Source organism: Toxotes jaculatrix, chromosome 16 (genome assembly GCF_017976425.1).
Source record: "Toxotes jaculatrix isolate fToxJac2 chromosome 16, fToxJac2.pri, whole genome shotgun sequence".
NCBI lineage: Eukaryota > Metazoa > Chordata > Actinopteri > Toxotidae > Toxotes > Toxotes jaculatrix.
This window is the reverse complement of record NC_054409.1, coordinates 10,194,519-10,266,378: the sequence shown is the minus strand read 5'-3', so window position 1 is coordinate 10,266,378 and position 71,860 is coordinate 10,194,519. Positions and strand designations below refer to the sequence as shown.

The 71,860-nt window shown below is 39.5% G+C and overlaps 4 protein-coding genes across 6 annotated transcripts; 3 read left to right on the top strand and 1 right to left on the bottom strand.

Annotated features, from left to right (window-relative positions):
• The first annotated feature begins 13,297 nt into the window (after positions 1–13,297).
• phf24 (PHD finger protein 24) lies at positions 13,298–40,450 on the top strand. 2 transcript variants are annotated; one of them, XM_041059191.1, is made up of 9 exons: positions 13,298–13,384; positions 23,526–23,953; positions 25,826–26,011; positions 31,113–31,191; positions 31,785–31,987; positions 33,601–33,767; positions 36,322–36,354; positions 37,846–37,923; positions 38,895–40,450. In XM_041059191.1, the coding sequence occupies exons 2-9, from the start codon at positions 23,528–23,530 to the stop codon at positions 38,989–38,991; spliced, it is 1,269 nt and encodes a 422-aa protein (XP_040915125.1). In that variant the 5' UTR covers positions 13,298–13,384; positions 23,526–23,527; the 3' UTR covers positions 38,992–40,450. The 2 variants fall into 2 exon arrangements, with proteins under 2 accessions (XP_040915125.1, XP_040915126.1); XM_041059192.1 differs by lacking the exon at positions 36,322–36,354.
• Positions 40,451–45,247: 4,797 nt separating this feature from the next.
• Positions 45,248–63,204, top strand: prkab1a (protein kinase, AMP-activated, beta 1 non-catalytic subunit, a). 2 transcript variants are annotated; one of them, XM_041058929.1, is made up of 8 exons: positions 45,248–45,346; positions 47,240–47,422; positions 48,210–48,379; positions 48,661–48,754; positions 49,403–49,517; positions 49,788–49,921; positions 50,161–50,229; positions 63,103–63,204. In XM_041058929.1, exons 2-8 carry the CDS (start codon positions 47,273–47,275, stop codon positions 63,121–63,123), a joined length of 753 nt encoding a protein of 250 aa, XP_040914863.1. In that variant the 5' UTR covers positions 45,248–45,346; positions 47,240–47,272; the 3' UTR covers positions 63,124–63,204. The 2 variants fall into 2 exon arrangements, with proteins under 2 accessions (XP_040914863.1, XP_040914862.1); XM_041058928.1 differs by lacking the exon at positions 63,103–63,204 and adding an exon at positions 51,868–54,030.
• LOC121195456 (phospholipase A2-like) lies at positions 55,830–57,413 on the top strand. The gene is made up of 4 exons (XM_041058931.1): positions 55,830–55,994; positions 56,087–56,234; positions 56,323–56,456; positions 56,738–57,413. Exons 1-4 carry the CDS (start codon positions 55,946–55,948, stop codon positions 56,854–56,856), a joined length of 450 nt encoding a protein of 149 aa, XP_040914865.1. The 5' UTR covers positions 55,830–55,945; the 3' UTR covers positions 56,857–57,413.
• Positions 60,022–61,691, bottom strand: si:dkey-242g16.2 (uncharacterized protein LOC336380 homolog). The gene is made up of 2 exons (XM_041058927.1): positions 61,612–61,691; positions 60,022–61,254 (listed from the first exon to the last, which is right to left on the bottom strand). The coding sequence occupies exons 1-2, from the start codon at positions 61,623–61,625 to the stop codon at positions 60,249–60,251; spliced, it is 1,020 nt and encodes a 339-aa protein (XP_040914861.1). The 5' UTR covers positions 61,626–61,691; the 3' UTR covers positions 60,022–60,248.
• Positions 63,205–71,860: the final 8,656 nt, after the last annotated feature.

Below are 71,860 nucleotides of genomic sequence, written 5' to 3'. Positions count from 1 at the left end.
AGTCAGATCGGCGAGAAGTGAACAACAACAACAAAAACCATCACTGCTGTGAACAGAAGTCAACAGATGATGTCTTACTTTGGTTTGCAGCCCTTACTTTCATTTCATTTCATGAGAGAAACTGTTTTTTCCCCTAAGGATGGATGAATCTTCCATTCCCACTGTCACCAATGAAGGATAGAAATAAATAAAGGTACAGCAGCAGCTTTATTTTTTCTCCATTTCTTTGCCACCATGTTCAACACAAAAGCATCTGAGGAGGAAAATAAAAAAACTGAAAAATAAATAAATAAAATAATGTGGTGTGAAAAACTGTAGTTATCCCATCTTTTTGATGCTATTGAGAGGTTTTTTTTTTTTCCAAGTTGCTGTCTGTCTAACTTGCCTCCATGATCCATTTTGCAGCTTTATACAGACAGATTGAGTAGAGCTGGTGGGCACAGAAGATGACAGATTACACAGAGTAGCAATAAAACAGCCTCAATAAAATATCAAATGAAACTTTCAGGATGAAACCGAGACAGATGAACACTTCTGTACTGCTTTGTAGCCTCTTACCTTACACAAAACAGAAATTATGTCAATGACCGAGACATCACAAACTCAAAATGCCATAGGTGTTTTAGGTGTATTAAGCTGTGAGCATCATTAGAATACTGGATTCAAAGACAGTATACAGAGCTCTCCTTGTCTTGTTTGGTATTTTAAAACTGAGTGATGTACAACAGGCTGAGACAGAATGAGGAACGACATGCAGCCGAATTCAAATTCAAAAAGACTGCAGGAACAGGGCCCGTGCCCCGTGAGCACTCTTCTTAATCAAATGAAAGCTCAGATCTCCTGCATACATGCAGTCCTATTTATAAGTCCACTCTCTTAACCTTTTGACCATCGTGTATTCATTTTGACAACAGCCGGAGCAGCTTTGTCCAAGAACAAGACATCCATAACAGTGCATCTGTGATAAGTGGTAGTCCATTTCCTTTCACATTAGGGCCCAGCTAAAGGGAAATGTTTTTTTTGTTTTGTCTCTCATTGTGCACAACAGCATATCTGTCTTTCATCTAGCCCGGTGACTCGATCAATTATGCATGCAAGCTGAGCACGCCTTTCTTACTCAAGTACATGAGAGCCTCACGGCTGATATAGTGTGGCGCCAAGGTGTTTGCGTACAATGACGGGGTGTTGTCTTCATGCTTTAAAAACCCTTAAAACCTATTTCTTCAGTCAGCTTCTTACTACAAGCTGTGGTGGTTTCTGTATGTATACAATATTTTGCCAACTTTCCAAACATTTTTTTTCTGTGGTCCCCCCATTGAAGTGGGCCGGGCTCAGCTGTAAAAAAAATCTGATGAGACGGTCAAATCAAATCTGATTGAACCAGACACATAGTCCTGATGGAGCAGATTATTAGTTTTCTGCTGTTAAACCAGAACAGGGCATGAGGCAGATTTACTTTGAAATTAAAGTTTGATTGTTGCCTGTTCAGTCATGGTCATGTGGTAGTGAAATACTGAAAAAAAAAAAAAATAAATAAATCCAATTCACTGCAAAGGTGTTGGGCGGGGTTGACGTCATGGCTGTGTGCATTAAGATTTCCCCTGACTTGGAACTAAGTGGACTTTAATCATGAAACATAGCAGAGTGTCTTGAATCGTCTTTTCTGCTGACTGCAGATTAAACATTTTCCTGCTTGGAAAATGAAACACTGACACTTTCTATTTTGAAACTAAATACCTGACACAAATGGTAATAAACACCTGAGGACTACACATGGAGTTCCAATTATCCAGCCTGCTCAGCCAGCAACTTCTGTTTGCTTCGGTGTAATAGAGTTGTAGCATTAGATAGTTTACTTATTAACATACGCAGTGATTTGGGGAGACAGCTGTACTGTAATTGTGGAGGATGTGCGGAAGAAAGTAATTAGATCACTGCGACGCTGTGTTTCGCCTGCAGCTGTCTGTTTTTCATCAAGTTTTTCTAAATGGGTTTGTCAGATCCCTCCTCCTTTGTCCGTACAGAAGTCCAATTACATTTTTATTTGTGTATGATAATTCACCCAGCATCCAATGATGGCTGTTTAATATGCACTGGACGTAGTCATGGATTCCCACTAGCAGTTCCCACTGGCTGCTTTTGACTTTTATAAATACAGTTGTGTTCAAATTAAGGTGATGATTTCATGAGATTAAATATCTGTCTTTTTTCTTTTTTGTGCTTTAAAACATCACAACATTAGACATCACTTATTTGTTCACCCCAGAGAGCTGAATTTCACCCGCTAGCACACAAAAATGTATGTTGACCCAAGTAGATGACGTCTGATTTCTTTGTTTTTCCAGCTGATAACATCCAGACCGCTGTCCACAGCCTGTCTTGTGATTTTCTCCCATCAGGTGCATCTGAGACTTAAGGTTTCCATTACAGGGAAGGGGTCCCGTAAAATATTAAATTGTGCTAAAATGCTCTGTTGGGCTGCTGCCATGGAAATATGGACTGTCATTTGTACTCTAACTATTATCTGCTTCTGATTTCTTGATGATTGTCTGCTGGCAAAAGATGGAGGGAGGGAGGGAGGTGGTTTCTTATATGCACGGCTAATGGCTTTTCCTTTCATTACTGCCTTCCTCGGAGTGCACACAAATTAGCCTCCATATATTAAATGATGAGGATGTCATGTGTGGAAGTGATTCTGATAGTGTTTCTAAATAGACAAGGGACTGGAAGCCCTCTCAGAAAACTTCTCGCTATTCTTAGTTGAAATAATCGTCGGAGGCTGAAGTTGACTCTGCCTGTTGTCTGTGGTGGTCTCAGATGTTGTTGCTGTTTCTGTCACTTCATGTCTAATTAATTAACCCTGCCCGGGTCCTTTCAGAGCCCTCAGCGGCTGAAGCGGGTTACCTTGGTAGCCACTGATAACACTACATCTCTTCGTGTGCTGGCGTGAGCAGAAAGTACTCCAATGTGACAGCAGAGCAGATCTCAGTGCTACTGAGGTATTTATAGTCATTTCTCCCAAAAGACAGAATTAGGATGCAGTGACAGTTGCTCTATTTTACTTAACATCAGTAGAATGTAGATATCTGAACAACTTTACAAGCTGTAGAGATGTTTTTTTTTTTTTTCGATCTTTTTTTAAATAAATAAATGTCCTCACAGTGGTTTTATTGTATCTGAGGTTCAATGCAGTGATAACATAGTGTGCATACTCTCATCTTCATGAATAAGAAAACCCTACAGATCCCACGGATATTGTTCATATATCTGATTGCTTCTAAAACAGCATCAGCAAGCTTTTCATTCTGCACGACTTCAGGCAAACTGAAAAGTACACAACCTTCAAATGTTGGTCGTCAATACAAATCCAGGCTAAACTAGATTTACGACATGAAAGGATGACTAAGCACAAATGGTTATCTACAAAGCCCTTGGGGGCACAAAACATTGCAAGTGAAGCATGAAGTTGTTAATGTTCAGAGTGTGTTTGATCAGACTTGTTCAACACTGAAACATCCCGTTTTGCCCTTAGCTCAGATTCTTTTTTGTCAGAATGGGAGAAAATATGTTTAATATACATAATATACTAAATAATGTTTTAATATTTTTTCAGGTAACATCATTTTTAATACACTATGTGGTCAAATGTATGTATACATGGTCTTTTAACATAGTGTTTTTCATGGTTAGAGCAAATGAGTGTCTGCAGTTTTCAATAACTAATGCTTCCCCTGGATGATAGAAACTAAAGTTTTTAATTGCTCTGAAAGTTTCACCTGGGGCTAATTATCCCACACAGTTATAACTTTTCTCTCAGCCACCATTGTAGTTTCAGATCGCAGTGTGTCTAGGAAAATGTACAGCCAGAGGCTAGTGTTTATTACTAGTGGGTCACACATGTTGTTTGTAACAAAGGCCTTTCCCTATTTCAACATCACAATGTGCACAAAGGTCCATAAAGAAATGGTTTTTGCATTTGGGTGTGAAAGAACGTGCCTGCGCAGGTCCCTGAACCCAACCCCATTTAGGATGAACTGGTACACAGACTGAGAGCCAGGTCCTGTCACCCAACCCAATTAGTGGTCATCCTCACTAATACTTTTGTGGCTGAATGGGAGCAAATTCCTTCTGAAGTCTTACTGAAAGACTTCTGAGCAAAGTTGAGGATGTTACAGCAGCATATTAATACCTCTGGCTTTGGAATGGTGCTGTCGTGTTTGGGTGTCCACCATGTACAGTATTTTCTTTGGTTATTTTTGTTTACTTTCAGCCTTGTAATCATCACATGATAATGAAACTGACATTTTGCTCTAGAAAATGATTTGGACGTTTAGTGCTTGTATAGTGTAACAGTGCTGGTAAGATTTTGAAGAGGGCATTATACTTGAATCTGGTCTTTAATGGGCCGGCTGGTCCTTACTTAAATTCATTATGTTCAATTTGGTCATTGCTATTTATACATGACCGTAATTATTCCTGACACTTGATGGCCCGAGGGAAACTTTTATCTATTTGTGTCTTAACTTTGATGTGCAGCGGAATGTAATAAAAATAGATAAAGCACAACACATTTTACTATCAAATCACACTACTCTGGGTGTTGCATAATCTAAAAACAAGACGTGAATGATTATGAGTCCTCAAATTATTCTGTATGCCTTAGGACAGATCCATTTTTTTCGTTAGCAGAGACAAAAGCTCGAGCTGCTCCTGAATCTGCTCGGATAGCACGTACTCTTTTTCGGCGTAGATTGATTATCGCTGCCATTTCAGTGCAAATGCTCAGACAAATCTAATATGGACCCATAAAGTCTCCATCCGATTTATTACTGTCTGAGCAGCTTTATGGTACCATTTTAAGACATCACAAATGAGTGACTTGGCTCTGTGGATCTTAGTTGTTTTTATTCACAAATGTTGGAGATTTCAAGTTTAAAGGAACGTTTTATTTAAATCCTCAAAGCAAGCTGTATTTCTTTTAAGAATAACAATATTGTTATCAGGTGCTGACGGGCAATACTCATTTTTATATCTACCTTATCTCCTTAACAATTTATTTTACAAGTCTGGTATCTTGTTAAAGCTTCAGTTCCTTGTGCTTGCATTTCGAAAACATGTAGCTCTCTGTTCACAGTGGGAGATGAATGAGGTATATTTTCTTGCTGTGCTCATAGGAGTTGCAGCCTATCCCCACTGCTCCATCCGAGCCATAAATAGGCAGAAACCTGTGACACATTTAATTAAATTCAAAGGCTCAAGCTGTCAGACATCGTGTTTGGCCCTCCCTTCTTTTGGTCCTAATGGATGCTTGTGGTCCATAATGCCTCTGCGCCAGATCCACTGTGTCAGTTCTGGGGAGTGATGCTGAATAATGAGGCTTTGTCAGTTCTGGTAATAAATCTACATCGCCCGACGAAGACGTCAAATTGTCTGAGGAAAAGAAAGCATGTCCAAAGTATTAATCAACCCAGGGGATTGAGGAAATGACCGTATACGTGCACATTTTAAATTCAATTTAGAAAATGGCAAGATTGTGTAACACGTGACGGGTAATTTGCTGAACCAAAGGTAAACAATGCTCAGTCTGTCAGAGCAAATCCTCTGATCCGGCTTTGACGAGGAGGGGAAAGGACAGTGTTTTTTTTTTTTTTTTTTGCTTTATTTGATAGGAAGGCTCACGCGGCATCAGTTGGCGGGTAGCATCTGGATAAAATCACACCAACTTTGCTTTGTCAGGAGGTACGCCACATGGCGCTGAACGAGCTGCACAATGTGACAAAGAGCATCTGTGCTCCAGAAGTAGCGTTGCTACGAGATTAGTCAGTTGTTCTTCATCTCTGCTTTGTCATACTGTTCTGCAGTGATGGACAGGTAGATAAGAGATTAACATTTGGCAGCAGTCTATCGGATTTCAGTGTGAAGATGGAAATCCAATTACCACTTCATTCTATCATTCCATGCAGGGGTGTGCGAGTGTGGGATAAGCTACTCCAGAGGAGACACATTAAGAGCAGTCTCAAAGGGGAAAAACACTCAGTTTAAAGCTGTGCTATGCAGTCGCTTTCACATTTGAATAACAACAAATAAATATTAGGCCTATATATTGTTTGCACAGGCTGAAACATCCCCATTTTCCTGACCCTGGCTTTCAAAGGTGCTTTCATTGTGGTTGTCAACCTAAAGACAAAGCGAAATGGCAAAGTATCCTTAGCTTCTGTAATGGTACTTATGTCTAAGTGAAACAAATACGTGAACAGGATGTAATTTAAGGTGAGGTTTGATCAAATTGTTCAGGGATTTGATCTGATTGCATTAATGTGCATTATGTAGCAAGGATGGAGTCTAAGGACAACCACAGTAATTTGGAACTGGATACTGCCCCCCCCCCCCTCCTTTAGTTTCTGCTGGGATGACTGTACCTTTTAGTTGCCTACCAAGAGTAGTTTAAGACTTTGGAAACCATCTACATGATCAGGTGTACAATCAGCCAGCATGCCTGTTCCATGGTACTGTCTGTTATTACTTACAGCTAACAATCATCAACTGTGGAGTCCTGTTCCCCTCTACAAAATCACCTCTGACTAAATATAATTGTATGTCTACAATGCCGACTGCTGGATGAATCAGCAGAAATACTTTTTACAAAGTAAAATACTTAGACACTTCATTCACTCTCTTTTTGGGTCTATTTTAGTCTTCACCAACTCCTGAGGGAAATATCTGGCTCTTTAGCTGCTAAATGCTCCACCATGCTCACCAGTTAGTTGCTGCTTCATCTGCTTACCATTTGGTGCAGCACAGATAACGTCCAGTTCATTTAAACAGTCAATTTAGCGCACAGTCACTGATGAGGCTGGTGAGAGTGAACCAAAAAAATAAAGCTGTGGCTGGAAAATCAAAATGAGGAACTAAAAGATTCTACAAAGCTCTGTAAACTTGAGTAGAGTTGCAAATGCAGACCTGGGTGTCTACTATGAGGGACCCCTCTCAATTATTTTTTTTAAGGTTAGAGACCACAGTAAGGTAGCAACAAAACTAATGATGGAAAAATGCAACAAAATAAAGTGGAACAAAACTAAATTATAGTATATAAACTTTTGCAAATTCAAGTCCAGCTTCATCATTGTTTTGATTTATTACAGCCTTTCTGAGCTATGAGACTCTTCAACACATCTGGTTGTGCAACAGGCTAAAAGCCATTTATTATACACAATTTGGCGCCTAATCTGAACTAATTTGGCTCTGGTCAAATTTTTAAAGTCAGAAAAATCCCAGCTGAATGGTTTTAATTACATCTTCTGTGAATACCAAAAAAAAAAAAAAAAAAAAAAAAAAAAAATCGCAGAAATCTGGTATGAAGCATTAGAAAACTGGGAACTTTTAAATAACCTAGGGAGACCATACATCTGTGATCTGTACCGAAAATGCTTTCTTTTCCTATGAATCACCACCATTGTCAGGGTGGTGGTGTGTCTAATAATGTAAAATTTTACAATACACAAAAAGTTGTAGTTGTAGGAGCTGGCAATGTGTCTCTTCCTTCCCACTAAAATGGCTTGTAAATGTGGACTATTATCATGGAAACAGAATTCAAGAAACAAAATTTAGATATTCAGATATGGAGATGTGACATTTGGAATATATTATTTCTACTTGCAAATGGTGTTTAAAATTCTGAAGTGCCAAATTTTCAGAGGCCTGCTGAGCATCCCAAATGATTTCAGCATGTAAGCAAGTTAAATAAAAAAAAGTTCTTTGGTGAAAATGTGGCACAAGAGGGACGTTTAATCCACACCAACTGAAATGTCTACGACTTTAACTGGCTAACATGACTGCAGCACTAAACTTTGGAACAGAAAACTGGCTGAATTGGAGTGAATCTAAATCAGCAGTGAGAGTGATCAGTTGCCTGGCAACAGTGCTGGTATTGGCATCAACAGGTTTTTCTTTTTTTTTTTCCAGCCTGCAGCCTTTGAAGCCATGCTTAGGGATGCTACATGTGACAACAACAGGTGAGCTACATAGATTTCTGAAAGAAAAAAAAGATACTCCGTAGCAGCAAAAGGCTATTAAACATTTAATATTGTTTAAAGTTACAATACATGAAAAAAGAGAGTAAAATTTTAATAATGTTAAAAAAAAATTAGTCATGTTTCCCCATCCACAGTGAAGTTCTGAAACATCTTTTTTTCGTAATCCACACTGTGCTCAGATGCAGGGCTGAGTCGTCTTCCAGTTAATCTGATCATGCTGAGACATCACACAAAGCTTTCAAATGGAATTTCATCCCCAGCCTTCTCTCTGGCTGATCTTAAACCCCTCCAGTCGAGAGCTTTCTATATGATGTTGAAGAAATATTTAGACCTGATGTGACTTGAAATATTACTTATCATTCCCGACCAGGGTCCAGAAAACAATGGACTGAGTCCAGAAAGGAATGCAATAAAGGCTTTTTGAAAAACTTTTTCTACATTTGTCAAGTTCCACCGTCAGAGGTAGTTACAAAATCAGGCTAAATGTTTAACATTATCAGTGGACTTCTTTATATCAAGAACCCTGTCCATGGGTCAATTAACACTTGATGGCTACATAAATATTGTGCTGAAACACTGAAGCTAATTCTGCATGTCTTATGCAAAAGGTCGACATCCTCACCAGCTAGTGTAGGTAGACATGGAAGTAAGGAAACAGCATTGGCCTTGCATTGCAGTGCAAAGCTAGTTATGAGAGATGATTAATAAGTTTGTGTCCTAAGGTAGAGGGAGTCAATTTTATCACCCTCTTTGGGTGATAAGCTCTTGAGACCAAGGTAGCACCGATGTTGTCCATTTTCTCAAACAAACAAACCAGATTTATGCTTTATTGATCATTGTAACTTTTTGTTTCACATCACAAGAGAAATGGTATTTTTAGTGAGGAAGAACCAGTGTTTTTGGCAAATGTAAAACTATCTCAGGTAATAAGTTTGGCTGGAATAGCTGGGCTGTAAATTTCCCCAAATCCAATATAGAGCAGTACGCCAGGACTGGATCTGCGAGAAAAAGAATCACATGAAAAGGATCTTGAGTTCTTGCCTTATTCTCTTTAGGTGTCTGAAGGGATGTTTGTTCTTTGAGGGTCCAACAACATATTCAGCCTCTTTCATATCAAGAGACATAATCCAAGAGAATGTGTGAGGACCAAGCATTGTATAGAAAACCTGTTACAATTACTGAGGTCATAGTGCCAGGGACAAGTGCCCTGCTGAAGGGAAGGTTTTCCATGAGTCTGAAAGCCATAGTTGACTTCCTGAATGAGGCAAGGCAAAGGTAATACTGTGAAGAAATACAACCACAATACAGGAAGAGTACATGGTGTATGTACAAGCAGACAATAATTCATGAATAATCCATGAGAAAACTGAAAGAAACAGGAGTGTTTGGAATGAAATATGAGACTAGGGTATGCAAATCTATATTGATGGATGAAAAGCTAAGCGTGTGGAGCGAAACCTGAGAATGGAGAGTGAATCATGAGATGTGCTGATGTGTTAAAATTTTATATGCCATATGCTAATTTACTGGCCAAGCGTCATTGCACCTATGTAGATTTTCTTGTGGAATGTGGGATTAAGAAAAGTATGATGGTCTTATTTGTATTTTGTGACTGTACAGTCGTATCATCTGTGATCTGTATGTGATATTTAAAATTCCATTAAGTTTGGGGCTTGTGTTTAGTAGCCAGGCCCCACTTTGCCCCACAATAAGAATTAATACAAAATAAGCCAAAACACAGCTCTCAGCCTGGCTGCTTACCACAATAGGTTATATGTTGCTTGTTTAGTCTGTACAAAAAATGAACAGTAAAAACAACACTTAACATTTTTAACGGGGGGTAGTGTCCTGGCTTATTTCTTGGCCAGGTGCAGTGACTTACTGGAGAGATACAGTGTTTTAATGAGGAAACTTTTGGAACCTTCAAACAGAGCCAGGCTACCCATTTCCCTATGTTTCCAGTCTTTATGCTAAGCTAAGCTAAGCTAAGCCAAACTAATTGTCTCCTGGCTCCAGCTCCATATTTAATAGACAGATATGAGAGTTATATCAATATTCTTATCTCTGTAGTCTCTGCAAGAAAGCGACTAAATATTTCTGAAAGGGGCTTTAATGGCCCAGTAAACACTTATCTGCTGCAGAGTAAAGACATCCTGACTTTTTCTGTAGCTTTTGCTTGTTGTGCTTTCATAGTCAGCAAGAGGATTTAGTGATAAAGACTTTTTCTTTTCGTGCATGCTTAAATATACAGAAAGCATCTCTGAGTGCCCAGAAATATATTATTTGAATTTAAACAGAAGTCTATAGACTTTTCATCAACATTAATCTTTTGGTGTTGTTTCTTCTTGTTTCTAATTTATATGTATGTATGTATGTATGTATGTATAAATGAACATGTAGTGTATAGAGCTCCTGGCCTTGACTGCATAACGTAGAATGCAGGATTGCTTTCAGAAACCATGGTGACTTCACTGAAGCTACATCCATGTTTTGTCTATTACATTCTATGTTTCCAAAATACTCTCAGCCAATGCTTCAACCATATTTGAGATTATTAACATGACTATTGGAGCTGAACAAAAGGTCATTTCTCCAACTGGTCCTACTGCAGTGAAATTCCTGCACCACAGAAACAGAGCGAGTGGGGCACCATAAAGAGAAGGGTACAATTACTGCTCACTTGAACAGGCCAATCAGGTGCCATCGACTGTTCTCATTCCACAGGAAAAGTAATTCAGTAGTGAAAAGGCAGTGATTGCAGTGCTCCAAAATCCAGCCCCAAATCCATGGGAATGCTATTAAGAATGCAACTGGACTGTGAATGGACTGTTAATAGTGACAGACTGCTCCACTGGGACCATTACAGCTATTCTGAAAGGGGAACTGAGGCCATTGCTATTTGCTTTCCCAGCCCAATTCTTCTTTTAAAAATGGTCCAAGCTCGGCTTTTACTCTGCTGTTTTTCTTCATTTAAAGGCCATTTCTGTAAAAAAAAAAAAAAAAAAAAAGAGAAGAAAGAAAAAAGCAAAAGTTTAAATAATAAGCTTTATCACTCAATTAATTCAAGTTCACCTTAAAGTGCACAAGGTTTTTGATTTTTAATATAAAAGCAGAGAAAAAAATCAGAACAGATGTGATGCCTGTGTGAAATGTCAGCAAATACATCATATAGTAAATGAAACCAATTTCATTAAAATATTTAGTGTATTTTTTAAGGTTACTTGCTTGTTTCTGTTCATTGAGCAAGAAGCCTGTGGTAGCTTAACACAATCTATAGCCAACATGGAGCAAGAAGAATCCATATCCTGTTTGTTTTGTAAAGTGCAGAGGTGACCGCAGGGAAAAAAGGTGTCACAGGCAGGTAGGTGAGGGCTCAGGTTTCCTCTGTGACATGCTATAGATGACCATTTCTTCCTCCTGCCTCCTGCTGAGAAAAGAGGCCAAGCACCTCAAGACCCATGGGTCAGTGTGCACTTACCTCTTCATCAATAATGGATGGCCTTCCATTTGAACTGGAAGACTGTGGAACTGGTGAGACATAGTGCATACAGTTGTTCATACATTAACCATACACCCTGCGGTGGACAGGCAGGCACTGATGAACCTGCCTTTCAAACTGCTGTGGTGATACTGACTCAGTTTTTACCACTGTGGGCTGTCAAACACATACGTTACATGGGTATAATTTAATGCTTGAGCTTGGATCGTTATTTATGATGTACAAGCAGAAATATATCTATCCTGTAAATACTATGTGGGTGGATTTATAGATCACCATCATGTGCACATCTGCTTAAAACTTTCAACTGTACATCACGTTACCATCATAGTAGACTTTTTTTCATTGTTGAGTTTGTCATTTAATTTCATGGATCAATTCGTCAACTTCTTGATGAAACATGAGAGATGAACATGAACATGACGTAGATGCGGACTGACATCACTATTCCCAAGCCTTGGGAATTAACATCTACCCGACTGAGACATGTTGAGACATGTAGACCTTTGCGTTGATGAGAAAAATATAAATATTTTGTACTCTCTGTCCTTAATTCATTTACAGAATATGTTGAAACAAAAATATATATATATATAATTGTGGACAAATTAAATCCACTTGTACGTTAAGAGGACTGAGCTCATATGTCAGTTGGGTGTGAAATTTTCACTAAGAAGGGTTGTTGAAATTACCAAATAAAAGCGAAAACACTGTGGAAAACATTTGAGAGCAATATACGCTGGTTTGAAAGCTCATAGCCTATATATGATGATTTGGTTATGGCAGTGAGGCTCATTCCATGAGTGGTTTGAAATGTATATATATATAATTATTCATATTTGCCCTGCTCTGCTCTCACCATCATAGCAGCATATTTAATCTGCAGTGTGTAGCTCCACATGCACAAGGTGCCTTCATGTCACACATCTGCTAAATTCTGACTCCAGGCTTCCAGTGCAAACATATCATCGCCCCGCCCCCCCCCCCCCCCCCCCCGCCCCCAACCGCCCACCCTCGCCTCTTAAGCCAAAATATGATTCAGATGGGATTCAAACCTTCAAGCCCCCCCCCCCCCCCCGCCCCAAACGAGCCGGCTCTATTACGTTTTAGATTTCTGTGGGAAATAATTGGCTGCTGGCTGCTGAGGAAGCATGTTCCCCTAACGTCATTATTTTGGGTGGTGGGGGGGACTGCAGGGTCCTGGCGGTCCCGGCCAATCAAGACGCTCCAGGTTCGAGACTGAGGAGCGCACAAGTTATTAACCTGAATGATCACGACGTACTAAGTCACCGGGCTCTCGGTGGAGGAAGGGGGGGGGGGGGTCGGAGGAGGGGCGCCGCAAATATGATGGTCATGAGTCCCGTGATTTAACTTCAGTGGCCGTCTTGTCTGTGAGTCCGCAACAAGGTCTCCTCCTGCCTGCCTCGACTGTCCGAGAGAGCTGCTTGTTGTCTCTCCCTGGATGCTGAGGGAGTAGCTGAGGAAGGAAGTAGGGTGGAAAAAAAAAAGATTTCAGCACCGGAGCTGTCCGCGGCTCTTGGAGAAGTCTGCTGGAGGAGAGAGAGAAAGAGAGAGAGAGAGAGAGGGAGAGAGGGAGAGAGAGAGAAGCTGCTTCCGACTGTAAATTTTCTCCCTGGGACCGTGAGGGGAAGAAGGAATAATAAACTGCTGTGCTATTCATCTCTCTGCTGGGCGACTCGACGGGCGAGTAAAGACGCACACACTTCATTTAGAGCAAAGTCTTGCCATGCTGGACGGCCGGGCTTGAACCAGAAAAAGGATAAAGTCCTCTCCTTCCCCCCCACCCCTTCTCTTAATAAGTCGCGGTGAACACCAGCCTTTACCCTTTACGGTGAGTCCACATGCTTGGCTGCTTGGTTTTTTCCTCTTTAACATGTTATATAACAAACTGAAAACTACCATGCGAGACGATGTGCTGATCTAGATTCAGGGTTTCTTTTTTGTCAGTGCTGCAAACATTGGTGGGGAGGGGGGGCAATGACGGGGGACTCGTGTAGAGGTGGATTTGCTGGGGAGCCTCGTTACAGATGCTTGAATGAGAGGAATATTTAGGTCAGCATACACATGGGTGTGGATGCTGTGGCTGTTTCAAACTATAGGACTTCCCACTGCTGTCCCTGTGTGGCTTTGCCTGCTTTTGGATGCCTCTCGTTTTCACAACAGAGAATCAGGAGAAATGAGAGTCAAGAGACAAAATTAGGGGACTTCTCGGACTATAGTTAGCACATGTACGTCATTGGGAAGACAGCAGTTAAAGCACAAGGCTGCTGCTTTTTTTTCTGTGACCTTATAAGTTGTACCAGTGAGAGATTCTGCAACTAAAGGCACGGCTGGATAATTCTGAATTGATGCTCCTCTCTACAGCAGACACACTCTGCTGTAGATTGCCCTGTCTCCAGCTGTCCACTTTTCCCAGCACTGTCCCACAGGGGAGTGCTCCTGTCCATTAGGCTCCCCATTAGTCTTTGTTTACAACCCAGTTGTTGTTATCTCCTAGCCCGTATAGGTCCATAAATGAGCCAGTTTCGGTGTTAACCTTGGATTGAGGCATGCTCCTTGTTCTGTGACAGATCCCTGCAGCCTGTGCTGCTTCACTGCCGCCTGCTCCGTGCTTATTGTCAGACTCTCTCTCAGAGCGTTTTGCCTGGCACAGACACTCTCTGCCTGGCAGCACCTGAATGCCAACGTGATGTCTCCAGTCTCACGATGCACTGAGATTTAAATTCCTCCTCCATTCAGATACTTTTTTTTTTAGTGTTCTGTTCACAGTTTAAAACCCCCATATGTATTTGTTGAGCCTTCAGCGTATTGTGCTTTTTTTATTGTGGAGAGTGTTGCGCTCAGGTACAAAAACAAGGATGAGAGAGGAGGCAATGAAATACCAGATGGAGAGTTGTTGTTTCATGCACATAGAAGTATGATTCTTCTAGAAGCAAAGATGAATGTGATCAGTGCAGGCCAGGGGCAGCAAGAGAACCATCCTTAATCTCTTTGATTTGATTTATTTAGCTCTGTGTGTCCGAGTGCACGTACATCTGCGTGTTTTAAATGGTTGTTAATGATTCCACTCACTCGCTATTACAGGGATCTGGGTGAACTCGTTAGTGTAATTAGTTCCAGGTCTTTGCTTCCCTGGTCCGTGGGTGAGATCTTTGGCTAAAGGGGGATTCATTCCCATGAAAAGGCATGCTTTGTGGTGCTTCCATTCAAAAAAAGAAAAAAAAATCCCACCCCCTCCCTCCCTCCACTGAAACAAGGAATGAAAAGGAGGGCTGGTTTGGGATTCTAATCAGCACATACCAGTGACATCCAACAGCTTTGGGAAGGGAATCATACAGTCAGAGGAACACACCAACATAACATGAAAGCAACACCAAACACAGCTTAGCATCCTTTTCATGCTTTTTATGATGTAAAAGGCAAGAACATGTAACAGTATGTTGGACCAGTGTGGCTTGAAAATGGTGTTTGTTGACTAGTATGAAACGAAAACTACAGATGTGAAGCATCACATTGCTTTTGTTGGTCATGTTGGTCCAAACCTGGGGATCAGGACCTTGAAAAAATGTTTCAATTTTGCTGACTTTTTGCTGTTTTTGTTATTTTTTTGTGAGTGACTGGATTTTAGTGGATTTTTACAGAAGTAAAAATCACCCTTTGGTTGAATTGCTACCAAAGCACATCAACACTAAGGCTATAACTCTAGAAATTCTCTGGAAAAAGCAGTTTGTTTTTTTTTCCTTGTAAAAATACTTTTTTACAGCTAAATGGGCCAGCGGATTATGTTCATTAGCGATGCTTTTTATTCTTTTGACTACACACCGAAGTGATTTGTCTTCGCAAAACATTTGCAGTTGTTAAAAACAGCCGTCTGTCATGTGGTCACACTGACCTTCAGGCTATATCCTCTCTGGTTTTCTCAGTGGCACCTGAACAGCCAAATGTACCCACAATGACAATAGACCTGCTTGTGTAACCATTTCTTATTTAAAGCTGAATTGACTGTAGTTGAGAGTTGACACTGATATTTCTTAATAGTGGTGGATTTTTTTTCCTTACACTGATAAATGGCTGTCATATGGGCTCCTCAATAACTTCTTAATAGTGACACATAGGCAGCAGAGGACTGAATACTAATATAGACCTCTAAGGTGGCCTCTAATACACTGCAGCTTGTGGGAGAAAATGGATTCAGATTCAAAATAAATATTAATCCACTCTGCACTTGTCTCCAGTCTATGTGGCAAAAATAGATCCAACAAACATGATTGTTCTTTTTCTTATCTGTCTATGATGCAGAGCATAACTGATTATGATGCACAACATCCGTTAAGTGGGTTTTGGCCAACATGGTCAGATAATGTTCATTTTATGAATGAAGTGTGGACAGATTACAAAAGGGTTAATCAGAGGAGCAGGGCCACCTCCTTCTGAAATTATCAATATTTGATTACACCAAGATGCTCCTGAGAGCTTCATCATGTGAGAGCTTGTCACACTCAATTACTGATATGAATCAACAGCCTGAATGCATTTTGAACCTAAAATGTTGACTCTTGTGAAAAGGTATGTAAAGTATCAGGGAAAACGGGGAAACAAAATGAAGGATTCACTTCTCTGCATTCTCCTCCAAAAACTGAAGTTATATCCATCCATGGAACATGGATGGATATAGAAACAGCTTAGATCCTGTCACATAAGACATAAAAGTGAATTTCTGATATACTTCTCCATCTTGGGACGATTCCGTTGCAGAGCAGCTTGACATAATAACATTTCCTCAGCCATATATGTCAGGTCTGCCACACGGAGTGTCCCTGTTTTTACTTCCCTCAGTCCATATCTTTTTTTATCCAGGGGCGTTTAAATCATTCAGAAGGGTCGGGAAAAGAGAGCAGAGCAGCGGAGGCAGCTGCTCCTGCAGGAGTCTCGCCAACGTCAAGCCTGAGGGATTTTTATCCCGTCCTCTTCTGCTTGTGTTGCCCTCAAATGCAATATGAAGGGTGAATTTGGGTGACTGCTGAGCCTTAGACACTTTGTTAATAAAACCATTTGCACTTGAGGGAGAATTTGCCATTTATTCCAACTTGTAAGTGATTTTTAGAGTTTTGGCCATTGTCAGGCGAGATCTGCTGCAGAATTACTACAACAAAGTCGTTATCAAACAACTTTATCTGAAGGTAAAACCAAAACTGAGAGCACACAAAATGTGTTAGTCGCCTTATTGCACAGGGTCAAAGTTGATGGGTCAAGTTGCCATTAATGGCTAGCGTAATGTCAGCAAGTCCCATCATGACAGTGAAGCTGTGGGGTTCACATGCCCTTCAACTCTGAAGAAAACCCTGCTAACCTTATCCCTGAGTGTTGGTTTACTGCGTTATCACTGCGCTCCTGGATCACACCAATTAACCTGGTGAGTACAATGTTGTTATCACAGGCAAGACTGCAGGCCAAAGCTACAAAAACAAGAGCCAAAATGTACTAAACAGTTTGATTGACATGGATATATGCATCCTCTGCAAGAAATTATTCATGTACTCACTAGCAAGCTTTCATGGATGGAAGACAAACACATCAACTATCTCTTTTGTGAGCATGAAATGCACGCAGGTGTTGAGTTGCACAAATGCTGCTGTCAGTCAGGCGGGAAAAGGGCTGAAGACTTTGACAGGCTTGTGGTCAGAAGCTTTAGGATCTCAGACTTGTGAGGCAGCCGCACGGCAGGTTACTCAGCACTATCTAATAAACTAAGGTATCAAAGCCAGGCACTGACCCATTTGTGTCAGAATCAACTTGTACAGAAGACAGAAAAAAAAAAAAAAACACAAGACCCTTATTTAAAATTCATAAGTTAACCTGAAAATGACAAGGTCTTCTGTGCGCTCAGATATTTTCCTCATCAGTAGTGGCTTCATTCCCAGCAGCTTTGTTTGAAGAATGCAAATGCTGAGAGGTATTTGCTTTACCAGCATCCTGTCTTCATTTTCCTTCTGGCATCACAGATCAGTGGCTGAATAGTGTCTATATATATATATGTAGATTTGAAATTGATTAATAATGAAGCTAAATAGGCAGCATTGTTTTTTGCTCTCTCTTTATATTTTGATCTATTAGTGAGAAATGGACTTAGCATTATGAGTATTTGACTTTAAAAGGATACTGAAATTATATTCATGCTGTTTACTGCAGGCATTGATTTGATGGAGTGCACGAAGACCTTGGGGTTTGTAACAGCACTTAGTTTATTGTTATTGTTTTTTATTTTCCCCCCTGCTGTTTATGAAGCATATTGACTTGGCTGGCCATTAAAGAACAATTTCTTTATTGTTGATTATCTCATTTAAGATGGTACGGTCCATTATCTGCACTGCACAGTAATTGAGGATCCAGCTGTGGTGGCAGCATTTAACTAATATATCAACCATGCTGTTATTTTAAGCCTTGCATTTAAGCATGCAAAAGCTTTCAAAGTTGTTTTTTAATTCCCTTTGGTTCGTGTGAAAGAAGCAGCAGTTTACAAGCTGATCCTCGCAGGCATCTCTGGCATCTAAAGGCTGTCATTGTCTAATGTCTGTGCCAGGGCTGCTCTGAGCCGGAGAGGGAAGGTCATCTCAGTGGATAATTAAGGCCCTATAATAATCAGTGTGCCATCCTGTTTTGTTATCACCACTTCCTCTCTATATTGACACTCTGTGTATGAACTGTTATGGAGCAAGCTTCTGCTATTGTGAATTTTTTTTTTGGTTTGCCTTGTTTTGAGACCTCTGTCTGCTGTGGGCCTGTGTGGTGACTCTTCTGCAGTCCTAACCTTCACTAGCTTGGCTTCCTTCTTCTGAGATCTATTCTGTTCAACTATAGGAAGCCCAGCTTCTTATATAACAAACAGGCAGGTGCGGTGCATGTGGATGCTTGGTTCCCAGTCTTTCTGGTTTGTGATCCTTCATAGCCAATCAGCCTATTCACGGCCCCTTGTTAAAGAGTGCATATGTTAACCTTAGACTGTGGTTTCGTTTTTAAGTCTGAAAGAGATGAGACAAGTATTTCACAGAAAGAAAACAAAAGGAAAAGCATCTTTCTACTATAGGGATACTTTTTCCTTTTCTCTCTTATCTTGTTAAACATTTGACACATTCAGATTTAACTTGCAACCCTCTGACTTGGGGGGCTCTGACTCTGAGGTGAAGAACCAGATTTGTGAATGTCCTGTAAAGGAATGTGTGTGTGTGTGTGTATACTCTATTATACTATTTTTTTTTTAAAAAAAGCATATCATGACATACATGTCGCATGTGACTTGGATGTCCACTCAAACTGCCACTCCAGTGAAGAGATGACAAATAGCAGCTGACAGAAACATCAGTTTCAGATATTTCAGAAACAACTCCTGATATTTGCAAAAACAGCATTGGATGGAAACATTTGCATTTTGTGTTCAGACATACATGATACCTGTTAACATAATCTGTCCATAAAATTGGTTTGTAGAGGTGGCGAAGCGGTTAAGACAAAGTGCTTACTGCACGCAGTTACAGCAAAGTCCCTGTTTCTCTTTTCTCTTACATGCAATCCCAGCTACTGCTGCATTAAGATAGTGGAACAGAATATTTCAGCCTGAGTTCATCTGTGCTAAAAGACAACCCACTGAGCTGATTGTCATTCCAGCAGTTAGGATAACAGTCTATCCAGTATTCCATGGGCCTACATATGTGTATTTTAGTCATTGTATATTCTCAGCATGTTGCTGTCTTTCATCAGACTGCAGGAGGGCGTTGTTACTAAGAAGACCGACCTTTTAAATGAAGTGCTTGTCCTTGAGGATGGCATTCAGGAGTAGGTTTTCCACAGAGTAAGGCTTGGCTCACTCTGTGGAACACAAATCTGGTAAAAGCTGTTTTTTTTCAGTGGTTTTTCAAGATTATTTCTTGTTTTCTTACCATTACATAAAGTATATTCAATATTCAATTCTGCACTGTGGAACAATACAGTGCATCAACAACACACTTGACAGATTTTTAGTAAACATGTAGGCATTTTTGAGCACACTTCATTTTGCCATTTTATCAGCATGGACTTATAACATCCCCAAAGCAAAAAAAATTAGTCACATGACTTATGTAATTGCTGCAGGAGTGCTATGCGTTCAGCTGACTTGACCTTTGACCTCCCTTTATAGAGATGCAGGGCAAAATAGATAATTAGTAGAAAAATCAATAAAGTATTTGTTTTAACTGAGGTGACACATAATTTCAATGTTTTTTTTCCTTGATCGTTTAAATGTATGAAAACCAGACAGAGCACAGCCTGCGTTGAACTGTGGATGATACAAATGAGTGTTGTATCGTCTACAGTCTATGAAGCATAAGTCCACCAGCAGCCTGAGAACATAAGGCCTAGCAGGCTATTAGAGACAGCCTGGGAGGAAGAGAGAGGGAATGACTCCCATTTCACTTCAAATAAATGCGATTGAATTTCACACAGGCACTTAGGTGGAGCGTGGATGGATGGGATTGTGTTTCAGAGCAAAGACACATGTCTCATAAGTACCATGTAATCAACTTGAATCTACAACGGTGCCTTTTTTCAATAATGGAATTCACGGTTGCATCTCACTTAAGTGGAAATGAGAACTAAGTCAGTTTCTGCATCTATTTTTTTTTTCAGTGTATGTTTTCAGTCAAGGTGTTTAGGAGCAATGCAATCCCTTGAAAATATTTGGTACAGAGTTCCTTACAAATGAGCTTTTTGTTTTCTCATAATAAAATAATTTATTGCATCTATATATTGTGAATTGATAGGCTCTCACTCTTTTATTACCAAACAATAACTATGACAATAACTGTCAAAATCATCAAATAGTCTCTGTGTTGCAGACAAATGCTCATCAGTCTTAAGGTGTGCGCAAAAACTCACTGAAGTTAATTTTCTCCTCGGGGACGAATAAAGCTGATCTTACCTTAGCTCACCTCGAGTCATTTTCATTTGGCGAACAGTAGGAGGTGAAGAGAAGCAATGTCAGATTTCCACTCTTGACTGAACTCAGCAAGTTGTGGTGATTGATGCCATGTGTGAGTATTCTACTGTGAAACCATTAAAAAGAAGCACACGCGTGCACCTGCTTGAAGCTTACTCTCTTGGGATTCCCTGAACTCTGGCCTCTGAAATAATTGACCAATCATTAAACAGATGATGTTTCTCGTTGGCCGAGGGTGAATCCCAGTGTGAATCCCTGACCAATTTAGGAATATTTGATGGGGGAAAAAAAAAAATCAGCATAAAATCAAAGTTCCCATGAGCATTCATGTATGTGACACATGACATGATGCATGACTCCGAATTATATCCAGTGAAGGTGAATGGAGTTTGTTTTTTGCTGGTGGTCAACAGTCATAGTAGTTCCAATAAAAACTGTTCATATGGGACACTGTGGAGACAAAAATAACTGGGACATTGTTTATGGTAAGACATGTTGCTGGTTTCGTAGAGTCGTCTGTCGTCACTGTAAGCGCCACACTCGAAATTCCTTTCACCTACATTGTACTGAGGTGAAAGCAGAGATGTCAGAAACATCTATCTACAGAGCTCGATACCACAAGGGCAAATAGGAAAATATGTATTTTTGTGTAAATAAACTCTTTAATATTTCAATTTTATAAAGTATTGGCCAGTAGCAGCATATTATTTGCAGGCTTTTGTGTGTATGTGAAGTAATTTGAACTGTTGGCAGTCTGTTAGTACTTTGATTTATCATTATTTTCTTTTTTTTTTTTTAATAAACGGAGAAACCTTTTATCCATATGCCAAAATGATGGAAATACCTTTTCCAAATCTTCACAGATCTTAATGATTTATGTCTGGCAGTCTTACTGTTAAGCTTTGGATTTTGACAAGCAGCTATTTATTAAGAAAGTCATCCTTTATATGATGAGCTGTGGAGAGCCTCTGACACATCAGAGCAAGGTATAGATTTCTGCATCGATATGTACAGTATCCCTTACTCCCAATGATATGAAGAACATTTGTGTGTGGAGGAAATGTAGATTATATATAAATATATATTATATATATAAAGATATGCAAATTCCTCATAATGTGTGCAATATTTTCTCTGTGTGATGTGGGTTTTGGGACCTGCTTTCTTAGTTTGCACCTCAATATCCATATCTTCATGCCGATTGGACTATTATGAGAAATACTAGCAGTGAGCCACAGAAATGTGGGGTCGGGAGCAGATGGGCAGGGTTTTATTAGTAATAAGGAGTGGAGTTCAGGGAAATTGCTGCTGATAGAAAGAGATGCGGGAGATTTGGAGAAACCGAGCTGTTCAGGGAGTGCAGAAAACGTAAGGGCATTAGGCGACGGCCAGAGCTGATGTGCAAGGGGAGTGAATGTTTTCACAGGATGATGATCTCATCTTTGCGTTTGACTGCAGAAAGTTCTCACAGTGTCCTTTTACAAGAAAAGTATAATTGCACCAGAGAGTGCTACAGTTTACTGCCATGTATTTACCTCTATCAGCTCCTCTTTAAATCTCTTCACTCAAGTCATTCCTCAAATGACTGATCTGGGTCAGTACATGTCCTTCTGACTGGAAAGTACCAGTGTGGTGTGGGGGCTCTTTAAAAGCCCTGAAACACTGCTGTTATTTACTTGCATACTCAGTAAATGAGATCTTGGGATTTTTTCTTCCCCTTTAAGTTTTGATTGTTAAGTCATGAATATTTAACATTTATTTTGAAATTCCTACAATTTGAAACCACATTTTCTGGGGCTTTAATTAGGGGTGTGCCCGATTCATCGATTCATAGATTAATCGTGATGCGACACTTGACGATTCAGAATCGATTCATAAATGTTCAAAAATCGATTCTTTTAATAACGGAAGGAAAGTGCAGCGGTCGGAACGAAAAAAAGTAGCGCGTGCCCCCCGGACATATTATGGGGCCCTATGATTTCCGCGATCACTGAATCGCGGAAGTCTAAAACGGAATCTATTTTTAACGCGGAATATCGCGGAATTTGACATAATTTGAGTGCAATGCTGTTTTCGTGTGGAAGAGGAACGTGTGTCTGGGGAAAACTGCACGGAGGGAAGCAAATCTGGGTGGCACAACAAGCCCCTCCCACAGACTAAGCCCCTCCCCCTTCAAAACTATGTAAGCATGGCGAAGCGGCTCCCTACGGCTCTGTGTTCGTCGGCGAAAAAACTGCGAAACTCGACGCAAACTGCTCGGCTCTGTACTGAGGGGTTAGTGCCGAGTGTTGCATATTCTGTCAACACTCCGTTAACTGGAAACGTAAGAATACGCGCAGTGACCACAAAGTGTCCAAAATCCATATGAGAAACAATCTGGCTGACATGCACATACAATAATATTTAAAAGGATTACTTTCTGGACATGTAAATCAAGATATCAGATTGTAATCGAAGTGGAAATATTGTCAATTTCCTTTCCCTATTTGTTTTTTCTTTTTTAACAGATATTTTTTTCATGTACATGTTCATAATAAAATAATCAAATCAGAATCATGTCATGTCAGTACAGCCACACAATATATCTTTTAAGTATTAATATTGTTTTTAATCTACATCAATAAATGAAACAGGCATTACATGTGCGAGCTAATGCTTTTTTCTTCTTTTATCAGAGGAGTTAGAAAAGAAAAGAGATAAACGTGTTTTACTTCAATGAATGGATATGTAAAAATATACATTATTTTACAAGTACAGAGTGAGGAAAGAAACATTCTATGTGGGAAAAAAAAGATTAATCGAGATGCATCGATAATCTGGGAATCATCGAATCGTAGCACTGTGAATCGTAATCGAGTCGTGAGGTGACTTACATGGCACACCCCTAGCTTTAATACTTGGATAATGCCTGTATTGTTGTAAATGAGAGTTGTGATAAATTATTAATGCAGAATACTTGTGTAACTGTTCTTTGTTTCTTTGTCTCACCATCTGTCTGCAGCCATGGGAGTGCTCATGTCAAAGAAGCAGCAGGTGGAGAAGGTGCAGAAATGCACTGCCGTCGTCTCTGCCTTCCAGTCTGGCCTTAAAGATCGTGCTGCTGCAGCCAAACAGACAGAAGTAGAAGTAGAGGAAGGCGACGGACCCGCCAAAACTGCAGCCAATCCTGAAGAGAAGAGTAAAGAAGAGGCAGAGAAAGAGGAAACAGACAATAGCGCGGGTCCGTCGACCTCCCAGCAGGCCTCAGCTCCAACGAGGGACGAATGTAAGGTCAACCAGGAGGCTTGGTCGAGGTTACGGGATGGGAAGGGAGTGGAGCCTGAAGATCTCGAAAAGACCCATCAGCTCACACCGCCTGCTTTTGTGCGGCCCAAAAGGGAAGCTGATGACGACCAGCCTGTAGAAGTGGAGCTGGAAAAGAAAGAGCAGGTATTATATGATGCAATAAATAGAGTGGTGGCTGGTGATCTTAGAATATGTCACTGAAATAGAAATACTGAATATGAACACAGTTTTTAGTTTTACAAAACACACAGGATAAACCCCTGAGTCCTGGGATTAAATAGATGTCTGGGAGATGTCAAAGAATCCCCATGGCAACAGCAGTGCATTATCTCTTTTCCTCCCTCAAGTTAGGCATTATGATAAAGCAGCTGAGCCAAACTATAATAAAGGGACGCTTAAGCTTTATCTAAACACCTCTGTTGAAGGTGAGAAAATATGAGTTTGAAGTTGTTTTCTGCCAGGCCTTTTATTTCCACACTGGCAGTGAGATGTGTGGTCGTTGCTGTTGTTGTTGTTGTTGTGTGCGAGGGCTCTTCACAGCGAGCATCTTGTGGGCAGGCTGCTTTGGCTGGCTCAGAGAGGTGACCCTTTTCAGGGCGACGCTGACTAACAGGTGATGGAGTTCACAGGAGCACTGACACCATCAGGTTTTCTGTTTTACAAAGAGTAAACATCGCATGGCAACTTGCTGTAGTGCCGATGATGCACTTTAACAAGAGGTACAGAAATAAAAGCGTCTACCTGCCTTGCAATAATTATAGAAATGCACATGAGAATTTTGAAAGGATAAAACAGAATAGAAAAGATAAGCTGATTAATCCATGGCCATGCTGGACCATAATAAGTAAAGCATTATAATGCAATGATTTGCCAGGCTAATGCCTTTGGTGAGTGGGTTTATTTGGCAGTGAACTGGATTAAATAGGTTTTCCTTCTATCTGTCACATTGAATGTTCTGTATCTCCATTAGCAACTGTCCCTTTAATTTCTCATGTCAAGTACAGTGTACCTCAAGGGTCAATTCTGGGCTTTTTTTTTTATTCTCATCGTTCATGCTCCCCCGCACGTTTCCGTCAACCTTGCATCACTTCTCCATAATCTGCCGACGACTTTCAGTCAGGCCTTAGTGTGCTGATTCCAGTCTTAACATTAAAACATGATGAATTGAGTTTTTTATTGTAGTATATTTTAATTCTAAAAGACTGATTTTTGTCTACTTCTGACATTCAGTGAGCTTTACTCCTGTGCTACCATCAGGCCATGACCCCTCTGGATTTTATGGCCTTTTCTTCAGTAGAATCTTTTGACCAAGAATACACCGCTTTCTCTCGGCACTACACAAAGTTTAAGAACAGCAGAAGTCAGTTTGTTGTTTATTACATCCAACACACATTTACTTCTGTGTGTGGCATAATGAAAATTGAAGCCTGGAGTGTCACTCTGGATGTTAGTCTCGATTTTTAGAGAAATTACTGCGTGTTAGAGGCTGATGAATGACCCTCTCCGCCAGTTATAGCCACTGTTGAAAGCCTGGAGTCAGTTTGACTGGAACTTTGATGCAGGTTGCTTGTTATTGTAAACTGAGTCATCAGGTCACAAGAGGTGAGCCGTAACTATAAGATAAGCTGTGACTGAGAAAATTTGATGGTCTCATCTGTGACTGGCTGTGGCTGTGTCTACAGCCCCCAAGCTGGTGCTGCAGCACTGAAATAAAGAGATAAAAACCAGCAGGAATAAAAACTGACAGTGTCTTGGTGTGGTTAACCAGTCAAGCATCCTGCTGTCGTTTTCCCTTTTCTTGACATCTGAGTGTGTCTGGCCTGTAAATGCAGTGCACAGGGAAGCTGAGCAGCAACTGAGAAAGAGCAAATGTTAGACAAGGCCATAGATATGAGTCTTCATGTTATGGGTAGTTCCATCTTAATTATCCATCTAAGAACATGAGCAAAGTGCACAATATTGTTGCTGTTAATGCAAATGACACAAACTGATTGACATATGTTGTTTTTCTTTCAGCCACCGAGTGATGAGATGTGTGATGTGTGTGAGGTGTGGACGGCCGATGACCTGTACCCCTGCAGGATCTGCACGCGGGTGTTTCACGACGGCTGCCTGAGGGAGTTGGGCTACCTGCGTGCCGAGGCCTTGCAGGAGATGAGAGATACAGCCCACACTGTTACTGGCTGGAGCTGCTACTATTGTGTAAGTCTGCAGAGCTCACTGTGCACCATCATCACATACTGGACAACAAACACGTAGTTCTTTCAAATGCAAATGCAGGGACACACATGAAAAATATTAGAAAATAAAAATACACCATGTAGTTTTGTTCAACTGTATTTTATAAAGGATTATTTCAGTAAACTGCTATGATGTATTTTCAGCCTCTGTTTTCATAATTTGATTGGCCTTTGTCACCATTTCATTCTGTTTCTCACTCACTACAATTAGATGACGTTAATAAGGGGGAATTGTAAATGGTAAATGGACTGCACTTATGCTTTTCTAGTCTTATCGACCACTCGAAGCACTTTACACTACTTGCCACATTCACCCATTCACGCACACATTCATACATCCTGTTCACACTCTGCCATGAGAGGTAATTTGGGGTTCAGTGTCTTGCCCAAGGATGATTCAGCATGTGGGCTAGAGGTGCTAGGGATCGAACCACTGACGTTCCGACTGGGGGATGACCCGGTCTACCTCTTGAGTACAATTTGATCAGTTTGTACAAATTGATCAGTTTGTTTGATTAGTATAAACACTGTGTGCTGACAAGGTATGATAACGATGTGCTTAAAAGGTTTGACTGGGAGATTCTGTCACAAGCTGTTTGTCGTTAATACGCGACCACCGCTGAGTTACCATTTTTGCACGGCAGACATTTTGACTTGTCATGGCAGGAAAAGCACAGGCAGAACTAATATCACGACTCTCTTTTCTTAAAATGTCTGACACTCATTAGTTCCAGCTGAGCAAATTTGCAGACCACCGTTGTTAAAACGCTATTATTTATGTAAATTTAAATCAAAACTGCTGCTGTTGCAAAGTGAAATTCATTCAAATGCAAATTGAAATTTAAACATATATGAACAGTTGGAATGTGGACCCTCCTTGCAGTCTGTACTTTTGTTGAAAGTTGTGTACCATGATGTGTTTTTTTTAGCAGTGGTGGGATAAGGACAGTGATCTCTTTGACGTGGCTTTCTATCAGGCAGTTGTTATTGTTCAGTTGCCACACACACATACTCCATGTGCAGCATGACAGCAGCTATTGTGCTGCACAAATGTAATGCTTCACTTTTTTTTAAATTGTGAAACTATTTCGGCTAGAGTTCAAATAAAAAGGCAGTGAGGCAGTGTTCTGGATGAGCTTTCATTGTTTTTAAAACAATAAAACAAACGCTCAGCTTCTCATCAGGAATTCAAGGCCAATGCCAAAACTGATGACTCGGGCGATCATCGCCCTGTGAGAGGCATAATGCAATCTGTTTTTATTCTAGCATAAACAGCTGAAGAGTGCTTTTTTTTACTGGAGGACCCTTCAGAGTGGAGTACGGGCTTTTCTGTCTTTCAACAGCCCTGAGAAGCAAAATCACTTGCCAAAGTTGCGCTTAGAGGGAGATGTTTTCACACAATCTGTGAAAGGACACTGAGAGGTCCTCTTTCTTTGGCTGGCTCCTTCGGCGTGTGAAGAATGGGGGTGGAAGGAGACAATTCAGTGAGGGAAAGAGAGAAATGTTTTATTTAAATTGTGAATTCTCGTCCTTAAAAGCTAAAGAAACCAGCTATTTTGTTAGCATGTCAGTCAGCTGTTACAAATCCCCCCCACCCCCAACCCCCACCTTCTGTCACATCTGACATTTATTTTCGCACAGGCACTGGAGGCTGCTGCTGGCAGATGGACTGAGTTTCCTTGAAAGTGGATTTACAGTCAGCCTTCAAAGCAGACTGCTGCATATATGGCTCAATGGCAGCCAATCAGATGGAGGAAGGGTTCATGATCATGAGTGGCCATTCTTTATTGCACTGACTTCTTTTTGAGTCATGCTGCTGGTCATTAAGGTTCCCAAAGGCTAAGTTGAGAGTGTTTATGTGGCAGACATGCTGCAGTTAGTATCCACCCTGATGAATGTAAGTCCAGTATTCACTCTCCTTTTATCTCTGGCTGTTTTCACCAACACCTAAGAAAAATATCTGACTCTTAAGCTGCTTTTTTTTTTTTGTCGGGTGGGAAGTTAGAAAACAGGTATATGAGAACTTTCTCTCTGAAAACGCTGGCTTCTGCTGCAAGATAAAAAGTCACAGTCAGATAAAAATGACTAAAAGGCCCCACAGACACGAGGGGAACAGCAGGGTTGGGTGATAATGCTCTTATTTTATGGCATAATCTACTGATTATATCACTACTAGCGACACCTTTCATAGCACACAGTCATCTGATTTATTGTTAGCACAGAAATATTGATTCCTGCAGCTTTGGAATCAATAAGAAGAATATTTTATTTTTTGAACTTCCTGCTCTGACACTGAGACTAATCATGGGTTATTTTAAAGCTGTTTGAACCTACAACCAACGCTGTCATTTTTCTGAACAGGGCAGTCTCAAATAACTATTTATGCAAGCTGCCAGAATAAAATTAGAATGTGTTGTTATTATTATACTTTTCTTTGCCCCTTGGGGCCTTTTCCATCATAGAAAATGTATTTTCCAGATGCTGTCAGTAGGTGTTGCATAAACCTTTAAATCACTTTTAAGGCCACTCTGAAGTTAAAGTTCCATGAAAAAATGTTATCAGATAGATGTAACTGTGTCATTACTGCATCCATAGCAGATGGCTTGTTTCATTGTTTTGCAGACGGTTGGTGTGACTAGGAGTGACGCTTAATGAGCATAGTAATGCTGCAGACTGGTGATCTACAGAAACGATGTCTGGCAAAGAGCAAACAAAGGAAGCAGTTTCCTGATGATAGCATGATCTTTTTTTTGCTCGATTTACATCTGACTTTTAGAATGACAGACAGATAAAAAAAAATGGATTCGTTATGAGTTCCTGTGGGAATTTTAGTTTAATTAGGGGCTTAATAAGATGCAGCAAACTGAGAGCATTGATAAATATAATAATGAAAAGAGAAGATGGCGACAACAAATTATGTTGAGTATGCTGTAATTTTCCAACCTCCCACATGGCCTAGCAAAATTATATTTATGTTGTTGGAGGTGGCATACATAAGTAATCTCAGTTTATCACCTGAAGGGCTGGAAAGACAAACGTGACATTTAATTTCTCGAAGGCACTAGAACCAAGCAGCAGATGAAGATGGTCTACTGCATAATGTCTGATTTACTGTAAAATACTGAGAACGAGTGGTGGAACTCACGCAGTTCTCTCATTTAATGTTATTATTATTATGATGCATTATAGCAGCATGATACATTTAACGAGGTGATAGACAATAGAAATGATGAAATTTTGTCGACAAGTGAGATGAAAAGGCTGATTATGAGTCTTAACCCCTTAAATACTTTAATATACACACACACTTATCCTGAATTAATGAGTGCCTGTTCAGTGCAATTAATGGATGGATGAAGGAATGAAGAATAAGAGTGAGTTTCTTCATATGAGTGACATTGCTAGATCCATTAGCTTAAAAGTATTCACTAAGTAAGGCTTAGCCACGGATTGGGTAGTATTCAAGGCAGATCAGACAAATAAATGAATCATTAAATACACATGCTGTACATACACTTGATCTGTAAATGCTGCAGCAAGGTGTTGGCAGTTCCTGCGATCTTGATGACAGGCAGCAGAAATGCAGGACACCATACAGCTTGTTGGCACACATGTTGAGCTTCCAGTGGCTGATCTAATGAGGTCATGTGGCCTTGTTTATTTGTGGTGACTGAGGATAGGTGGGGAGTGGTGTTTTAATCAGCTTTCTGAACTTCTCATCATATTTATTTCACATTTAAAGGGAAATTCCAATGTTTGTTAACCCGAGTGTTAGTTTCATACATTTGTTAATTATTAGCATTGGTTATTGTGAGACTGCACTCACCTGCAGACTGTAGAATGACTGAATGTAAGAGTGACATATGTGTAGCATAAGGTTTGGGTTCAAAGAATCGATATTAAAAGAAATAATCTCAAACACTTTTCTTTGAAATTTCAAAAGCAGTCGGACCAAAAGTAAACGCAGAGCAAAATTCTTGGTTTTATAATCCACAGCATTTCTAATAAGCTGCGGATGTCATAGACATACCAGCTTTTTATCCATTTCCTTTTTGATTTTCCAGTGTTTGCTGAGCTTGAGGGTATTTTTTCATTTATTTTCTAAAGGGTAGGCGGTTGTAAATTTCCATTTCGATTTCATAATGCTGCTTTTTTTTTTTTTTTTAAAGCCCTGGCAGATTGTAACTGTGATTAAGGACTATGTAAACAAACTGGGATTGATTTACCTCAATAATCCCACGAGGACCATTAAAGTTTCATCATCCCACTTATCTGATAAATAACACAAATAATTTATAAGAATAAATATTCAAATCAGTGTCTCTAGTGAGTCTCCTTGCCTGTGGAGTTGCTGATGTTTACGTCAGACCCAGAAGAAATTTATGTTACACACATCTTTACATCAGATGCATCTTTCATTTTCCATAACTCTGATTAAATGCTCAATTTGTTCGTTTTTTTTAGCCATGTCATGTTTTGATATCCCTAAATATATAATTGAAATCTGTTTTGTGTATCTTAAGTAAGCAGATTTTAATTAAACTCTGTTCTTTACTTATTAAAGTACAACGAGTGTAAGCAGATCTACACACTTGGACTGAATTATTAGAGGAGAAAAACAGGTTATTATGTATTAGCATATTGGCAGATTTTTGCAATAAAATGTTTTTCTTCATAACATGAAAATTTATGAAATATCAAGCCTCGTGGCACTTAAATGTCTTAATTGCAATTAATGGGAAATCTTCCTTTTCTTTCTGGCTTTCTTTTGATAATGATACAGTGATGAAGAGACTCTGAGGCAGAACAGCACATCATGAGAATCACCTGGGAAACTGAACAGTTGATGAAATGGATCCACAATCCAATACTTTGTATACTTGTGGCTAATTGCAGGAGGTCCACCTAGGAATAACTCCATATAATTAGAGCACTCTCACTCATTACACATCAAGTAATGCATCCCTTGACAATAAATGAAACTCTGGGAGCTTTTTTTTTTTTTTTTTTTTTTTTGTTTCACAATGTGTAATTCTCTGCCCTCTTCTCCCCCTTTTCTACAGGATAATCTGAATCTGCTGCTAACAGAGGAAGAGATGTACAGCCTCATGGAGACCTTTAAGCAGTGCAAGATCATCCCAGGTGAGTCACTGAATCAAGGTCAAACGCTACATTTAGTTAAAGAGTGGCAGGTGTTGGCGATGCCATCCATGCCATTAAACATTTTGGCAGTTAGACAATGTCCGGAATGCGGTCAGTCCACCACCTGACTGAAAGTATCTGCACTGTATTTCCAGTCTGGTCTTAATTGTGATAACTTTTGTGATCGCTTATCTTTTCCTCTAGTGCCATCATCAGGTCAACACTTTAATTCGCCTTTGGTTTGTGACCAAATCCTGAACTTTCAGTTCTTCATTCAGCAGAAGAAACGAAATAAGACCAATACTGAACATTAGACAGACATTTATCCACCTCACAGAGCAGCCTACTGCATGCACTGTTTTGCTCCCATGAATTTTTTTTATTGGATCGCTCAGTCAAAGTTATTATATTATTTGCCCTCAACCCAGCCTACCTCCCACTGTGTGGTAGTACTCTACAGCTTGAATTGAGGACGATCAGTGTGAGGTGGTCTTGCCTTTGTTGAAAATGAGTCACCATAAGTTAATTATATCTGGAAGACCGGCTGGTGACTAATTAAGTATGATGTGATGAATTGTTCCTTGCTGCTGTAGAGTCATGCCTGGTGTCAGATGAGCTGCTGCAGTACCGCCACTTTGTATCCAAGCAGCAGTTTGATAAGGACCTGACTGATGAACAAGAGGAGGAAGTCCTGGCCCAGTTTGCAGCGCTGGATCCTGAGAAGAAGGGTCACATTGAATGGTCGGACTTCCTCTACTTTGAGTCACTGGCGATGTTGAGGAAGTTTCGCACAGAGGTAACGTTTTCTTAAGGCAGTTTATACAGTTCCTGATTTGTTACACAATCCAATGGTAATTTGAAAATCATAACATTTCCTCCTCATTCTTGAAACTCAGACATGAACTCTGTTGCGTTTCGATGCAGCAACTAGGAGGAACTGTTAAATATCTTGGGGGGAGGTATTGTACACTATAATGTTAGCAGCAGTCTCACCATAAAAGCCTCTGGCAAAGTCTGTTTTGTTGCTGATGTTGACTGGTTAATAGAACCACCAAAGCACTAGACTAGTGGGTCCTATCATATGAGACTGTGTCAGTTATATACCTTAAGCTGACTGTGTTTACTATGGGATATAGAGAAACTATATTCAGGAGAAGGATCTTAGGGGAGTCACAGAGGGAGGAACGTGTGGCGAAGGTACTGGAGGCAATTATGGTACTTTAAAACCTTTAGTGCCAAAATGTTCTCTGACTTTGTGTCAGACCTCAGTTAAATCAGAGCACAGACGTGACACTCTCAGATTCAGTGTGACTTACCCTTTCCGAAGATGTCATTATCTCATATCAATCATGAATTAATGTCCATAAATTTGCTTAGAACTCATAGAAAAACAGATGCTATTTACATTATACACCACACAATGTCTCAATTTTGTCTGGGGGGAATTTTAAAACCCCTGATATAGGGTTATTTTGAAGGTTTGTCTTGTCTCATCACTCAGTGAAAGATTATTTTCTTACAGAATAGAATAGAATAGAATAGAATAGAATAGAATGCCTTTTATTGTCATTGTACATCTTTTACATGTGCAACGAGATGGAAAGCATCTCCTTCTCCAGTGCAACATGTATAAATATACAACATAGAATAGAATAAAAATAAAATAAAATAAAATAAAATAAGATTAAATTAAATAAGTTTAGTGCAAGAGTACAGTCATTCATAGCTGAAGTAATGGCGTTTGCAGTCTTTCATGTACTGTAGCACAGATCAGCAATCAGAGGTCTGAGCTTTGCTAGATCACAAAATACGTCTTCTGTCACTGAGAAGAGAAAGATTTTGAAGCTTGAACTTTCTTGATGTTGTCTTCACTATCAACAGTCTCTGCAACTAAAAGAAAAGTATTTTTGGCTGTTCAGGTGTCTGTCAAAAGCATACCTTCCTCTGGTCTGCCAAAATTCTCTCTAATCAGCCTTGTAGAGGATTCAGGAACATGGGTCCAATAGACTGAAGTTAGTTTGATGGACTGACTCAGGGGCAAAAGTTACCAAAATGCTGGCCTGCATCCACCTGCCTGAATTACTCATTTTTACTGTCACCTGATCACCACACAGCAGTTTAAATATTGCGCTTTGTTTTTGGCTTGGGAGATTAAGTTTACAATTTGTGGACTGTGTGTGGCTCTGCAGTAGCACACAGTAAATCAGTGCTTGCAGATTATATCAGACAGTGCTAATGTGATTGAGAATGATTAAGGCCAAAGAAATGAGCCCTAAAAATACCTTGGCCAGGCCCCTAAATTACAACAATGGACAGCATAAAGGGGGAATGGAATTATTATGAGAGATTTAAAGGAGTACATCCAGGCCACCTAATCTCATACACTTGTTGGATTTTATTTTTTCCTAGAACTCACTGGTGCGCCTGATGACTGCCAAAGAGAGAGACAAAGCTCGGTCAGTGTTTCTGGGTCTGGATCTGGATAAAGACGGCATGATCACAAGAGCAGAATGCCGCCAAGCCCAGCAGTCCTGGTTCCACAGTCTCAACAAAGACTCGCAATCCTGCAATGTGAGGTGAGCATGCCAAAGGACGGTCAGTGAATCCAGGCAATTCTGTGCCCAGTAGTACAATTCTTTCTTTGAATACTTTGAGGAAACAAAAGCATTCCATGTAAAGCCCGAGATAAAAAAAAAAAAAAAAAGGAACAGAAGTCTATGTCCAAGTGAGACAGTTCAGGGACTCAGGAACTCAGGGACTCAACTTGCAGTTAGCATACAGATGAGCATACAGCTTTACTTGTCCAACATGTTAAAAGATTAAATCTGTCGATGCAGTCCTCTCAACTGTGGCATCAGCATCAGCATTGGACAATGGAAAACTTGTTCAGAGTTAAAGAGATTTCTCTCAGGATCCCCAGCCTGCCAGACCCCAAATTAGCAATGACTCTAGATCTGTCTCTCTAAGTTAAAATGTTCCTCTGTTGTGCCTTTGAGCCACAACTTGACTGTGTTTTACAGGTCGGCTTTTCACAGTGTTTCATTATAGCACCAGTTCAAAATACAGCTATACTAGTCTTTCAGTCTCAGCTAAGAAACATGATAACATGGAAACAATGAATTCATTTAACTGCAGCTATCAGTCAGTTTGTGTTCACTTTAAATGGCCTACTGTATCTTGCTCCATACTAGATATTTGCTAATTTCCAGGTTGGTGCAGCATGAGATGGAAGCAAGAGATCAGTCTCACTTATAATTAAACACTATTTTCTATTTTTCCTTTCTTTTTTGCCACTAGAGCCCATCGACTTTTGCATGACACTAACCCACATAACAAAATACTATCAAATTACATTGTATTTAATTTTTAATTGCACAAATTAATAATTCATGAAATTGTTTTATATTTGTTCCCATTCACACAAAAGCATCATGTGATTTTGTCTGCCTTCTATATTTTTTTGACCTTTTGAAGTTTCATCATCACTTTACTAAAAAGTATGCAATATAATGCATCTGATGCAATGATGAAAGTTGTATATTGTTCATAAATCAAATGAGTAAACAAAAATAAACACTCAAAACACTGTCTAAATTAAACGTTCAGCATACATTATACATTACATGAGCTTACAAAGTAAAACAAGAGTTTAACAACTTTGTCCTCATTTAGTGTTTGCACCAGTGTGAGCATTTATTATTTAACGTGTCCTCTGGCCAGTGTGCCAAATCAAAAACCGCAGTACCACCCTTCAGGGATCTGCTTTGACTAAAAGTTCACCAAGGTTGCGGCAGCACAAACCCACAACGGTTTGGAGCCTTCTGGAGCTCTCGTTGCCATCTCCACTGAGACTTTGTGTTTACTTTTCTTCTCTTACATTGACATTGAAAATGTATAACTAGCCGATGCACCCTGGAAGACTGGGACATAACAGTGTTGTTTCTCTGTCAAGCTGCAGAGAAGCTTTCAGCTGAAACTGGTATCTGAAGAATCAGATGCGTTGTTTCTGTGCTAAATGCAGTAAATGCTTACACCAGTGTAACACTGATGAAGAAAAAGCAATGAGACAAGTGATGAGCAATAAATATGCATCTCAAAGGAAGTGCTTCTGGTTTCATTGAGTAAAATAAATTTAAACCATATCGATAAGAATCATGGCAAAACCAGCAAAAATTTGAAAGCAAGTCTAGCTAGATACTCCCTTCATATTAAAGGCATTAACGTAATGTGTTTCATTCAATAATGCATTGTGTGCTGCCACTCATGTCGTTAGCAGGCACTTAGCTGCCTGTCAGCTTGATGTTTAGTATCCTCGCTATTAATAAATTGTCATGTACTAGATGAAGGAAGCTATTTTTTTTGCTTTTGTGGAACTCACTTGAACTGTGATTTTCTTCTTTTTTTTTTTTGAAGACCCTTGAGGCAGAGTCAACACAGAGCTGTGTGTACTTTGTTCAGTATAGGGCAATTCAATACAACAAGCCTGCAACTAATACACTTTCAGGGAGGGTTTTTTTGTTGTTGTTGTAGTCTGTAGCTTATGGTTGCTATAATTTATGGCAGAATGCTATAAGGAACACACATGCTGCACATTATATGGTATATTTTAGTGATATATCACTGCTGCTTTATCACTTTTATACTCACACAGAGATTTCATGAGAGTAATAATGAAAGAAAAATAACTTCTGATCGTCTTTGATGAGGTTACATTTGTTTGTACACATGGTGTGACACTGTGTGTGTGCCAACGGTGGAAGATCTTCATGTAAAAGTAGTAACAGCACAGTGCAGAAGTACTCATAAGTAACATGTAACATGAAAGCAGCACTTTAGTGTTACTGAAGTGTTTACTGCTGGTAGATGTTTAGCAGGAAGCAGGAACTATAGAAAAATGTAGTGGAGTGAAAAGTATAAGATTTCCTTCTCAGCATGTGAGGGAAATATGTAAAGTACACATAACTGAAACTTATACTGGAATAAATACACACACATCAGCACTGATGTGTGTGTACTGTTTGTGTGTGTATGTGCTTGTTACTGCTTATAACCTCTTGTGCTGTCAAATCAATCTCCTGTGCTGTGCCATTCCATCCCTCTCACCTATTCAACATGCGGCATTCCCCACAGACTCATGGGACTCTGCTCTCCTATGAATTGTGGGTGAGTGTGACTCAGCACTGCATGGCTTGTCTTCTTTTCTTCACTTCAACACCCTCAAGCACTCTGCAATCCTTGAGTATTCTCAGACATCCCCTTGATTTAGATTTCACTTGTAATTTAACCCTTGGTCTAAAAAAAAAAAAAAGAGGAGAAGCCTTTTAAGCCTCCAAACTGGATCTCTTCCCAAACATACAGCAATCAAAGACACATGCATCCTTGAATGAAGTTTAATGAGCAGAATGCGAGCCCTTCAAATTATTAGGTCTTGTTATACTGAAGCATGGATAAGACTAGGGCTGGGCCTCTAATTATAGTGATCAAAAGAAAGCCTTTTGTTCTCTTTAGAGGAGCGTCTTTTTAAAAAAAGCCTCATTTATCAATGTAAGAGAACAATGTGGACCAAGAGGTTGCGAGTGCACACATCAGGTCCACACAGGACACTTAAATGCAACCTCATTCATGCTCATGAAAAGGCAAATAAATATCAAATGAGTCAGAAATCTATGCTCCCTTTGATTGCATTCACAAAGCTGCAGTGTGAAAGTGAAAAGGAGTCTCTTAAGGAGCCAGCAGTCAGAAGGTACTCAGAGGAGCTCCTATCTTACGCTGAAGTATCGGAAACCCATGACTCATAGATGTGGAAGACGGGCATTTGGTTGTGAAATGTAAAGTGCCTTATGTAATCTATTTGATTAAAATGAGAATCCATCCTAGAACAGAGCTTATATTATGTGTGAAAAATTCTTGATGTTGCAAACAGTTCGATGTAGAAAAAAAAATCTTATCCCAAGATCCACCTACTTATTTTTTATTAGTTCAAACTGAGCAAACTCCATCTGCTGAGGAAGACCATGAGATGCAGTTAAAAGTGCAGGAAAAAAAAACAACTAAATTGAACTTGAGTAAATATTCTCTTGTCAGAATTTACATTTACATCTACAACAGCTGCCTTCCTAAGATGGAACAGAAATGATCAAGAACATTAGTTGATTGACACAAGATTTACCACCAACAATTTTCCTCATCAATTACTCATGTGAGCCAATCCATCAAGCAGTGCAAGTCTGTGTTTATGACATAGTGAGATAATTATCTTCTGGGAGTCTGTTAAAACTGCACGAATGTTTGTTGAAAAGTTTAAGTTTTACAGAATTTAAACGACTGTTCAGTGGCATTTTGTGACTACATTTTCATCATATAACTGATTCTACAGGATCTTCTGGACACTTTTCCTTCTCATATATTACAATATTATATGGTTTGCTATAAGTTTCATTATAATATATGGCTTACAGGTGTGAACAGACAATGTCATCCCGACAAAATCACTATGGGTGATGTGTCGTCCAAATGAATGATGTAACAATTTTGTAAATAAGAAAAAAAAAATGTTTTTTTTTCTTTCAGCGGAAGGAAATGTCTTGACCATCACTGACCATTTTAGCACCTAGTTCATACTCTTCTGTGTTTATTCTTTGTCCTTTCGTACAGTATAAGTCAAGTTGGTCCCATATGTGAGAGCAGTCCTGGCAGCTCTGGAAGCGAAAGGAGCAAGACTGGTGACAGCAGGTTTGTCCTCTTGTATTTTTAGTGAGTGTGTGTGAGGCCGGGTAGGCAAAATTACAATATAATAGCCCTGCAGTAAATATCAGTTCGGTGAAGCTCTTTTCTCTCAGGCTCTTACTTCTAATAAGCATTACAGGCCTGCAAACTCCCTTATGTGGTGAAATTAACTAACCTTGCTCACCCTGCTCACCACAGAGACAGCCTAGACTTTCCCACCAGACCAGCTGACATATGGCTATCGTGACCCCACAGTGGTCCCCCCTGTGCAAAGACAGCAAGTATTTCGTGAGCAGCAACAGTGGGATTAATTTAGAGAGAAGCAATGCAACCCAGAAGAGTACAGCATGGATGGCAATGACCTTCCTTGCTTCAGGCTTTGTTGGTCCTCAAAAATGACCTCAGACTCTCTAACTGCCACCAGATAATGAAGACGAATCCTCTTTTTTTAAATGCCATATAACAAGATTTTGAAATAATTGTGGCTAAGGCACCAGCAGTTCTGGCAGCGACTACAGGGAACCACAATTAGAAAAAAAAATGTGCACAAGAGAATCATATTAAGCTGAATACTAATTAGCAGAGCTTGCTTAAAAAGAGGTCTGGCAAACACTTTTATAACTGTTTATAACATAATTTTCAAAGCAACATTAGGCAAATTGGAGGCCAGATCCTTAACTATAATATTACCAAATTATTTTTTACTGTACGATTACTATGATGTATTGTTAAATGGTGTAGGCTGCCTGGGATCATGCCTGCACATGTCTATATTTAACGTGATTTTTATGAGTGAGACATTAAAGACTCCAAAAAATGAAGATCAGAAATTTTCCACAGAGGAATAACATATCAGGCTTTGGCTTCACAGGCAGTACTTGTTATTATGATGAGCTCATTTTTGGTTTTGAAAATAAAGAAAGTGTGAGTGTGATTTCTGATTCTAATATATTAAAAAAAAAAACTCTCTTTAACAGGCCAGTGACCTGGGCGGACTTTTTAAAGGAGAGTGCCATCTACATTTTGGCTGCACGGCCCAATAGTTCCGCCATGCACATCCATCTGCCTCTATAGTCCAGGACCCTCCATTGCACCCAAGCAGAGAGAGAGAGAGGGAGAGAGAGAGAGAGAGAGAGAGAGAGAGAGAGAGAGAGAGAGAGAGAGAGAGAGGGTATACCCCATAGTCTACAGATGAGCGGAGTAAGGTAGACATGATGACACAATGACATGAGGAAGACAACTGAGTGAACTGGAGGAAGCACTGAGACACAGCAGATCAAGCCATCGACAGAATCTCTCCTCCTCTGCGCCACCTCAATCCCCAACACTGACAGCACACATGCCGACTGACACACCGACGACTGCAAGTGATAGCAGCTGTCACAGGTCCCAACTCCAAAACCTGACAGCTTTCCAACAAATGTGAGAGATAGGACGAGAAAGACAACCACCCACTCATGACTAGTCAGTCAGTCAGCGGTATTTCTGAAAGTTTGAGTGAAGAGATCATACACACAAGCAGACAAGCTCCTAGGGTGCTCACACTCTTTCAAATGACAAATCCTACACTCTACGGCCATCCAGCTACACAACGCACCTCTGCGTGGGGGAACATTAATTTGACAGGCTGTTGCTCTTTCAAGTATTCATTCCTCTGGGCCTCATCATGCCCTAATAATAACTCCATGCTACTGTAATGGGATTGTGTTATTCACCATCAATATTGTTAATCACTCTGCACAGAGGCACGTGCAAATTCATTACTGGTACTGTCTGAGACGTGGATACACTTCTGGGAGTAGATTAACCCTGCAGCTGCCATTTGCATATACCAAAACAGAAATGATAGCTATCCGCATACATATTAAATCAGAACTGCTATACATACAACAGTATAAATTATTATTATGCAGTAAAAATCTGTATTTATTCCTGTATCCTCTGATGTATCCTCTGTTCTTTTCCCCATTCCCATACCTAGAATCTATGTTCTCCTTAAACACTACATGTGAAAAAGAATGTGAAGTGAACATATATGAAAGCTAAACCAGTCAGTGACTTGTATATACTGCCATATAGTACATATTCCTGTTGTGCTCTCAGAGCTGCACTACGACAAGGTGGAAACATCTGCCCTCCTGTTCTGGTGTCATTATTTGCACTGTGGGAATGAGATGTAGTTGGACCACCGAGTGACATAATCATGTAATGAAATACTGAAAGACAATGAGAGATCTGGGGCAAACATTTGTCCTTTGTTGATATGCAGAAGCACTGTTTAAAACTTGACACGGAAGACGTGGTGGGAATTCTATAAGGTTACAGGTTACACAACAACTTAAATGCACATGAAACTGCCCCTTGAGTCACTGGAAACATACTTGTAACAGATAGAACTTCATGTAGTGTTTATGCCATGTAATGACGGTTCTATGCCAGGTCCTTTTAGTGAATAAAGTATGGCTCTGATGTGAATGTTGATAGTTTGAGGGATTTGTCACAGTGCTGAAATAAACGCATGGCATTTACTCTCCTTCCTGAGAATCTTGAGTTTGTGTCTTTGTTGTTTTTTTGTTGTTTTGTTTTTTTTTTTAACATACCAGCAAAAAATAAAACAAACACACTAAAACGTGTACCACAGGGATGGTAATGTGTATGTCAGATTATAGCAAATGTCTATAAAATGACATATAAAATCAAATTGATGTTCAGTTCAATTACTAATTGAATTTGTACGGAACCCAGCCCAGAGTGACCACTTGTCAGCAGTAAAAGGAGCCACAGGCTTTTTCACTGTATCACATCCTGCAAATTTATTTACAGAAGCAAAACATTCTCCCACATACTTATTTGCATACATATTAGCAAGATAATGTACATTGTACACAATTTTTTTGTTTCCCATGTTAGACGGCATGTTAATCTGCCTGTTTTAGGCTACTTGTATGATTTAATACTTAGTGGAACTTAACATGGACGCTAAATGGCTGATAAACATTTTAGTCAAATAGAAATTACATTAACCTTAATCTGTTTATTATGAAGAAATGACGTTATCTAATAGTAAAGAATGCCAGTGCTTAATTTCTTAGCTTTTTCACAACCAAAAAAACACAAGTCATGATAATCAGTATGCACAGTGCAGAGATGTAAATGTGACGTGTAGCACGAGTGGTGTTAACACTTGCTTAAAATTCAGTCAGCCAGTTATCAGCTCCCTCAACTTGATTACCCTCTGCACACTGTTCCAAGTGGCTGCACCAGAGAACATGGAATGACATAACTGTTGCTTCAAGTGGGTATGCACAGATTACACACCCCACAGAGTGCAAAGGGCTTCCTCTGAAAACCTCACCCATACGATCTCAGATGTACGGTATGGATGTCAAGAGCATCGTAGCACAGGGACCGTAAGTGTCTGCTCAATCTTGCATCAAGAGGACAGAGCCGTGGCTCTCCAAGTATCATGGCCACTGGACCTTTCACCTTCTTACCATTATTGAAATAAAAATTATTGTCTTTAATATCACCAAGAGGTCAGGGCTTTGCCAGAGAAAGGATTGGACAGAAATTGCAGTATGAACTTTTTTTTTTTTTGCCTCAAAGGCTTGTCAAGCTTTAAATGGTAAAATAGGTGAAAAAATAGAGAAGGAAAACCAACTAGTAGAAGTCACAGAGTGTAGCTATAAACCTTTGTGCCCTGAGGCTCGTGTTGCTTTTTTCTCTTGTCAGTGAAAGAAAGAATAGGGAGGAGTCCAGCAGCAGCTTCTCCCCAAATGTTAAACTGAAGGTCACACAGGGAGAATGGGAGAGAGAAGGACACATACAGTAGAAAAAAGAGAAAGACAGAGAGAGACTAAACAGGAAACTGAGATAAAAGGACACGAAGAAAGAGAGGGCGTGTGTGGGAGAAAAATTGTCTAGATGAGGATATTATGCAATTGTTTCACAGCAGATTCGATGATTATGTTCTTGACCAGGCTAATTGCTACATTAAATGCTGAGTCAAATGTGAAACTTGAGCTCTGAATAAGTCCAAGGTTATCCCACCCAGAGAGCCTCACAAATTGCTGGGCTAATGAGAAAGATTGCTTTAAGCCCCGTCATGCAGCCTTCATGCCATCTGGGATATTCACCAAGTGCAATTTCTCTTTTAAAAAAACAAGGAGTAGGGGTATGGCAGAAACATTTGTCTGCGTTTCCTTTTTTTCTTCACCAAAAACAACATTGCAAAAGTGATTTTTGTCAACTATTCAAGAATCATACAAAACTGCCTATGTGTTAAGACAGTTACTAATTCAAATCAGCTACTTTAAAGAATTTATCAAGAATGAAGTTTCATTATTTTCTATATTTAATTTGTCTTCTTTCAAGATACTGACACTTACATAAAACTCTTGAAACATGTTGTGAAACTCACCTATAAGCCTGGTTTCTCACTTTTTGGACAGTTTGAATCTTTTGCACATGTTGTGACAAGGTTTAAAGATGACTCTTTCTTTGATAAAAAACTGACATTTAATCTCAGGAACCTTATTCAAACTTTAAGCTGTAATTACCAAGATACTGATTTCTCTAAAAGAGCAGACGCTTCTTAAATTCCATACATCACAGTTTTTCACTGACATGTAATTAAACTGCATCAGCATCTATCACTCAATCTGATGCCTTGTGTCAGTGCAACCGTTCCTTTAACAAAGCTGTTCCAGTTCATTTAAACTTTCAAGAGACTATAACAATCCATGACAAGATATAACCCTTTACCACTGCTTTATGAATTTTTTTTTTTTTTTTTTTTATATAAATTTGTGTTTTATTTTTGAAGGTTTATGTCTTCAAGAGGGAAGCAGTGAGCATGGTCCCACAGTGTAGGGATGTCAGAAGGCTTTGAGAGACTGACACACTGCAAGACGACTATGAAATAACACTCAATGTGTCCTACAAGCTTAGACTGCAGGATGATTCTATTTCATAATGTTCAACTCTGAATGCTTTAACAAAACAAGTTTTCATTCAGTGTTTGACAAAAGGAGTAATAGCTCAAGTTCAAGTGTGTCAAGTGTGCTGTGTGCACAGATGTGAGCCTGTCAGAGTGCCAAGGCAACAAGTGTGAGTTTGTGAGTCACCACCTCCCCATGTGAAATCCAGAGGAGCTCAGTATAAAGGTTATCTGGCTTGTCCTACAGAGAGTGCATCAGGGCCAGCTGCTGGCTGAGGTGCTATGGAGTGGCCAGCTGCTGTTGTGTGATGGCTTCACTCAGCAGGGATGAGTAATGGTAAATAAGAGTGGCAGCGTGGTCATGGCTCTGGGGAAGCAGTGCCAGAATGGAGCCACGATAAAATGTCAGCACATCAGTCTCATCACAGAGTTCATCAGCAGGTTTGTGAGCCAACACAGAATTTCTAATGAGTCTGTGAGAGCTCTCCCAGCGTGGGCTTTAGCTTTTGTCTTTTTGGCTTTAGAGAGAGATTCTATCAAAGCTGGTATTCGGGGGTTGTAAATCTCATAAAGAGAAAAATTCTCCCAAAAATGCTAAGTCAATGTCTTTAGTAATAAATGTTAAAATCAATGTATAATTCCCTTTAAGCCAATAAGAAGAAAGAAAGTAGGAGCTCTAATCACACTGGATAAAATACATGAAAAGGAGTCTTTGGAAGTCATTAAATGATCCAAAATCAAGGTTTACCCACTCCCACTTGGGTCCTTGTTCGACCATTGCCAACTGATTTTCAACACATCAAAACTAACATGCCATACCATCCAACTTCATCCCTCTAATCCATTTTTAGATCCACCTCCGCACACAAGCAAAAAACATCACATCCCACCTCCACCATCCAGGCCAACTTCTTCCTCGGAGCCCACTCAGTCTCCTCGGCTGACGTGAGCCAATTACAGCAGTCTGGCTCCAGGACAGTTGTCTAACGTGCCTGGCTCTTGTCTTTTTTTTTAAAGCTCATTTAATGAATTATTAAAGTGCCCTCGCGATGTGTGGCATGCATCTCTCCTCTCCTCTACCTGCACCAAAAAAACATTCACATGAACTTCCTGAATCACACAACAATGGTCTTATTGTTTTCACATTTCTAAACAATTTGGACTCCCAACTAAGAAGTCATCTCAGAAAAAAACAAGAGTATTTGCTGGTTATTAGAAGACATGAAGGCTGTGAAGGGAAAAATTAAATCTCTGTAATTGAACACCCAGTGTGGACTGACATCTGTGTACTGCAATCAACTGTGACCATGCCCATGATTTGGGGCTGTGTCTGCAGTGACATTCTAGATAATAGGGCCCTGTGAAATGTAAATTCTGTTTTTAAATGGTCCAGTGAAATCTAACCCAGTTCACACATCTCTGCTGGACATTTTTTTCACTTAGCTCCTCATTATGTGCCAAAGCCTCCAGCATTTGCTGCTCCCTGTGTGCTGTCTGGGGGGTGAACATCATTATTTGTTTTAAATCTGTGTAAAAGTTTGAGGAAAAGAGAGTTGGTGTTGTTGGGGAACAGTGGTGAGAGGACAAAACAAAGATGAAAAGATACTTTTTCAGCTTTTGCTGCAGCTCTACATGACTGAAAGTGCTGAACTACACCCCATGAGGTAAAAAAAAAAAAAAATCTCAAGAAAAATTAGCCCTATCTTGTTATCATAAGTGAGCCGGTGGAGATGGCAAAAAGACATACGACAGACAAAACTAACAGCCTTAAATTACTCCAAACAAAAACTGTTAAATTATACAAAATAAGAACATTAACAAACAAGAGATGTTAGTTAGTTAGTAGTCTAACTAGTAACACTGATAATGATTCCTGAGCCTCGCATCATGCATGCTTATTTGGTTTACTGGTATATCTAAACTGGAACGGAGCCATCATGAACGTTATTTGTCACACCTGCACTTCTCCTGCTTGACAGGAGCTCTGGCACAAAAGCGCTGCACAGGGCAGTTGTTAACCACAGGTGATGAGGCCTGGCGCTGTCCCAGGATCAGGCTGTGCGGCCTGACATAGAAAGATTTGTTGCATGATCTCATCTCTATAGATTGTACAGCAATGTACGGCATTTTCATACTGTACATAGTCACTGCACTTAACCCACGCTTCCATCTAGTGTTTAGTGCATAAAATTACATCTGTCATTGAATATAACCACTGACTTAAAATGTGATCGTTATCGTAACATACTGACGAATTGCCATTGGTACAAACTGTTTATGTGATAATAAGAGCTTCTGGGTAAATAAGACTTGCGGGGTTATTCTGTAGCTTTTTTAAGAGGTACAGTCCTACAGTAAGTGTTCACATACTGCGCATGCGCACACAGGAGGAGGCGGGGTTTTTGCTATGACCAAATGTTTTGTTTGCTGCTCCGATGAAATGATCCTGTTGAGTTAACACCGACACCTACGAAGCTAAACACTTCTCAGGTAAAACGCTACACGACGGTCTGTATTTATAGACAGCACTTTAATTCTGCAATGGGTGTCACTTCTATGTAGCAGTCAGTTGCACTGTTTGAGTTACAGGATCTCAAGCCGGCTACACAGCAACACACTGATGCTAGCAGCTAACGAACGTTAGCTTCACGCGACATTTTAATGTTACACGAGTGCCACTGACTGAAACTAAATCACCTGCCGGATTGTAGCTTGGTTAATTCAGACAAACCAAGCTACAATCCAACAAGAGTCAGTAATGGGGTTAATTATCTTTCTGTCAGGTTTGAAGATGAGATGAGGTAATGCCCGTTAGCCTTCTTCAGGGGTCGTTTCCTTTGGTGGCCGATGGCAGGGGTATATTGAGTTCAATAAAGTTGACTCTTTACTAAACTGCATTACCATTGTTAGATCACTACAGTATAAAATGCACAATTTTGTATCCGTTTTACATTATCATCTCACAGATGTTGTCGAGAGTATCACGACTAGTGGTGGAAAGTACTTTACTCTAAGTCCTGGAGAAGTGCTCCACCTCCATAATCAGCTGTAGGGTTTTGGAGTAGAAGCACAACCCCGGAACAGCGACCAAGAATCTTAAATTACCCAATTTATTATGAAGTAAGATATTACAGTGAGTGGTTGGTTGATTTTTTTGGGATCGGGCGCTGACAGGGATGTGTTTCATCAGGGAATAAAAGTTACAGAATTTGAGTAACTGAGCACCAGCCCTGCACATAAACCCTGACTCAGACAGTGAATACATACAAACCTTTTCTGTCACCCTTTTGCATCACCTTAAACTGGAATTATGTTCTAGTCACACACACAGTTGTCGATCACATGATGAAAACTGAATCTCAAAGAAAACCCTCAATAATGTGCAACAGAAGATTTCATGTTGCTTTTAAATAGTATATTTTACAAATTTAAAGCATTTTCCATAATTTATGTGACAAAGTAATTGTCACTTCTGGTAGTAATTCACAGTCTGGCTGCCTGTTGGTTTCAGTTCATTTCACACTGGTATGCAACGTCATTTGCACTGAGGAATAATCTTGAAATACGTAATCCATTACTGTAAATGCCATATCTGTTTTTATTTTGTCAAGGTCATGTTACCATTGCCTACTAATGCAGCTGGCAAGGCAGAGTGATTCTTAAAGACAACATTGCATTACTATCGTGTAGCAGGAACAAGCATAAGTAAGATAGATAAGATAATAAGTAAAATCCCATATATGTGTTCATTGTGATGGATTTTCTATCTCAAGAAGGTCTCTAGTCTCTGCAGGTATATTTTTATACTGCAGTTATTTTAATTGTACACCAAATGATACTGTGACCCCACAAAAACACTGGCCCTTCAAAGACAGCAGGTATCATACTGAAAGAAATGGCTCAGGTGACCAGGTGGTGTGTTGAAAAATACTCCCCCGTGTTATTCAGTTCCCAGCGGCAGGGATTCTTTAATGATTGTACAGTTTTGTTTGTACAGCCACATTGTGCAAAGAAGAGATCGCTTCAGCTGTCAGATGAATACACTTTAGCAATACGTGCAGGGTTTCCCACGGAAGTGGAATCAATGTCCACATCCACGTGACCACATGTCCACGTGATTCTGACCCACTGTTGCTTGTAATTTGCTGTCTGTGTGCAAGTTAGCTTATTCTTCTGCTGCACTCAATACAAGTCTGTTGATACAGGTACTTTGGTGCCTAAGGTGTAAAAAATAAAAAAAGTATCTTTCTCATTTGAGTGATAAGGTTGTATAAAACAAGTCTTGTTGCCAGTGTTCCAGTACCCGCTATCAATTATTAATGACCTTATGTGAAAAATGTCACATCTTGAGTTTCTGATTGGCTTTAAAACTCCTACTCACAGTGACCTTTTGTTGGCTTACAAGAAGACAAAGCCATGGGAAATACAAGCAGTGAGAGGGCTGCAATGGGCCAGGGGGAGAAGGCTCAGCGGAGGGACAGCCGAGGTACCAAGGAGGGAGAGAGACCAAAAATCCTGATGGACAGCCCTGAAGATGCAGACATTTTTCATGGTGAAGATATGAAGGTAAGTCACACCTCTGCCTCAGAGGCAGATTATCTGCTGCCAACATGATTTTTTGGTGCCCGTAGACTTTTTCAAACCGTGCTCTTCACATAATAATGTGTTTATATTTTGGAATTTTTTTTTGATTGCACCTTTCCGACATATACATTTACTTGTCATAACATGACATAAATTGCAGCAATCAACATCACAGCTCAACACAACACACTGCGAAAATAGATGTACATACCAACACAGAACAAAGCAAAGCCACAGAAAAAAACAGGAACTGTCAAACACTCTGAGGGTGGGGGTAGAGGTTCAGGGACCATTTAATTAAGGCTTGGCTACAAAGTAGAAGAGGAAAGCCTTCCACACTCTTTTTGTAATATTTAAGTTTCTCAAGCTTGACATGTGCCATAACACTTTCCATCCATTTACAGTGTTATGGTGGCTTGGCAGATTTCCAGTAAATCAACACTAACAGTCGTGCCAATAATGACAGAAAGGCTGTGGCATCACAGTGTGCCAGCCCTCCAGGAGCTACTCCAAATAATGTGATTGCAGGGTCTTGTGTTTTGCTATGTGTGTCAGACATATCAGGATTACTGTATTGCAGTCTCGTTCCTAAAATTGCTTCAGATATCCCTGTTCAAACCGATATTGTGAATAAACGGCTGAGGAGCAGTTACATTTAAGAGAAAAAAAGTTCTATTGAAGCACCTGGTCTTCACATGGTACCAGAAGTCCTTTTCACATAATGTAAATCGCCAAATAGCTGATGGTGTTTTCTTGATTGACATTTCAGGCTCCTTTAGAGAAAGAGGAGTTCCTCGCATGGCAGCAAGACTTAGAGGCAGAAGACAAAGGGCCAACTTTAGACCGACCCACAGTCTTTCGCTGGACTGGAGATGGCAAGGAGGTCTACCTCTCTGGGTCCTTCAACAACTGGGCCAATAAGATTCCCCTTATTAGAAGGTGAGAGTGTATCTTCTGTGTAATTTTTGTGTGCTATTTTGTAGTTAATTGATAGGATAACATTTATCATTTATCAATGAATCTAGCTAATACTCAGACAGCTGTTTTAATGTGCTCCATGAAACAGCTGAATATTTTATGAATGAAACAGGCAAATACAATTGTTAGATGGATGTACAAGTCCCAAGGTGTGAGACCACTTTCCCATTCTCTTGAAGTGGTGAGCTACTGTGTCAACTCACCTGTATGTCTAATGCTCTCTCTCTTGTCATCTGTCAAAGTCAAAACACCTTTGTGGCCATCGTCGATCTGCCTGAGGGGGAGCATCAGTACAAGTTCTATGTGGACGGCCAGTGGACCCACGACCCAACTGAGGTCAACAATTATTCTCTAATATACACACTGTTATGACCGTTTGTCAAACAAGCTGTTATCTGTCACCACTCAACTTGAGAGGCTGTTGTAGCCATGATTTTGTCCTTAAGTACATGTCGAGGCATTTTAAATCCTGTGTATATTCCACCAAGAGATTTCCTCTGCAACTTCCTGTGATTTTTACCATCAGCATCTGTGAATAAAACTATTACAGCTCAGCTATAACTTAAAGTCTGGAAAGAAAATGTAATCTTTTGACTGCTGAACCAATATCATCACGACATAATGAGTTGTAATGCTTCTGCTGGGTTGTAGGTTGTATCTTTACCAGTATTACATACTGTAACTGCAAGTGTAGATTAGAGTTTTTAATTTTGGGCACCAATAATCTGAGTGAGACCTATTATCCAGTTTGAATAACAAACATTATCATTTCTCTGCAGCAAGGAAATACGTTTTCACAGCAAATTTGAAAATAATTAATCACACGTTCTGTTAGCTTGGCTAAATAGTGGAACGAAGGACATGCCAGACAAGAGCTGAACATCTTGAGCGTTCAGTTATAGTACACTTGTAATTTGTCTGGAGTCTTTATACTCTTGAGCTTCAGTTGTGAATTTGCTTGAACTGAATTTGTCTCCCTCACAGCCGGTTGTAACCAGCCAGCTTGGAACAGTTAACAATATCATCCAGGTGAAGAAAACTGACTTTGAGGTGTTTGATGCTCTGATGGTGGACTCACAGAAATGCTCTGACATGTCAGGTGAGTGCTGACAACCCCTCTTTCATGTCTCTTCTGTTACTGATGCAGAGAAGAGGTTTTGGAAGCATTTGGAAGTATGGGAAAGTGGACAAAAAGATTATATATATTCTAATATTTGGGCACTCTGTGTCACACTGTCCAGCCACTATTGGTAAACATCAATGTGAAATTCAGTCAGAATTTAAACTTCTTTGTATAAAGTAGTGAGGCGGTAGCTTTAGTAGTCATACTATCCCACCCTTGCTCTGTTCCTCTTCCTTTCTCAATTAGACCTCTCCAGCTCTCCTCCCGGACCGTATCATCAGGACGCCTATGTTCCGAAACAGGAAGAGAAGTTTAAGTCTCCACCCATACTCCCACCACACTTGCTGCAGGTCATCCTCAACAAAGACACTGGGATTTCTGTAAGTAGCTGTGATGCAATTAAAGCAGACCTGTTCCACACACATTTAGTTTTTTTACATGGTGGATTTTCTAGAAATGGCTCATTACTTCTGGCTCATTATTTTTCTCTGCTTTGTACTGACAACAATGAATCTTATGGTCTAATATATACAATGAAAATATGAAAACAGGTGGAAAATGGAATGATTTCTCCAGAAAGTTTTTTTTTTTCAGTTTATTGTCATAATTCTTTTTCCAGTGTGACCCTGCATTACTCCCAGAACCCAACCATGTCATGCTCAACCACCTCTATGCTCTTTCCATTAAGGTAAGGTCTCAGGCTGACTGAATCACACACACACACACACAGAGAAAAAGAAATGTGTGGAATGTGGAAAAACACACTTAATAAAATTTCACATAAGAAATGACCAGATTTGTAAGCATTCTTTAGTAGAAAGTGTGAGCCGTTGTCGCTGTTAGCGAGCTTTCGTGCAGCGTGCACAACTGATTATATCTATGGAATGCCAACAGTGATACCAAGCAGCTGAGGGACATATGATTCCAACACTGTGACAGAAAAAACAAACAAAATGAGCACGGCATTAAACAAGACTGTTTCTTTGTAAAGAAGACTGCAGATTTTTCAAAGGTGCACTGGCAATTTGGGAATTGTCTGTGTCCCAACTGAAACTCTGCTAGTTGTCTCATGTTGCTCTAAAAACTCACAAATCAACATGCTCGCTGTCAGATTTCTTTATATATCTTCTAACTGACATGTTTACTGGAGGATTTGATTGGTAATAGGCTAAAATAAGCCTAATAGAAACAGGTTTTTGTCATCAAAAGAATAGAATAAACATACCACTACAAACAGAACTGTCATTGTGGGGCAAAATGGATTGAATTTACCATTAGATACCTGGGCCAGACTGTGCGCATCTGTAATCAGAAACCATGATGAGTATTGTATTTTCCATACTGCCAGAATCACACTCTAAAAGCTGTGGCTTACTTTAATGACATGTTGGAAGGGTTAAGGTTCCCCTCTACCTCTCATTATAATCAATAGTTGACAGTCATTCAAAATGATCCACTGACAGAACTATTTTACAGCAGGTAATACTCTCTTACAATGATTTGCTAACCTCCATCAGTAATAGCTGTTCCTTTTGATGTGGTATCTTCACATTTAAAGCCCTCAATGGGTTCACCGGTGAAAGACCTTTAAAGGTTATAGGCTGTTTTAAAACAATATTTGAAGAGACGCGGGACCAAAGATTGTCTGTACAAAGATCGTCTGATGTTAATATGATTCTTCAGCTCTCTGGCCCTATCAAATCACTGAGGTGGCTTCTGAAGTCTCGGTCTGTTTAGTACAAAGTTCCCTCTTTGTGTTTCTGTGCACAGTTTTTTTTTGTGATGAGCTGCAATGGAGTGATTGTAACACAAAGTTTCTCTGCCGTCACTTACTTTGGAAGCGCATTAGAAAGAGATCTCTTAATGGCCAACATGAAAAGGAGGAATGATTACAGCATGCCAAAACTCTTTCAGCGTACACATGGGTACCCGACTATTGTTTGAAGACAGAAATGACAAGTTGTGAACCTGTCCTTTAACAGAAAGCTGTTTAGTTTCCATTAGTTGTAGGTTAACAACAGTTTTTCAGCTTTGACACCACAACAAATGAGAGTCTCTGTGTGTCTCTCTATGAAAGTAAAAACAGGAATATAGTAGACATTTTGTTGCCTGATTGTTGACGGGGATTAGTGAGCGGAGCTGGGCGTTGAGATTAGTGGGTGGCCCTCCCACTAATCTCTATGGTTTATATATAGTATGGCAACGTTACACATGGTAAGACTGATACCCATACACCCACATGTATATAATCTGCAAGCATCCATTTCATTATTTAGGAGGCGTGTGTGTTTTTAAGTAAAATTTTCATCCATGTCATTTGCCACAGGATGGGGTGATGGTGCTCAGTGCAACACATCGCTACAAGAAGAAATATGTCACCACCTTGCTATATAAGCCTATCTGACTTAAGACCATCTTTTTAATTCTGTCCCAGTGTGTTAACTGTACACTGAGTGTACAAAATATTAGCTCCACCTGTTTTTTTTTTTTTTGTTTGTTTTCTCTCCATGAAGCAGAGAGACCAGGTGAATCCAGGCTCATATCAGTCATGGGTTTCACATGTTAAATCCAAATCCTGACTTGAACAAGCAGCTTTGAATGAAGTGGAGAAGAAAGATTAAAGATATAAAAAGAAATGAAGATTGTTAAATTTCTAAATTAAACTTTCATTTTCAGTAAAATGCAGGAATAGTGTTTACTATAGCAATGCCCTGAAAACAAAGCGTAAACTAAATCTAAAAGATTAAAGATAAATGTCAACAGATCAATCATTTATATCATTGTACTAATCTGCTTTAAGAGGTTAGTTAGTTAATTAATTAGTTAGTTAAATGATGACATTACTTTATCCATTGTAAACTTCGAGCATGCAGCTCTGAGATTATATCTTGTACATTCACTGTATACCCAGTTGTTGTCCACATCTGTTGAGGATGATCAATTCCACTCAGTTACTCCAATCCTTCACAATCTGCCTTTAATTATTCACTGACTGCCCTGTGTAGTTTTCAACAACAGTAACTTTGCTTAGTAGACATAGAGAGGCATTAATAATGAAGTAGAACACTATGACGTGTCTATAAGCAAAACAGACATAAATGTAATGAGGAGAATTGGTAATGCTGGGGGGAGATGGATTGAAAGACCTCGGACACGTGAGGTCGCTGTCGTCTTTTCCTGTGGTTGAGGAGACGACAGAGGTACAATCAAGAATGTGAATGTTAAGGTCACAGAAAGGAAACATGCACTGCAGTAGTTCTCCACTGTTTTCTTTTGCTTGTTTATCTTGAAATAGTTAAGTTTTATTTGGTATGATCTCAGAGTGCACAGTAGATATTTTTCTATTATTTGTGAAGTATTTCATTATATTTTTTTCTACTTTGGTTGACGAAGTAGTTTGTTCTGTTGTTGAGAGTTCTCTTAATATAGTTGCAGTGTTGTATCATTCCAGTCAAGTGTCTTAGAAGATTGTTATTTATGACTAAGACAACATAGTTGAGACCAAAACCCTAACATTTTTTTTTTGTTAGCATAAATTAATTTGGTCTAAACTCTATTCTATATCTATTGTTTTGCACTATGATAATAAACATTTATTTTTATGTAGAATGTGTACATAATGTATGTACACTTAGAGCATGACAATGTATCAGAAGAATAATGCTTAACCTTTTGAACATCTTCACAGGTTTAGTAGTCTTTGCACTGATGTACCGTTGCACAAGTGTCCTAAGAATTTTCCTTCTTTTATACACAGTAAATGCATTCCATACATTAAGAGTCACACCATATAGATGATCCCTGCTGGTTTTAGTCAATATGGCATCATTGGTTTGTGCCATGGAACATTGCCTAATCTATTAGTATCAATATCAGTTTCTATAAAGTGAAGCCTCAGATGAAGTCATGGTTCATGAATGAAAAAAAAAAGAGACCTAACACAAAACAAAATGTTGAAGATATCTGACAATGACAGAAACAGCAGGCGAAAGACAAAGTGACCAACATTTGCTTGAAGAGCCATGACACTGACAAAGGGACCAGTATAGGATCATGAAACAGACTGGAACTGTTGCTGAAGAGTTTTGTTCTAGTGAACATGTCTGTCTGTACTGTTAATGGTCTGTGTACATTTCGTGAAGTCTGAAGGACTGGACTGGAGTTTTAAGTTAAAGGTATGACTTGAACCATCAGTATATCATTGTCAGATTATGGTATCTAGGTATAATTACCCTAAAGAAATGAGACCATGATGTTGACTATAGGACAGTAGAGGCCAACAATCTCCATAGTAAAAGGCCTGTTTTTGTTACTTCTGCTGTTGTCTCAGAACTAACATGGTAATGATTTATTGATGAGAAGATGCTAGACATTCAGATAAATTGCAGTATCATTAAAAAATGTTTTTGAGCCTTTGAACCATGCTGGTGTGTATACATTTCCCATTTTGAGAGATATTTATATTAAAGATTAAGTTACAGCACAAAAACAAATGCAGTTTGTTTTATTTGTATGTGTATATTTGTGTCTCCTGCAGAGATTTTGAAAGCTTGTACTGTCTGTACTGGTCATTTTTACGCTGAATAGATTCACATAGCAAAAAGACATTTTTTAGGAAAAAAAATCAAACAAAAACCCCTTTCCCCTTTACTGTTCCCGCACCTTTTATAGCACTTTGCTCCCAACCTTCGTGTGCTTTTCATATCATCAAAGTTCTGATCCTAAAGTCTGGGATTTTCCATGTCTCTGTGCATATGACGGAAAATCTCAATTTGCTGGTTAAATTTGGTCTCATGTTTATCTCTCTTTTCTGGACATGATGTTATTACACAATTATGCAGAAATGGTGTCTACAGAAGATATAACCCAAGCATATGTTCTATTTTACACCCAGTTTGCACCACTCGTAGGACTTTCTCTTCTTACAGTATGCCTGACTATTTGAAATATGACTATGAATGCATATGGACATTTACAGTGACATTACTCATAGAGTGAGTCTATCAGTGTGTCTTTACAGCTATTACAAAATACTGAGGCATTTTATGGATTGCATTACGTGTAGCTTAATGATCATTTGTCCCCTTGTATGCAGTGACATTGCAACACTTCTGACAAAGCATATGAAGCATTCATGGATGTCATGATGTGTGATTCACAGTGATGTACAGCTTACAAATGTCTGACCCCGGTTTGACCCACGATCAAGAGCATAGAGGAAGATATATTATACAGAGACTAGAAAAACACTGAAGAGTTTACTACATTATTTATTTTTAATTCTGATATATGGTTTAAGATCTGAATGAAAATACACAGTGATACACAATCTCAGGATACACTTACCATTTTTATCGCTCCATCATTCACTCTTCTTGCTAGAACAGCCTCCAAACTTCTCCAAAGTCTTTCTGGGAGAGTCTGGCTGCAGGGATTTTCTCTTAGTTCAGCCACAAGAGCATTTGTGAGGTTGACACTGGTGTTTATCGCGATAAGGCTTGGCTCACACTTTGTGTTCCACTTCATCCCAGAAATGTTGGGTGAGGTGGAGGTCAGTCTTGCACACCGAGCTGGGAAAGCGCATTTCCTTATGAACCTTTGCTATGTGCGTCGGGGTAGTGTTGCAGCATTAAGATTTCCTTTTGATTGAAAACGGGGCGACACTGCAAAAATTCCTCTGTCAAATTTAAGTGAAATAATTTTAAATGTAAACTTGCTTTTGCTTGAAACTAGCAAAAGCCTGTGGCTGCTGTAGCAAGGGATTCTCACGTGAATAGATTTCTTAAAACAAAAAAAATTTCTTTAAAGTCTGGCCACCAGAAGTCTTAAACAGGTTGAAAAAAAAAGGAATATTGAAAAACAACTGACTAAACTTGAAATTAGATATTTTATCCCTAAGAACAAGTTTAAACTTTGCCCTTGTGTAAATGAGATGTTTTAGTTTTGAAATTTCAGAGCTTAAAATAAATGGTAAAGCATGCTGAAGGATCTGTAGCAGACATGTGTCTTGTATCCAGCTAAACAAATAAACTAAAACTGCTAATTAAGACAAGGCAGGTGACATACACTTGAATTAAACATATAATTTTTGATGGCTAGGTTGATGATATATCTCAAACTAACATGAGCCTAACATGAAAACTGAACCAGCTCTACTCCAGAAAGAAAATCAAACATATTTAACAACAAGACACGGTTCAGAAAAGTTCACTGAGAGTGTGAGAGTTTTTACTTGCTTTCACACGTGTTGGTTTGTGTTTGAATCTCAGAGCACATGCATTGTCAGGCGTGTGACGCTGTGTAGTATGAACAGCTGACAGGTCCCAAGGCCCTGTGGCTGATATATAAAGAGGGACTGATCTTGGAGTGAGAGCTGCTCTGTGTCTCAAGTTCAGACTCACAGGATGAACACCCTCCAGACTCTGTTTCTCCTGGCGGCAGGCCTCTCTGTTGGTGAGTACAACTTGACAAAAGCATGTTGGTTGTGAATAGATGCTGGTCCAGTATAAACCGAATTCTGATTGTTCCTCCTTGTTCTGTTTTAGTCCAGCCCATGAGCATCAAGGCACTTAACCAGTTTAGAAGAATGATCCTGTGTATGATGCCTGATAGCTGGCCTGTTCTTGACTACGCTGACTACGGCTGCTACTGTGGAAAGGGAGGCTCTGGCACGCCTGTGGATGATCTGGATAGGTTGTGATTCATTCACTCAGCTTAATACTCAGATGACTCGAAAAAGCCTATTCAGTCTGTTTGAAGAGTTGTCTTGTTATACCTCTAGGTGCTGCCAAGTGCATGACCAGTGTTACAGCGATGCTATGCAGCACTCTGCGTGCTGGCCCATCATCGACAACCCTTACACCGAGTTCTATGACTACAGCTGTGATGAACAAAACAAGAAGGTCACCTGTGGCAGTGAGTACACCAAAACTAACTTCATCCTATAAACGTGTTTAGTCGTTCATTAAACCTGTATTAACATGTATTTTTCCCCTTTTCATCACTATACTTTTAGTTATTGTCACAGGTAAATTTATCAAGTGTAAAGTACTTAAAAATTGAAGTTACTTACTTTTTTTGTTGAAGAAGAAATATCTCACTATTATAATAAAAATGTAAACCGTAACAGTTTCTTTCATTTATAGAATTTTTTTTTTTTGGTAATCACAGTGTAACCTCTGTTTTCTCCTCCTCAGATGACAACAATGAATGTGAGATGTTCATCTGTGAGTGTGACAGGAAGGCCGCAGAGTGTTTTGCGAGATCACCCTGGATCCCTGAGCACGAGCACCTGCCCAGCGACCAGTGTCAGTAAAACAAACAAACCCTGTCAAATGCAGAATTTATACTTACACGTGACATAGCCATCTTTTAGCTTTCAAAAGTGATCGACTGCTCTGTCAGTTTATTGAGAATCAATGCCTTAGTAGAAACATTCTCATAGACTTTATACTGTCACGTCTAAAGTATCATGATTTCTGTATGGGACTATACAGTTCTCATAATGTAGAATTACTGATCTATAACCATCCATGATTATGTCACATGTACTCAATCTCTCTTGTTAGGTGTGGATCTGTAAAGTGATCTGCATACTCATTTTACCTCACATGTTGTCTACTGATGGCCAGTTGTTCAAGGGTATAATCTTAAATACCAATAGAGGGCACTACGGTCTACTGATTTCTTTCCTTGCTTGCAGGGTGAAATCAGTAGTATACAGTGGTATGGCACAGACTCTGCCGCCTGATGCTTTGTCTGTGTCAGCTGTCCTGGTATATATACTTCCTGTAAAAGTCCCACACACACAGTATGTAATATTTGCACTTAATCAAATAATAAAAAATAGATTTGCTCAGAAAAGAAAAAAAATCAGATTTTTGTTTTCTGTCTGAGGATTTTAAGTGTTTTTCACAGTTGTAAGTATGTTGTGAATGCACTTTCACCTTTCCTGCCTCTTCTGAAGTCAGACTAAAAAGATGCAACTTTCAATGCTCATCATTTTCTGCATTGCAACCTGAGAAAATGTAATGCACACCTTTAAACTGCAAGTACCTTACACTTAAGTCTTTACTATTTTATAAACACAGTCTGAGCACATAGGCCTTCTTTCCTGACATGTACAAATCTGTAGGTTTACAGTATGCGAAACAATCATTCAACAGCCACCTGTGTGCAGTTGGGAAGGGTCACTCTTCCTGTGTATTAATTTTGCCAGCAGCTACCGGCACTTTTAGCAATGAAAATGTTATCTCAGCACAAAACAAGCACAGTGATGGCAAGCAATCTATCGTCAACTCATTTTGTATTACTAGTGACATTGGTTATTTCTGTCACTTCTTCCTTGAAAACAGCTTTTGCTTGTTACATAAAAAAAACCTCCCCGGGCACCAGATGGCTGCCAGTGAGATTTGGTTGCTTGTGAGATTATTTGGGACCAGAATAAAAAAAAAAAAAACTAAAACTAAAAAATCCGGTCGCTGCAGCCTAGTGCTTTGGTTTCAGCGAGCCACTACTGTTTGCTCCCATCAGCTCACTCTTTGGATCAGTCTTCAGGGTATTCTTCAGACAACACAAAGCAGCAACGCTGTAAGCAGCAGCAGCTGGTGGCAGGCTGCTGGCCATCAGCCAGCTGTGGCTGCTCTTGGCTCAAAATGAGAGAAATGGCAAATGCAAGAAAAAAAAATAGATACTGACCACAGAAAATCATTTTGTAGTAAAATTATTTGTCATTTGCAGTTGTTGCTGAAGTGACTTGGGTCTTACATTGACCGGGAGACCTGCTGTTTGGAGCCATATTCAAATTGATTAACACAGTTTACACTGTGTTAGATAAGAAAATAACTGGTTTGGGTGTTTTCTGGTCTGCCGCCCCTGTTGTCAGGATGACATCATCTGTCTGTGCTGTTTTCAAATGACAAAAAAAAAATTCAGTCTGTTTTTGCATTGGTATAAGAATCTTATGCGGCTCCCACCTTTGCTAGGTTGATTACAAATTTTCAGAGGTATGGTAGTTCAAAAAGAAGGGAGAGAAAGATAAAACAAGCTAAAGTTGAACGTTACTGTCCAGAGTTCAGACTCTTCTTCAATTTTTTTTTGTCTTTCACTCATTCTGCCCTTATAAGTCAGCACTGTCAAGATGGCTTGCTGTTGGTCAGCAGGGAGACAAACTCCCTGCTGACCAACAGCAAGCAAAAGCTGTTTGAGGAACAAACCTGCAGCACAAACTTGCAGATTAATGTTCACCAAAGTCAGATGCAAAAAAAGAAAAAACAAATGTGCAGATTTACAAAAAACAAAACAAAACTGCCTTTACATGTTGCCATTTTAAATGCTGGTATGCCTTACTACTGGAATGAACTGCAAAATAGGTACAAAATGAGGTGCAAAATATTAGTAAAAATCAATGGAAACCTTTTATTGTGTATTAATCTCAGATGAAAAATGAGAAACAAATCAATTTACTTGTTTTGATACTGTAGCTTCCTCTGGGATTCTGCTCAGCTTCTCATTTACTGGATGTCAGGAGGGGAACAATGAAACACCTGACACCATCCCAACACTGTTGAGACTAATAAATAAATAAGTGTTTTAGGATACAAGGTGTGTAAACCTGTTACATGTGTGAACTGCTCACATGCAGCATTTTGGCTGATACTGCTGAGCTGTGACAATTCTGAGAGGCAGTAGGTCGCCCTGGGAGGATACTAACCTGAGAAAAGAGTGAAGTACAAAGAAACTAGTCTAACAGAGAGGTGACTAAGAAGGAGGGGAACAAGGGAAGCTGTCTCTCTGTGCAGCACAGAGAGACATTCCCACTGCGGCTGGCACAGTATCTAATACTCCACCCTTGCATGTAAACACAAGCCCACGCATTATCTGAAGTACATGCTGGCCCTGGTGCTGCCATGGTTACTTGCTATTTGCCATACCAATCATGTACAGTACAAGAAGTAACAATCTCCAACGTGTTATTCCACTTCTCACAGCAGGAAGGGGAGTGTCTAATGTCTAGAACAGACTCTCTCGTTCAAACCATGTGCAGTGCTTTGCACAGGTGATTTTTCCGTGTGTTGACTTATTCTGTCTGGTATGCATGACGTACCTCATGAAAAGACACACAGGAAATCTGAGCCTGAACCAGGAGAATTAATGTGTGAAAGTATACCCTGAGCATTGTCATTCATTCAGTATGCTTGGACAAAGCGGGTTAGTAGCTGCAAGTACAAAAGGTTCTTGAAATAATCACTTTGTGTACTGACATGCTTTCTGTAAGACAAATACAGGTCTCATGTTTTCACTTTTTCTATGGCCCTTGTATCTTAATCAGGGCTTATGTGTCTTGCTACAATTTGCAAATGTGTATTGTTGCACAGTATGCTTTAAGCTGCATTTGTAAAAAAGTTTGTGTGGAGTGATTAGGTTGTAGCCTCTGCAAAATGAAGAAAGGAGAAAGAATTTTAATTTTATTTATTTTTTTAATGGATTTAATCAGAACATTAATGAAATATGTAGCATTCACATTTCAGTAGGGTAGTTCAGCTCAAGTGGGTGAGCTGTTTTTGAAACAATAGGCTTTAGACCATCCAACACTGAGATTTCCGAAAGTTTATAGATCCCTAAAAGCACTCACTCTCTTAAATATTTGTTATATATTCACATTATTTACATATCTTCGTAGCTCTGTTGAGTGTTGATTTCACTTGTCTACCTAGCTGAACACAGACTTTTCCACTCTGCTCTCACTCTGCTTGATAAATTCCTCTGAAGATAGTGCAGATCAGCAGAGTCCTGCATGCTGAGGGACACATGTGAAGGCCAAGATGGTGACCGATGTTTGGAGAGTGTGGGGTAATAGCGGTTGGTGTTGCTTTGATTAGCATCTGATCCATCTTTTTCCATGCACACCCTGTAATTCTGCCCTCTGTTATCGTCCCAGTGGGGCGCTGCGCCAGGTCCCGGTCTGTAGGACACACAAAACTCAATGTGTTCCTTTGGATCTATGTTCTGGGGTAAGCTTAAGTCAAAGGCAAAAACACCCATATCAAAACCCCCACAGTGTTGCTGCTGCAGAAATGTGCAGGGGATGTCATGATGGCTCCGCCAAGAGTCAAAGGTCACCCTTATATGTACAGCCTTCTCATTACTCACATGGGAGACACATACTTTGCCACTCAGGGAGTGTTCTGAAATGCTGCAGCTTTCCAGCTGTACATGCATCTCTCTCAGACGTGCAAGGAAGGCTTTTAAGTCCAGCATTGGCTGAGGAAAACCAAGCCGGAACTTGTAGCGCTGCAGTTTGTTTGAAGTTGACTGTTGGCCCTGCAGTATGGCTGGTGAGGGTTTCATCACCAGAGTAGAAGGAGGAGAAGAGGGCTCAGGGATGAACAGGCGCACAGCAGTGAGCGCCAATCCCTTTGTGTCTGCAAACACCACACGCTTTTTGTGCACACTGCTGCTGTCCCTGTGGAAACAGCTCCGAGGGCACTCTAAGGGCACAGGGGACGAGGGCAGTGATGAGGAGGAGTGATGTGGAGACTGACGGCCGGTCCTCGGCAGACAGTTAGTTGGCTGACAATAACGTTGTGTGGGTTTCAGAGGAGACATGGACAGCAGCTGATAAAGAGGCTGGCGCTGACTCAGGCTCAGATACATGGCAAGGTCAACGGGCATCACAGCGGGCTGGGGGTGACTCCCAAAGGCATGGAGAACCCTGAGGAGGAAGCCATGATAGGGTTAAAATGAGATCCACCATTACACATACACAGAGTGATTGCACATATGCTGGTTAATTCTGTTTTCATAACTTGCTCTAATGCCTGACAGGTAATGTCAAAGGAACAATTAAGTGAAAGCAGAGTAGCTTAACTCACTCTAGCAAATTCAGATGAATCTTTAAGCAGAAAACAGAGGTAATGAATAAATAAAACTCCTCAGTGAATTAAACAACAATCAGTCAAAATATGACCTTTCTACAAGACTGCAAACTGCTCTGGAGAACAACAACAGCTAAGTGCCTCAAAACAAATGTGGAGGTGATGGTATTTTTCAAAATGGAAAATATACTTACAGATTGTGTTTCATCAGATCAGAGTAAAAGAATGTGATGATCGTAGTCCCAGTCTATCTCTGCTCTCTGTGGAGCTTATGTGTGGAGTTTGGAAATGAGGCTGAACCTTCTGTGTCACAACATTTGCATGTGGGTTGGGTTTAACCAATGAAGTGAAGCTCCTTTGTTCACGTCCTGCCCCTAAAGAACTGTTTCATAGAAAGCAGGGTCTCAAAATTCCTTTCATGGAACTTTGCTGGTACATTTATCTTTTAATTTTCTTCATGACAGTTCATTTTCTTCATGACAGTTTAACTGCAGATTAAAAAAACAAAAACAAAGCAAAACAAAAAAACAATCTGTATATGCATACTCTTCAGTATACATTTTACATCTATTTCATGGGCCAAAGTATCTTTATTAGGGAAATGGAAAACACCAACAGATAGGCCTAGACTTTACAAATTACACTCTTTTCCCCAGTGCCAGTTAAAGAGAGGCTGCAAGCACACTATGCAATTAAACACTAAATCCAAAAGCTAGAATTTTAAATTTTGCCCATTAAAAGTGTGTATAATGGTGAAGTTTTTCTTCTCCCTGTCCTCTTTTACAGTTTAAATTGTAAATCATGCTTCCAGGCACAGTGCGCTCATTTTGAGATTAGGAAAAGGATGGACCTCTAGAAAAAATTGTAACGCTGACACAAAAAGAAGTCACCAAATATTAAGCTTTGATGTAGCTGAGGGAGAGAATGACTGTCCATGGTTAGGTTAAAAAAGTATATTGATATTTAAATGGTAAATCAGTTCAATAAAGATTTGCTAAAATTCATATTGTTCAGCAGATTCATACTGTACCATATAATCTTTTAATCTGATCTGTTCATTGCCAGATATTTATTAAATATATCTTCTATTATTTTTATTTTAACTTGAAAATCTTAAACATAACACAGTGTATTTTGACATTTTTGGGAAATACACTTCCTTGCTTTCTTTCCAAGAGGTAACCTATATAAGAAGATTGATGCCACTCTCATGCCTGCATGTTAAATTTGAAGCTGCTGCAGAAGCCGTTTAGTTTAGCTTAGCTTAGCTTAGCACGAATGACACATTACTTAAAGCAAATGAACAATGCTAATCACAGTAAAAAAAAAACATGTTTCTACCGGCTGTTGCTTTTTTTCTGCAACACTGTGAAACAGATGAAAACAAGTTCATGCTAAGGTCAGTCTGGGAGTTAACACAATGACAGGGACTTAAAAGAATTTTAGGAGCTGGTTCCACGGACTCAAACGAATCAAATTCTGTGAAGAAATCACTTTCTTGCGAAGAGGTTTCAGGTTCTAACCAGAAACTAGGTTCCTACAGTCTCTCACAAAAGTTTTTAGGTTTGTAGATTTGTAGAATGGTTAAACTGGAAATGTACCTTTTTAATAAATTATTTCAGGAAATGAAGTTTTTTTTGACCAACGCATTAAACAATGATATTTTGTGACCTTCTCCTTTCCAGTCCGAGACAGCAGAGTCATGAGTCATGAAGACAGCATACACTATCATCACTTGGGGAAGTCGATGGCCTGGTGCGCCCTTTGTGCAGACGTTTACAGGTGAGGCAAAGAAAATGAGTAAGACTGTACACCTCCCCTAGTTGTCAGTTCACATGTCTCCAGTCTCAGTTTATTGTCTGTCTCCTGGCAGCTCTGGTGGTAGAATGTGCCAAGTCTATGTCGTAAAGCTAAACCTCCCAATGATGTCAAGATGAATAACAATGGAATAACATAAGCATGTTGGTATGTATGTCTGTGTGTGAAAGTGAATACATCAACTATTTTTTGTATTGCTTCATCCCACTTACTTTCTCTAAGGAGGTGTGCATGAATTGCTTATTTAGGACATTCTGAAAAAAGGGCTGTAGTCCATATATTGTGTTCACCAGTCTAACAGAGAAATCTAGTTTTGTAAGTTTATAAAATCGTTTGGCTACTTGCATAAGAAGCAACAGATACTCCACACCTCCAAGGTTTCAATGGGATAAAACATAATGAGTTTGATGCTAATTAATCCTTTAATACACACCTCATTGTAGATCCTTTCACAACCAGAAGACTTATGTTAGTTCACTGAATGTTTAGGGGCCATGAATTGAAAGGTACTGGTTTGTTACTGTGTCAAAACAGTTAACACAGGTTTGCTTTTTAAACTTGAGTCAAACTACTTGAAATTTTTGTAAAGATTCACCAGTACCATTATATAAATATGGCCTGTTCCAACAGATGCCGTGCCTCCTCAAAGTACTTTATTTTTTCAATTTCACAGCTCATTTCAGAATGTGACCCAATTATTAGATCAGATTACACTAGAAAAGTAAATTTGGAGCAATAAATGGTTAAAATGGAAACTGTGTTTGCACAGAATAGTTCTTTTCCTGCTCCAAGAGGTAGAAGAAGCCAGTAGAATCCCCCTAAATTCATTATCTGCTTACGTTTTAAATTCAATAAATGTAAGGATCACATCGCTTCAGAATCACACAGTGAACTTCATTCCCTGTATCTCCTTTTTCTGTGTTTAAATAATATATCTTCACATTGTAGCCTTGTATCATATTAACCTATAATTCCTTCAGTCACATTACTTATGCAGTGTTGAAGAAGGGCTGATACTGAGGTGTCAGACTGACACGCTTTCTCTTTACACTTCAGTAACACGACAATCTAGCCACTTGTCTCAGTAAGCAATACTGTGTGAACTAAATGTTGTAAAGTTTTGCATGTGACTAATTCCATTACCATCATAATGATTCAAAAAGTCCAGTGGTGTAAGCCCCAAAATGTAGACCTACAGATGGATTGTGTTATCATAATAATTAGTGAGAGGTCAATTATGTACATGAAGTTTCAGGCATAATTTCACCACAGTTATACTGTTGCTGTTCAAACCCAAACTATATACTATTATTAATCATTTTCCATAATAGATTACATGTTGCCAGTGGTTTTAATTTTTAATTTATTTATTTATTTTACTTTCAGATCCAATGTCACGTACTGTAACAGGTAAACTAGAATTTACAATGCTGGTCATTTGCATTTATTCCTCGATACTGTATGAGCTACAAGGCACAGGTGGTTGCCTACAGATTGTCACTCTTTTATCTCACCGTCTGATTTTGATTGACTCACCAAGTATATTATGTCACATAACGATATGCACAGGTCATGAATCTAGTAAAGCACATGATAAAATAAATTGATCTATATCCCCCTCCCCTCCCCCTCACAGCAGTGCCAAAAGTCATGATGCATACCAATTGCGTGGTTTCTGCTACATGCAGATGTTTAATGAGCTCACACAGAGTCATACAGGATGGATCATTAATCTGAGTTTTTACAGCGTCTGTCTGCCGGTGTGCATTACTGCTCTGTGTCTCTTTCTACATTTCTTCTTCCAATGACTGTCATTTCTCCGGGCTCAAATGGATTTAATGAGGAAATTTGGTTTGGTGTTGTTTTCCCGACAAGTGCGATCAACTTTAGCTTTGTAATTTCACAGCAGTACAAGTACAGTACACTCTCTGTCCCTCATAAATACACCTCCTGTCACTAATTGCCACTAATCTCTTTATAACACATTAGGAATACAAGTTTGTTAAGCTGAGCTGTTTGTTCTAACACAAACAGCTAACCTCAGAGTGTCTGAGGTTAGCTGTTTATACTTGTGACAAAACAAATTAGGCCCCTTTTTGCATGCTTTGAAAGACGTTATGAAAATTACATTATGCAAAAATCTTTGCTTGTCAAGGCAACAGTAATTTGAGTGGGGCAATTTCAGCACACATCTCTGCTTCTGAAAGTAAGAAAGAAAGAAACTTGTAGGTCTTATAACATTTGTAAATACAGTAATTGTACTTTGTGGATTTTAAAAGCATAAATACAGCGTTACCTATAAATGAAACATAAAATTGAGTTTTAAGTAAGTAATTACAACTCTTTACTACACACATCCTACCTTTCACTTTGTGCATTTTTTTTAACTTTACCTTTATTTAACCAGGAAAATCCCATTGAGTTTAAGAACCTCTTTTTCAAGGGAGTCCTGGCCAAGATAGGCAGCAACAAATACAAAACACAGTTACACAAGCAAAGACAAAATAACAGGAAAGAGACTACATTTACAAACAGTTTATTAAAAACAAGTGCATGTTGTGGAGTTGGCCTTGAGAGCTCTTAATTTGGATTTAAAAGTGCTCAAAGAAACTCAGTTTCTAGTCTTTCTGCAAATTATTCCATGCTTAAGTTGCAGAGTGGACAAAAGCCCTTTTACCCAATTCAGTACGAGTATATAGAACAGAAAGCAACAAATGATCTTGTGAACAAAGAGAATAAGAATCAGTACTTCTCTGTGCAATTAAGGCACAAATTTAAGTATTTACTTCTTTTAACTTCTTTCAAAAATAAAAACCCAATTTTAGTCTTAACTTGTTAACAAGTTTTTCTACATGTGGCTTGAAAGTGAGGGAGTCATCAGTCAAAACACCCAAGTATATATATACACATGAACCACCTCTATTTCATTTCCCTCAAGAGTGAACACTGAGGGGATCATGGCATCTTCTTAGAATTGGAAAACAACATAAGCTTAGTCTTGTCAGAATTGAGAACAAGTTTCAGGTGAAGTAATGAGAATTCAGTGAGACGCACACATGTAGCAGTGCAGACTTTTACTTGTAAGCTTGCTGCAATGTAACCACCCCGACCAGTCCTCCATCTTGAACTGCCATTTAGCTAATTTGTCCCTGCCCTCTTATACACCCCATAGGAGTGTCTCCTGAAATAGCGCTGCTACACCCAAGCTTTGTTGTAATGGTTAAGCTTCTGTCACGGTTAGGTAGGTTTAAGCACAAAAACTACATGGTGAGGTTTAAGAAAGATTGTGGTTTGAGTTAAAATAAGTATTTCCTCAAGGTTAGAGGACCTTCATCGTCATGGTCACAATCATAAACATGCTGTCAGGGTTATGAAATGGCCATTATCTTAAAGAAACAATGACTATTGGTTTTGAGCAGGAAACAAACAGTGGTCTGCTGCGTCAGTGATCTGTGTTTTGTGGGCTCATCCAGCCTCCTCCCTAAACAGACTTTGGCACACTTTATACTGCACCACCTGATGTCCTCCTTTGCTCCCATGAAAATTACTACAGCTACCAGACGTCGGCTAACAATCAAACGTAACTGTGGGTCGTAATGAGCTGCTTGCACAGACGGCCTATGCAGTCGTGTTTTGTTGAGGGCAGTCTCAGTCACCCACATCTATGCATTTATGGCTGTCTTCTTACTTCATTCCTCATGTGTCTGCACTGTGTTAAACTCTGCATGATGGACTAATGCTTGAGGACAACAGATTGCCACACTTTGAGCTTCAAGTCTTGACATGTATCTGAAAAGTTGCTTGCGCAACAACAAATTACATACACCCACATTGATATGGGTGTTCCTTTATGAGCTTTATGAGCCAAAATGACCTGGAGGGAATGAATTCACAAGTTTCTAGTTATGTGTTTACGGCTATGTCACTGTGGTTTGTTACATCATAATTTAACATAAAAATGCGTGTTGCCGTTATTAAACTTTTGTGGGCATCAACAGTTTTATTCTCATTCTGAAAATCCCCGAATTCCATTTTATACAAATGCGTTGCTAAATTATTTAATCGTGACGGCCAGTTGTTTGAACATCATGATTCTCTCAGGCATGCAGCACCACATGCTGAGTTAAATATGAAATAGAGGAAGTGATTTGGAGGGAGTCTATATGTGCAGAAATGTGCAGCATGTGTGCAGTAACCAACAATTTGGATTTCCTGTTTTAATTGATGGTCTTTTTTTGCTCATGTTGTTTGTACAAAGCTTAGTTGAGACTACAAAAAAAAATTCTCACAGTTGGATTTTGAAATGGTTTCTTATATTTTCCATGTGTAGCAATCAGTGACAGTGCTGAATAGAAAATGAGAGACACAACTGATCACATATTTCTTAAATTATTTGATGATTCTGTGCATAACTTGCTATGCTTTTTGAGCCCAAATAATTCCTCCATACTAAGTAGACTTATTTTCCAAAAAATACCAAGTACCTAAATACACTGTTGCAAACTAATTTGTTGGCTATGCTGCTTAAAACACTTTTGAAGTTTTTAAATCTGAAATGCCTCAGACACTTTTTAAGACTCAAGTCCATTCTGGGGAAATAAATAAATAAATGTAGCCATAATAATAGTATCTTCAAAGCCAAAACTTTATTTCTTTGGGGGGAAAAAAATAACATCTTCAAAGCCAAAACTGTATTTCTGCTGGCAGAACGATTAAGATTCCCGCTTTTAAGAGGAACGATGAGAGAGGCTGATGTAAGCTTGAAGGGTTAGAGCAGCAAATTGTACACTGTAACCCCATTACCACCCTTGGCTGAGTGAAGATAGCACCCTGCAGGACCTCCATCATCATCATTTGTGCTGACTCCCTATACAGCCAGAAGGAATAAGGGAGGAGCACCCTCCTGTGGGAAGAGAAGGGAGAACTCCTCTTCACTGTGTGGGCCAGGCTCACTGTAGTGTTTATGTAACTGGCAAAAGGAAGATGTGCCTAATTAATGCTCCTTGAGATGTCAGTGGTACAGGAGTAAAGCATGAGCATCTTTATGAAGTGTCCAAGCAGCAAAGGTTCAAAGTACAGAAGAATAATCCAGTGAGGTGTAACTTCAGTAAGATTGGGCTGTGAAAACACAAACATCAACAGGCATGAACCCAATTTGGGGTCAGATCTTTGATCATGTAATGGGATATGGGTGTTGTAATATTGCTAAGATAAGCATAAAGTCATCTGCGAATAACAGAACTTATGTTAGTTACCTCAGTTTCTTATGTCTGGTATGTCAATTTTAAATCAATGTTTCAACCACAATTACTTTTTCTTTTTCAAAATAGTATGAGCAGTATGACCTTTACAGTATTCTAGTTATGGCTGACAATAATAAAATAAAAAGCACATTTGAAGAAAAAAAAAAAAAAACGTGCACTCTCCTCAGCCAAAGGCCTTTCAGCATATAATGACATGGTAAAAGGCCTTTGCTGTTTTTCAAGTCCCACTGAATAGCTGCTATAGGCATGTTCTGATATTTGAATCTCTCTACCTTGAATAAATATTGTGATGCAGGATAAGTGGATTATGTCTGGATAGAGTTTGCAATTCTCGCTTTATAATTGTATCACAAGGACAGGTCTGTAACTCACAAAACTATGCTTTTCTGCCTAGTCTGAAATAGCAGATATTATTGCATAGTATATACTTCTTGTGCTTTTTTCTGGTTTTGCAGTGTTGTTAATGTTGTAAATGGCATAGCACCTGTGTACAGGTGTTTGGCATCTTTATCTTGGATTTTTACTGTCCCAAAAGAGCTTTGGTCCTCTTAATCAGCTGTGCAGCTTTTTTCACATCAGCATTAATGCTTTCCAAGACCTGTTATTATTTATGATGTTATTATTATATTTATCACATTGTATTTGTCCTTAGATTGTACTGTAGCAACTGGCCTGAATTTGGTACAGTAACTCCTGACTATAATCCTTCGTTTCACTGCTTTTTCAGCTTTTCACCTGATATGAGGAATAACATGTCAAGTTTTTTTCTTTTATACCTTTTAAAACATGTAACACTTTACCTGCAAAAATCAAATAGGCAGGCTCTGCGCAAGCACCTTGACAAGCACTGGAATTCACTAACAAGGACAAGTCTTGACAGTGACAACGTTATTTACAGAGACACAACAGTGTGTATGTCAAGCGAGTTCTAAGTCTGAAAGTCTTGGAAGCCGATTTTCACATCACACTGACATGAAATGAAATCAGTGTCTCCCCGGAGGGTAGGAAATCTAAAATCTAAGATCTTATGATATGATTTGGTGCCATAAAAATGAAAAGCCAACTGGCGAACATGAAAACCTGACAGATCTGTGTATAGGATGTTACATTTAGCAGACAGGCTCAAACTGTGAATGGCGGCACATCATTTGTCAGCTAAATGAGGTCAGGGGACTCAAGATTAGATTAACTGGTGTGATTTGCACTTCTGTCTCACCACAATAGCTGATTGTCTTGTTCTTTATGATTAGTGAGATCAAGATGTGGAATATTAAATTGATCTGTGCTTGCTGACATTGTTACCCTTACTGACTGAGTCTTGCTGTCCAAGACTCAAGAAAGAATGGAGCTGAGCTGAGTACAGCCATGGGTATAACTCCTAGCTTTTGCCAGGGGTCCTCAGTGTGGGTCAAGGCAGCAGCTGGCGCACTCGAGTTCCACTCCACTGCTGTCGCTGCAGGATCTAAAGGCAGATCCAGAGAGTCAAGCTGATTGCCTTCCTAAATCTCGCTCAGTAGTTTCCCATCTAGCTCTTTTATCATCTTCATGTTGCGTGCACAATCATAGCCAGACACTTTCTGCTACAATGGCCTATCTAATAAAAAAACTCATCCACCTATTGGATACAAAGCACTGCATACAGTAGTGTATGTATAGCATCATGAGCAACAACAAAGTAAAGCAGACAGGTTTGCAGAACATGTTGTGAATCTTTGAAGGTAGACACAGTATGGAAATCTTACATCACCCCAACCATGTCCGTGTTTGTGTAGAATCAATTTGTATGAATCAAACACATTTGAAATGTTAACAAGGTTGCTGCTAGCTTGGCCGTGCCTTTCACATCATCATCTGTGACCTTCCACCAGGAGCTCCTTATTTGCACAGAAAAGAGCAAACAGCCTTGTGTTGAAAGATTGCCAAAATGGGTTTTGAATGAGACCAAAAGCACTGTATCAGTCATGAGGCAGTAGTACCAAATGGAATATTTCTGACAGGAGTCAGAATACTTTCACTGTTGGAAGATTCATAATGACTGAAATATTATGTGCATATAAAATATAGTCAGTGGGGCACAAAGGGAAGATAGCAGATGGATCATCTGACAGATACGTTCTGCACCCAGTGTTCCCTTTAAAATGAATTAAAAAAGGATTCAAGGAAAACTGATATGATAAAAATCCCACATCAAACCCTGTGAAGAATTCAGAAACTATAGTTAATTATGACAATGATTGTCATGTTAACACATGAAATAAAATATAAGGGTACATGTAATATCCATAGAGACACTCATTAAAGACTTATGTAACCCAGAAACAAGCTTTCATATGCTAATGAGTTTGTATGGAATGTAACCCCCGGTGCACCGGGGAAATAAGCGTTCTTCTGTACATTTGTATCATCTTATCACATGCTATACTGCTGCTCAGCGCTTGAGAGAAAAAGTGAGGATGGGCATATGTGCGGCATGAAATAAAGTTCCCATGTAGTCTAATTGTTTGCAGGTATTAATATATGGTCTATGATATGCTGTAATGTGCTGCACACAACAGTTACTAGTGAACCCTCGCTGTTTTCATTAGTGAAAACAGCAGTATCCCTTAACCCAACATATAGAATTTTAGTGAGAGACATGTGTCAATGTTGTACAGTCCCATTGACATTGAGGCATCTTACCATTGACATTTACAGCATTACTGTCCACTGACCACTATGGGCGACATGAGACACGCTTTCGTAATCAAGAAAATCTATCTTTTTCCTAAGTGATCATATCTTACTTCAGATATATCTCTAAGTTCCTGTAGACTTCCCAGTCACATCATTGCACAATTATCACCTTTAGCAAAGTCTGGTGACTGTGAAGACTTGGGAAACTGACACTTGAGCAAACTGACATCGAAGTTATGATGCAGATCTTGAAATAGCAGTGCATGATCCTTCTGTACATACATTATTATTAAAAGAAGAGTCTACTTTGGTTTTGAAAGGATGCACCTTTTTTTCTAAGCACAAATCATCTTTCTTTCTTCTATGCTGGCATTAAAATTCAACTTGGTCTTTAATGTCTGCTCATCTGCTTCAAGGTCTGATGAGCTGTCTTGAGCTGAGAACATTTTTGCTTGATAAATTCAAGAGATTGCAGCCTGCAAAAAAAAAAAAAAAAAAAAAAAAACAGCAGCGATTTTGTAATGTAAATAGTACATCTAGGGCCAACCCGTTGAACATAGAGTTGAGCGCATTTTCAGATGTGTTCTAATTTTCAAACTACAGGACCATTTTGCTTAACATCTGTGGTTAGCGAAACATTTTCTGTTGGGTGTGCTTTCACAGCTGGAGAGGAAATGGACCGGTCAGG

Excerpts from the sequence above, each read along its gene's own strand:
- phf24 (XM_041059191.1), top strand. The coding sequence starts at position 23,528 with ATGGGAGTGCTCATGTCAAAGAAGCAGCAGGTGGAGAAGGTGCAGAAA. Across the intron at positions 33,768-36,321 it reads TCGCAATCCTGCAATGTGAG|ACTCATGGGACTCTGCTCTC; the intron begins GTGAGCATGCCA and ends CATTCCCCACAG. Across the intron at positions 36,355-37,845 it reads TGCTCTCCTATGAATTGTGG|TATAAGTCAAGTTGGTCCCA; the intron begins GTGAGTGTGACT and ends CCTTTCGTACAG.
- prkab1a (XM_041058928.1), top strand. The coding sequence starts at position 47,273 with ATGGGAAATACAAGCAGTGAGAGGGCTGCAATGGGCCAGGGGGAGAAG. Across the intron at positions 49,922-50,160 it reads ACAAAGACACTGGGATTTCT|TGTGACCCTGCATTACTCCC; the intron begins GTAAGTAGCTGT and ends TTCTTTTTCCAG. Across the intron at positions 50,230-51,867 it reads TCTATGCTCTTTCCATTAAG|GATGGGGTGATGGTGCTCAG; the intron begins GTAAGGTCTCAG and ends CATTTGCCACAG.
- LOC121195456 (XM_041058931.1), top strand. The coding sequence starts at position 55,946 with ATGAACACCCTCCAGACTCTGTTTCTCCTGGCGGCAGGCCTCTCTGTT. Across the intron at positions 56,235-56,322 it reads CCTGTGGATGATCTGGATAG|GTGCTGCCAAGTGCATGACC; the intron begins GTTGTGATTCAT and ends TTATACCTCTAG. Across the intron at positions 56,457-56,737 it reads CAAGAAGGTCACCTGTGGCA|ATGACAACAATGAATGTGAG; the intron begins GTGAGTACACCA and ends TCTCCTCCTCAG.